This window comes from Sinohyriopsis cumingii, chromosome 18 (assembly GCF_028554795.1).
Source record: "Sinohyriopsis cumingii isolate HCF-2022 chromosome 18, ASM2855479v2, whole genome shotgun sequence".
Taxonomy (NCBI): domain Eukaryota; kingdom Metazoa; phylum Mollusca; class Bivalvia; order Unionida; family Unionidae; genus Sinohyriopsis; species Sinohyriopsis cumingii.
The window spans coordinates 938,113-1,010,201 of NC_142978.1; the positions used below are offsets into that span (position 1 = coordinate 938,113).

The window sequence follows — 72,089 nt, forward strand, 5'->3', positions numbered from 1 at the left end:
GCGCCACAAAATATGGTTTGCGTTAGGACCACACGTTGAGATGGAAACAATTTTAATAGAGCCACAAAGTCAGTACAAAACCTCAGTGTGATATGAAAGATCTGGAGAATATTAAGAGAATATATGCTTTTCTTCTCGCGAGATTGTTTTTCTCATCCAATTTTTGTCCCATTTAAATTATAATTAACCCTTCACATCTGCAATATAGTTAGCAGAATCAACACACATAATTTATCAGGTATTATTATTGCCTCTCACTCTGGTCGTCAGGTTTCAAACTCTTTCATGAGAATAAGAACAATTATCTCGGTAGAATCTAGCTATATTTACCGCTCTTAGGAAAGAAACAAAAGATCAGGAAAAGGTTATAATTGTTATGTGTTGGAAGTATTGCACCATGTGCGTTTGGAACCACGTGTTATTATTTTTAAAATACTGCGCATTATACGAAAATATTACTGAGGACACTGGGGTGACCTGTAGACCCTAAGTAAACAAGTTCTACGCTTAAGAAAATATAAACTAAAACCACTTGATATCATTAGTGTATTGTCACATTTAATCGATGAATGTCGTATGAAAATAACAATATGTAATTAATATATTTTATATGGATAACTTTTAAGTTGCGTCAGTTCTAACTTGGAATATCTTCTATGGTAGGATATGGAACGATACAATTTAATACTAGGTACAGTTCTAACTAATTCGGTATTGACGGAGGAGATTTGTAATTCATGATTTTCTTGGGGACAACATGTCTGTACTGTAAGTGTAGCTATTACTAGCGCAACGATACTCTACATTAAAATCTTCTTGTGGAATATCGTATGAACTCATGATTCAACAATCATATTGGTAAATAAGTGACGTTTCAATTGCTTACAATGCTTTATTCAACTGGGGTTTGTTGGGGGTGTTTGAAAAAGTTTAAAGAACGCAGGTCTGACATAACACGTTTCTGTTTGTTGCGTTTTTGTAGTAGCTCTTGGGAGAGCTTGGAAGCTTGTAGTCAGTGATGTGCATAGTCTGTTGCCTGGAACAGTGTTTTTTGTTACAGTTCGTTCCACACAGCATCACGAGTTTGGTTCCATCTGTAGCTCAGTAAATGTTCAGCTAAGCGTCATTAAGTGTAGCTAAAAATACGTTCTTCTCTTCACACAAAGTAGTAAAGCTAATTAGATACTTTTAGCTACATTTAATGATGCTGACCTGAAAATTTACTGAGTTACAGATAGGATAAAATTACCATGCAACAATGTGAAAAAAAGTTACATGATGCTATTAAAAGCATCCAAATATCGTTATCATGACGCTCACTTTAAACAAAATGCTGAGAAAATTTCTAAGTTTTAGTCATACATGCTTTTGAAGTCAGATTTCTGAAAGTAAATTAGTTAGCTGCCATAGCACAATGAATTAGATTACATTGAAAAATCTCTTTTTCACAGCCATTCATTTTTTTCTTAGAGGCACACAACAAACCCTTTTGTCGAAAATAAACTGCACCACTGCAGCAGTTCACATCAATTCTGCGGTAAAAACAACGGATTACACCAAACATTTTCAAGTTTTCGTGTTAAACTAACTTAAAAATTTAGGACCAGTTTGTGAGTCTACATAACCTTTGCAAGAATAGCATTACCTCAATTTTTGCTGTATTAAAGTCAAACAACCAATGTCTTGACCAATAGTTAATCGTCTGTGAATCTGTATTAAGTGCATATTTGATTTCGTAAGTATCATTTAATGAATATGACAGTGAGCGATCCATTGCAACGAATCCTTTTGAATTCAAGAAATTGTGGCCTGTATCGTTAATATGCACAATGAATTATAACAGACCTAAAATAGAACCCCGTCGTATACCATCTGCAACATAACAGCCAACTGATTCGGCAATATTTAGAAGACTGCTTTGAGCCTGTTTGATAGGTAGTCCAAACACCAATCAATAAAACAGATATAAATACCATTGCACTTTAATTTATATATTAGACCTTCAAACAAAACCTGATCAAATGATATAGAGTCCTTAGAAATACCGCACTGTCACAGAAAAAGGAAAAAAAAAACCAACTTGGTTTTGCCTTAGAACGATTCGATGATTCTTAGTCGTACATGCGTAAAACGTTACATAGGGTGGAGACCGCTCCGGTGGCTTAGTGTTTAGAGCGTCCGCCTCGGATGCGGGAGTGGGTTCGATCCCCGGCCGAGTCATACCAAACACATAAAAATGTTTCTAAGAGCTGCCTCGCTGGGCGTTCAGCATTAAGATGTTAGTGTTAGGACTGGTCGTCCTGGTGTCAGGATAATGTGACTGTGTGGGATATCATGCTACATGTCTGCGGCATGATGCCCCAGTGTTAGACATCACTATAAACTGACACATTGCAGACATCGTAGCGATATAACTGAAAAAGTTTTAAGGCTACGTTAACAATCCAAATCACATCACATCATACATCACACCTTGGATGGATAATTGTTTTTCTAGTTAAGCAACTGAACTAACATGTATCTCGTCGTAGATCGCTTGCGGCGAGATATACTAAAGCACGGTATGCACGTTTGTTTTACCTTTACTGACACTCATTCTTCTGTAGATTTAAGGCAAATTGCTTTTCTAACTGATACACTGGTCGTTTGGTTCTTGTCAAGGGGTGTACATTCTCCATTTTTGTTCTACAGTCATAGGGGTAAGTGTTACATTTTTGTTTTATTTGATATGTGAAACATATTCAGATTTTAATGTCGTAGGGTGAAATTATGCTTTTACCACTATGCAGACCTGAAACGTTGTGAACTTTTGAATTGTTACAAGTTGCTATTAAGAGTTTAATTTAGTAGCGATTATATAAAAAATTTAATTCCATACCTGGTATTATGACCAGTTTGGTTTTAATGTAGCTGCCTGCGCGTATGTGTGAGCGGATATTTCAGGATGTCGGTCTGGCCGTCTGTGTGTTTGTATGAGGATGGAAGCTGATGCAACCATCAAGGCCATACAAGGACGGAATTGCTGATTAGTAAACTTGTGCGCGTGGTGGACCCATGAAGCTTGTGTGTGGCCAATACAAGTGTGGGCCAACCCAAGAATTCAGTAGAACTGTGTGGTTTGTCAATGGACACGTTTGCAAGCTTTTACAAGTATATATGAGTCATACGTTTGTACAAATGACTGAGTCACGAGTCATATGTTTGTTTCAATTGATTATGTTGTTTAAACTGAGTACAATTTTAGTCATTTTCATTACATGAGATTATTTAAATCTTACTTTCACCACATGAGATTATTTGAATCTTACTTTCACCACATGAGACAATTTGAATCTTACTTTCATTACGTGAGATTACGTGAATCTTACTTTTACTGCATGAGATTATGTGAATCTTACTTTCAATACATGAGACAATTTGAACCTTACTTTCATTACGTGAGATTACGTGAATCTTACTTTCATTACATGATAGTTCTTGGGATTCTTTGAATCTTACTTTTATTACGTGAGATTATATGAATCTTACTTTCATACATGATAATATATTAATCACATTTTTGTTTTCCCATTTGTGAATGTTTGTGTAACCAATTGAATAAGACATTGTTTAAAGCTTGAAAAGATCACATTTTATTTGTAGAGTATATACGTATTTGTATTAATTCATTTCATAAACTTCCATCATTCATCACATTGTGTTGTGTTGTCATTTAATACAAACATCCATTCAGGTCAAATCCTGTTACACGCACACGTTCTTTTGTCTAGTATAATACATGTACCTTGATACATATTTATGAGCTGAAATACTATTAAAATGTTGGACAGAAGGCCAGGTTGATGTCATAATACAAATGCATTAGGAATTGTAAAGATATTGAAAAATATTTTATGTTTCTGTAGCTTTCAAATAAAAATTAATACTGAAAAAGTCTGTTACCTGAAGGACTCTGGCGCAGTTCTTTGTAATCGCTTACATTATTGTTGCCGTTCCCCATAAAGAAAGAAACACTTTCTAAACATGTAACATATTAAAAAGAATACAGCGTAGTTTATCTATGAATGGAGCTGTTTCTCTTAGCAGAAGCTGACTTATTGTATCCACACCAAATGCTTTGAGTGTGGGTAATGCTTTGGTTGCATAAATACATTCTTAATATGTTCTTAATGTACATGTACTACTTTGTTATTAGTTTTCATTGTGTAACCGTTTGATTGACATTGGTGTCATCAACCTCCGTTACCGCAGCGAGAAAGGACTTGATACATTCTGCTATACGATATCAGAAACTACACCCTAAAACGATTCATTCACACTAATGATCCTTAGTGAAGGCACTGATGTTGAACACTTTCTTTGAAAAAACGACGTACAATTTTTAATACGGTTTCGAGTTTGCACCAATATAATCAACAGTTACAATTTACGAATACATTTCTCATTTTCTTCCCTTTTGACCTATTGCAATTTGTTATGTACCATTTTGTGTTTTTTCCAATGACTCAGAGTATTACAGTTTATATTAAATTTTGAATGCGGTTGCGCTTCCTGTTTGGTATGCATATTGTGCTATCATGTCAACATTCATCCCTCAGTTGAATGGTTACTGAGAGAAATCATTACTATCTTCAGCAAACTGAATAGAGGACAAAGCAAAAGTTGAAGCGGCATAAGTTAAACAACCACATGTCCTTATCATATCATCCATTCTATACTTGATATAGGATTATTAATCGTTTCAAATCCGCTTTATTATAAAGTCATACTTCTCTGCTTAAACAATGGAAGATTCATAATGCAGCCAAAAACTGAATAGACCTTGTAATCACTTACACTTTGCATCAACAGAGACCTAGAATCGTTGCTGTGTTTTCTGTTACTCTAATCGGCTCAGTTATTACAATTTGCAAGTCAGTAAGTATCATTACTTCCAGAGAGTGTTAAATTCAGCGATGCGTAAGACTCGTTTAAGTCACCAATGATTATAATATTATCACAGATCACGAAGCCCCGCATATATTATTTAAACTTAGACTCGCCTATTGAATCCAACGTAACAAGCGTGAAATGATAATGATACAGTAAATGGATACTTTCTTTGGTTACTTGATATTTCCCTGCACTTGTCATATTTCTAAAGGTGCGTCTATAAAATATTCATTGGATAAAAAAAATATAGTTTTGAAAATACAACCAATTACACAACTTCCCACTTTTAAAAACCGATGTCATCAACCGAGTAAATATCTTATATATATATATATATATATATATATATATATATATATATATATATATATATATATATATATATATATATATATTATGTACACAAATTATTCATAATATCTATTCACAAAATGAACATTTATCACGTTAAAAATTGCAATGCAAAGAACACCGTGACATTTTAAAATTGAGATTCATTTAAGTAAAGAATTCATTGTTGATTTTTTACCCAAATGGATAGTTTATTAACCGGGTAATGCAACATATGTAAATATGTAGTTATATACAAAATATGAAAATATGCAGAATTTTAAACAATGTGTTTGATCCAGTGTTTCTTTACATATGATATCTTGTGAATTTTGGATTAAGAATCACGATCAATCATGTTTAAAAGACAAGCAAATAAAACAATTTTTTGGGATACGCTGCAAGTTACGTTAAAAAATGTTCAGCAATATTACTGTTTAATTTACGGTACTGTGATCGAAAAACATGCTCGTTACTCGTTCCTGTTCTTCTACGGGATGTGTGTCAAAACTGAGCTATGGTTATTGGCAGAGAATTAAAAATAGTAATGCCATAATTCAACACTTGTAAGAGCAATGGTGCCTAACACTTGTCTATTATAGCTGCCAAGACCTAAAAATAAGACAGATAAAATAATAACAAAAGACAGACGAAATAATAACAAAAGACAGATGAAATAACAATTCTTTATATATCAGTCCATGAAAACAGTCTTTATACGGACATTAAAAAAAGAAGTGGCACCAATAGTACGAGCAAAATGGGATACCCAGTGAGGTCATGAAGACTGTCTACTCCTGAAAAAAAAATTAAATTAGAATATTTTAACCTGAAGTTTTCGAATTTTACTAGACACCATATAGCTGCGTGTATACGACAACCATGATCTCTTTCTTTTGTGAATTAAAAACTCGGTTATAAATTAAGGTCAGCTTTGATTGCTTGATTTTAACGGTATAACGGTATTAACATATCACTCACTATATCATGCCGAAGAAGTCGGAGTTGGGTGCCTTTCCCAAGGACAAGCCGAGGAGGCTTTTGCAGAACGACCCCGTGACCCATGGATTACACGTCCGACACTCTAACAACTTCGCAACCGTGGGTTCCTAAATAATGTCTGGAGAAACATTGTCGCTGATGGGAATCTAACCGGCGACCTAGCTTAAGAGATGATCTATATCGTCCATCTCTCTAATCTACTTAACAACATAAAATGAGGCATTCTTTTTTTTTTTTGGGGGGGGTGTATTTACGAGGTCATAGATACTTCGTAGCTTTTCTCCATTTGTATATATTGGGTGTAAAAACGTACCATGAAGAACAAACAGTGCGTATTGAGTGTTTGCAATTTTAATTTAAAAAAAGTCCACACAAATTTTAAAACAAGTTGATGCATACATCATTTTGTATTCCATTTTAGTTAGAAATTATTTTAAAATCATATAGGGTTTCTATGTAACAAGTGGTTCCATGAGTTGCTAAAAGTTATCACCATTCTGTACAGAGGTCAAACACGTAGACAAATCGATGCATTGGTGCACAATATGTGAAGACGTGAAACACGAAGATTAATTTTTTTCATTTAAATTCAGTTATATTTCCTTCTTTCGTTGAGATAAGCACGTTACACTTGCCGTTGAACTGATACGTTAAGAGTAATACCTCTTGATATTTTTGTTCAACCTGTTTCAATTATGTTTAATATGTGTTGAAATTTCATCAATAAAGTGCGAGAAATTGATCGACCTAAGTACTTGAAGAAAGAACCTAATGGCATTATAAGGCAAACAAACATTACCTGATGCAATCAAGTAATCATTACAGACAATGGATATTTACATGGTATGCAAGAGCTATAATCCCTTTAAAATATAATTATGAATACGTCCCAGTACGTAAAATGGCATTATTAAAAACGTAGTATTTACTTTTCTTCTCAGTTTAATGACAATTAAGATACCACATTGGTCCTTTATAATTGTGAATCTCATGGACATCAAATACCTTTAGTGGCATTTGGAAGCAGTCTAAAGTCTTTGAGTGTCAATTTCTTGTTTTTTTCTCTATATTATAATTGTTTTAGGCACTGTGGTAAATATGAATTTGGCTTTATTAAGCATGTCTTAGACTTGTGACGGGCGAGTAGAGGGATGTCTAACGGGTACATTACACATGTAATGGGTGGATGGCAACATTTGGCACTGAATAGCTAGTACTGCTGCTGTCATCAGTTTCAATCCGTGTTGCAATACATTTGATTTAATCATGAAAACGAAGCGTGGAATCGGACATCTTATCAACATATATTTTTCTGCATTTATGTTATTTAATTAAACATTTCTAGGCGATAAACTTTCCCTAAATTAAATGAAACACATATGTTTATTTTTTACAACTTGGAATAGAGAGCATTTTCTTGTTTCCACATAAAATAAACTTACCGCTTATACTGTTATCCACACAAGTGAATGAACTCTGAGACCAGTTTCCTGACGTCATGCATGTGAGATTCGTGTTACTTGTGGAAGGAAACACAACTGTGCCTTCAGTACATCTGTACACTGCCGTTAGACTATCATCTGTTATGTTATATGTGGTATTCACTATATCTGGAAGTATCCCGCAATCTTCAATAACAAAGATGACGTAATTCTTATCATTTTTAAAATATAATAGCATTTTCACTAAACAAATAACAGAAATAGCGCAAGACAAAACTTTTCTCCATTATATGGACCTGATTTAACACCATATTTTGATAATTTCTACTTACGCGTTACAACAGGCTTGACGCTCAGTTCCGGTTTGGGAAAAATATGTGGTTTACTAAGGCTTTATCCTTCATCTTGCCATAAAAGTTCTCAAAAGGTATCTTGAAAAGTCTTGGGACTACATTTCAGTATGTTATTGGTATAACTATTATGTTTTAAAACAAATATTGCAAGCTAGAAGGAATTTCTCCGCTATAAAAGACCAAGATCTAATAGGATAAAAACTGAATCACTCACCTATTGTAATGAGACAGCTGGTGGTGTTTAATTGCTTGAATGCCAGGCATGATGTAATGTATATATTATCAATAATTTGTGAAACGGGTTCAGCAAACTGATCATGTTTAACGCGCTGTGTTTTTAAAAGTCACACCTCCCTTTTCTCAAGACGCAGTGTCTTTCGAAGTAAAAACCTATTCATAACAGTTCTATGTTAACAATCCAAGGTACGATAGGAAACCTTGAAAATAAATGGTACTGGTACTGGTCGTGCCATTGTTCTCACCTCAGGCTCGACGTCACACAGAGACCCTAGCATGATATGATGTAGGATTCTTTCTTCCTTATCTTCTTTTCCTTTCCTCCTCCTCCTCTTCTATTCTCGCACTTTCTGCAATCGCCTCCATGGTCAGCTCATCAAAAAAGAGTCTTGTATACTCAAGGTGCCTTTCTAGTTCCAACATTGTAGCAATTGTTTCACTCACTTTTATGTTGACTGGTCACCTTTAGGTAGCCAGATTGACGAACGCTCTGCTTTATGTCTGAATCGCGGACATGAAGGAAAACATCCCCTTTACCATGAAATTCACAATACCTATACCATCACCAAAAAACATGGAACGCGTGGACCTAAAAGACACACTCACGTTGACGTTTTTACCTACAAAAACATACACACTAACTGACAAGACAAACAATCGAAGTGTTGATAGACACACTTCTATTTTTTGACATAAAACTAAGAAACGAAGTGCTTATAGACATACTTTTCTTAAACTTACTTACATACAATTGGCAATTTGACTATTATCTCTTTTCTATATATTTGGGTGTAGCCCTGAAACGGGCTGATGTGTTGACAGGGAGTTATTGCAAACTTCTATTGACTAATATTGCGTCCCGTCTGGCTGCAGGTTTTTCCGGAGGATATGGTATGCTTCTGTGAATAGAGAAGGCAAGTTCTTTCGTGTCCACACGCCCGTATATAAAACCTATGTCCGGCTTCTGCTGTTACTGCTGCTGTTCTGTCTGCTGCTTCTGAAGTCTGCACTTCTCCACTCTTTTTGCTTTTTCTATATTTCCTCTCTGAAGAACTCTTCGATCAGGTTTTCAGTCACTTGCAACATCCTGACATTCTCTACATCTTCAGGCTTAGGTATTAGGCTTTTCCTGACACGATGTAAGTTCACGTAAGCTTTGTTCAGCTTGGCTAGTCTTGATCAGATCTTCATTGCAGGAACAGTCACCAATAGATGGTCAGAAATGAGATTTCCTCGCCTTATACGGCTCAAGCGTGGACGCGATTGACAACATCCCAACGGTTTTGTTCAGTCGGAATGCTATGGTGGCTGATCTTTATGGAGAGGGATAGAGAGAAGTCAAAGAGCATGTATAGTCACAGTGTTTATTGAAAACAAAAGACGGACACATTTATCAAAACAACATTTGTTTATTTAAGTCACAAACAACTAACAATTTCAAACAAACAAACAATTTCTCAAACATGCTACTTTTTGACAAGGGTGACAACGTTGTGACGTCAAGTTAGACTTCCGCAGAGGCAGGTCACTTGATCAGATATGGACTCGGCGTTTCGTTGCTAAAGATAAAAAATATTCATAATTGTCGCAAAACCATAGCTCTAATTTGTCATAGCTTCTAAAACAGTCACGATCGAAATAAGTCACTAAACGTTCTAAGGAATATCCAAGACTGCATTGATGAAGAAAATGCACACAATATTGTCTACACAGTATGGAATATGTGGCTTGTAATTTCACATTATTGAATCATGTAGTCGGGTCATTTCCTCTCATAAAGGTGGTAATCCCTACGAATCAAAAGACACCACACAACCCTTTCTGGGGAAGTAGACGGCTACCCAGTGGTTTCTGGGAGATAAATGTCGTCCTTGTTGATCACATAAGCATGATGGTCTTGAGGTTTGCGATCAAGAAGTTGATCTTTAGCACACACGACAGGATTCCAAGTATAGTGTACGAACGGTTGTTCAAACGGTAAAAAAGGTCCCATGTATCCATTTTTAGTTTCTTTTTCTTGTTTCTTTCACATGTAAAGATATGTCATCAATTCAATCCTGACTTTTTGCTTGAAAATGTCTGACGAGTGACCATTTCTTAGTTTCGTCTCTGCACTCTGAGCCAAGAGAGCTTCGATGCGATGGATCTCTAGAGCAATCAATTAAGGAGAGGAATGATCACTCAAGTCTTTATACAACCGATGCAACACTGATTTTTCTTGACACATTATCATACATTTATCGTGTTGAATTTAACAGAGATGATCATTTTGATATCCATAGCAATCTTCCTTCATCAATTTCGTATTTTTCCGCCAAGTCCTTGGCAAAACAGGAGACAATATGTTGTTCTTGTTCTGGCCTTCTGGACCAAATCACTATACCATCTTCGTCTTCCAAGGCTTCCACGGCATCCTTCCATTCCATTTCTTTTTCCACTGAGTCTTCCCCATTCAAAGAGAGATGAAAGTCTTCCATAGTTTCTAATAATTTAGAATGACTTCTCTCAAACTGTTGATTTCTACCGTATAATCGAATTCGGCATTCATGATGAAGATCATCGTATTGTCTTTGGGTAAAGGTTTTTTAAACTGAAGTTCCACCCGAATATGGCCGGATTTAATAGGGCAAAAATGTCCCTCGTCGATGCCTTTGTCTGGAAATTAAATCAAAGGCCCACAAAGCGTAACCTCCTGTCTAATCCACGTGTGTAATACCGTGACTGGTGTTGGTCCTTAACTGTCCAGTGGCGTCGTACTGGGACATGTACGATCTCAAGTAATTCTTCTCATCAAAGTTCGAAGGGTCTGGTACACAAGGTCATGTCATCTCGACTGAATTCGATTTAGAACACACCGAATTTAGAACCGTTTTGTCGAGATCTCCGTTGAAGGCTACATTGATTACGATACGAGTGATTAAACGCTTGGGTAACTGTCCTTGGAACAGATGATCTTCGATCATAGATCGCTGTCCAGCTGAAATGGTGAATGTTTTCACTTCCACTCGACGTATCGGATATTTGGCAGTCGTTCTGTTCAACGTCTTACTGATGTCGTTTCCTACTTTAGGCAATACTTCCACGCGTCGCACGTAGTCTGGCTCCTCGGATGATGGTTTGGTAATAGGCAGCATCAGCCATCAAAACAAAAGCGCAAATACTTCGATTCACTATCAGTCGAACATCCACACCGTTCAACAAATACTCACCTTTCAACGCCATGTCCAAATTCAAAAGATCCATCAGTTCTAAAGTACGGCTTTCGTCAATGTTGTCTCTACGTGCCTTATTTTATTCGATACTATGTCCAACTTGTCTGGCGTTTCAGGTTTCCATACCATGCAAGCATCCACATTAGTGTTCTTAAATTCTTGTCTGTACGTCGAGAGATTTTTCAGGTACGTTTGATAAGTATACGTATACATGCTGCTGCTAACCAGTTAGTAATTCAAATACAAATCCACTTCGCTCAACAACGAATGCATGACATTGTTGACGTGGAGTACTTTATCCTCATCAATTAGATTGTGACCGTCCGTTGATGTGTCGATCACTTTTACTTTCAGGTACAAGTAACTGCTATTCCGATCTATGTAATCTTCGAGCATTCCTTTGATTTCAACTTGATGGGAGCGGAATCCATCAAAGAGGGGACGGGATGGAATTCGACCCTTTGTGGTTCTTGTATCGTCATCACGGTGGGTGGCATAGCAAACAGATCCAGTTCAGACTGGAACAGGTGCAAGACTATATGCATCATTTTTTCTCTCTCTCTCTGCGATCTTATAATCAAAACTTCTAAGTCTCAGATGCTCCTTCTTTTCTTTGTCTTTCTAGATCTATGGGTGTGAAGTCCTCTGAATTGGTTGTTTTCGTCGTCTCGTTCTCTCTTGACCTTGTTGTGGCGTCAGGGAAGCATGAATGCCTGACTCCGTAGCGTACATGGCATTTATAGGAGTTTCTCGTTGGCCCAAAATGTTTTCCCCGTTCCAAGCAAACACTTTTGTCTGGTTTAAAGAAAGCTTCTTTGGGGTTTTGTTTGTCTTTGATAAAATTTTGAACAAATTCTTTGCCTGGCGTCAAAGCGGCGTCTTTCAATGCGTGCAATCCTCGTGTCATCATCGGTATCAAAACGGAGCCACGAAACGCAAGGCCGATTTCAACATATCTCTTAAACCATTTCCTCGCTGTCGAGCGACATCGCTTTACACAGGATACATGACTTAGAAATTGATGGAATTTCACCCTGGCTTTCCCTTTGGTGAATGGAATTTTGTTTCATATCTCCTTTTATAGTAATGTTGAGAGTGTCATAATACGACTTACCGAAGGGAAAATAGTGAGAATATACAAATTCGCGGTGAACGTGATACCTGTGCCCACCTTCCTCGTCAGCGTGCGTGGCAGAATCGACTTTAAAAGTAATAACAAGAAGTAACGGTACGGAAGTGTTTCCCACCTAATTCTACTCCACCACATCGCAGTACAAAAAGATCAAATTGTGTCCTTGGTTCAGTTCTACCGGAGATCGCAAAACTTCGCAAAACTCAAGTTGTCATAAATGGGTGGTACGGGTCGACCCTGGAGTATCTTGACGTCCCCATCATAAATGTCATACAATTTAGGACAAAATGTAATGGACACAACTTTGCTCTCTGAAAATGTCTTCAGTTCGATTAGCTACTTTATTGTACACAAGAGTGACACTTTTCGGACACTCTCCAAGGCTTTGCCAAACACGGCTTTAACTCTGTCAGCAGTCGTGGTCACTAGATGTTGACCACTAAAATAATATCATGGAAATTTTCATGTTATATGTGTTCTTATTTGTTGGCAGTTCATATATACAATTGGATCTATTGAACTGACACTCGGTAACATTAGGAAAAATTGGTTATTCACAATTCCAGAGTTCTGCTGTCCGATGGGTCATTCGAAGTTAGAGGAGTGTCCAAAAGAGGATGATTGTTGTTTGGGTGGTTATTGATGAGAGATTTACGCATTGTTACCGTTTGAGTATTTCAAGGAAGAAAAGGGAAGAAGGTAACCGATGCAGCTGCTCAATAAAATGGTCAACAATTGTTTGTCTCCTTGTTGAAAACTCAAATTGGCTATGGCAGTCCAATAACACAATATTCCACAAAGATTTGGCAGAAAATAAAACAATTTGTGTTTTAGGCACACGTTCTCCACCCTACACTCACAAGGGTCGTTTTTGTAGACTTTGAACAGATGAACTGGGTGAAGGAGTGGTCATTGGCGTGATGACTTGAGAGGCATGATGGTCACTTCTTTTAATTGCCAATGACTACTAATCTTATATGACTTGTAGTAGAAGCGTAGATTCAAGAATCAAAACTGGGAGGATGTCCTTTCCAACGTACTTTGACTTCTTTCATACGTCTTTTTGGCACTTTACGTGATCTTCCATCGAGTACGTTTTCGATGTCGTGCACTTCGTTTTCATTTTTGGTCACGCATTGTAACTCGGGCACGTAAAACCATCATTTTATTACTTTCCCGTTCGTGTCTTCTAATTTATCGATAGCAGGATGACGGCCACACTCACGTGCAGTGACACAAAACAATTCTTGATTCAGTTGGGTAAGTAACCTTTGTTGAATGTACGTTTGGTTTTGTCAATGCCCACCCAATCTCCTGTCGTCAACACTCCATCTTTCTTGGGGTCAGGCAAGTTTGAAACTTACCAAACAGACGCTCATAAACGGTCACTTCGTGGTCGGAAGTCACTTCTTTGGAATCACATCCGATGCTCCGATGGTAAGATTGGTTGCGCGTTTGGACCAGGTACGGTAAGACATCGATGTACTTGAGAGCATGCTCCTGCGTAAAATAATCTTTCAAGGTGCGTCGAAAACGTTCCTCGCTGCTGGATTGTAATTATGGTTTCTCAATGGTGAATATCTCGTTTCGTTAATTCTTTTTGCAAAGCTTGGTTCAGAAATTCGGTGTTTTTATGGATTTGCCATCAAAGATGGTGACAAACACTTTGTTTCAACACCAGTTGGAAGGCACGCACTATTTCACCGCTCCATTTGGAAGTAAACGGCACCACCCATGCAAATTCAGAAAAGACCTCGATGGCACAAAACAAATATTTGTAGCCATGACTGTAGGTGACCAAATGAAAGACAGCTGTTAAATCGGCTTGACACTGATAATCGATGCCCTCCTCTCGGGTACGACTTTTCGTTGAATGAGTTTGTGTATGGTGCATGTGGGCTTGTTCTTTTAACCATTGTTATACTTGAGGTAAGCGGACACTTTTCATTCGGATTTTGTCAGCACGATTCAATTTCTGAACTCCTCCGTAACCTGCAGGGTGGGTTGGATTGTAGTATATGCTGGCTAACACCTTCTCCATGTTTTATAAAATGTTACCCACATTTTACTGATGCTACTCATGTCTTCGTGTGGTATTTTGTAGGACTGTAATACTTTGCGTGTCCGACGAGCCATACGTCTCGAGGAGGAGGGGGTCTGTACAGGGATAATTGGGTCTTGTTTATCTTTTGTCTTGACCTTCCTTTTCTCTTCTGTTGAAGAAGGGGTGGTCAACGCCATTTTAATCCAAACAATTATGCATGTGGGTGGTGCTGTATGCGTACATTCTCTGTTGGTGTTGTAAACTTGCGTACTTTTGTGGTGGAGTTTGAAACTTCTTCTCCTTTTCTGTCTTGGTGACTGGGGGGTGGTAGAGGTGGTGATGGACTTTTTATCAGTGTATTAAAATCAATCAGAGTTCCTATGGCTGATTCGTCTAGAGCTTCCTGGTGAAAAAGTTGCATTTGTTTCAATAGTTGACAGTACTCTTGCGATTTTTCCGTTTCTGACAAATCGTGTTGTAACTGGAACATTTCGGTAAAATGCGGGGTGCATTGTTCTTGCCAACAATGGGATTCCATCCATCGTTTGTAAGGCACTAAATTCAGTTTTCATCCTTCCATTCGATTCCAAAGCTTATATCTGAGATATTTTGATCCTAGAGATACGTTTTATCTTCTTCTTCCTACATAGTGTTACCTATCGCTTGTGACGCACCAGCTCTCACGAGTCCTGTAATCGCTGGTAACAATATAGCTATGAGTATGGGTGCTAACAGCAGGTATAAAAACCATCCGCGTTACATTAACATCTATTTCTTTTGACGGATGGGTATTATCTTTTTAACTATTAGGCAAAGAACGTTTTTATGTTGGGTTAAGCATTCTTTCTCACGTGGAGACAAAGTTATCGTACATTTAAAGACATTCAGACACCATTCGCACGCTGTATCGATGATGTATTTCGAGCGGGTTTAAAGTATATGTTTACGCATGGATGAATGGGCTTTGGACGGGAGGGACGGCACGTTCCAATGTTTGGCTAGACGAGGAGGAAGTCCTTTCCTCTTCTTTCTTTCAGGGGTAGAAGAAAGGTGGCTTCTGGGGGTGACAGCTTTGTTTGTTTGTTCTGGGACACACACAAAATAAACTGACGTCTATGTTTGGCACACTCTCATTTCTGTTCTTTTTTTTGGGACTACCGCTTCGTCAAAAGGGTCACGACTTTTCTCCAAAATCGATATAAAAAATTTCCTCTCCTTTGGTTGCTCCTCTTTTTCTTTGAACGAGTATGTCTTTTTCCCGGTTGACGTCGACGCTTGACTAAGCGTTTTATTCGGATGAAGAGACTGTTCTTTTTATTTTTCCTTTTTATTGGCGTTGGTAGACAGAAGAACGACGAACGTGATGGTGTGCACTTCTTTGAGGGGCATCTGTTGACGTTCAGGAGCACAAAAACACTGATCCCCATCGTTTTCCACGTGTCCTTTTTATACTGGAATGCGTCCCCACTAATTGACTTACGTCGTATCAACATCATTACATGAATTACGATTTGTGGAGGGGTTTGGCATAGGAGTAAATTGGAACAGTTCCTGCTTGGATAAATCCAGCAAACACTGTAACATGCCCTATCTCTCTTGGACTTGGATTTTGGGGGCAGTTACTTTGTAAGCAGCTACCACTGCAGCTAAAGAGGAGGTGTCACCGCTGGAGGAGAATGTTTGCATTGTTTCAGCAAATTAGGAAGAACGCATGTGAAATTGGTCTTCTCTGGATTCACCTTCAACGGAGAAGCGGAAGAACCTAAGACTACCGGAAACGCGGTAACCGTCGCTGCGACTTGTGGTTTGCAAATGTAAGGTTGCGTCCTGACAAATCTGCCTCTTGAGGGTAGAAGCTGTTTTCTATGGTCTTTTCTGTGACATTTTCTTTTTCTTTTTCTGTGGCTGTGACCTGGTTTTGACACCGTTGCACTCTTTCTTTTTCTTATGTGATCCTTTAGGTTGGGGAGTGGCTTTTTTTCTTGGGAAAGACTTTGAGGGCATTCGGATTCCGTATTAAGAGGGCGCGAATGATGACACTTCCTAGACAACACCTGACTCCAGGTTTAAAAATGATTTGCTTTAGGTATAAGTGTCGAAGTGGAGATCCGCCAGTTGCTTCATGGCTAATTTGTTTCTGTCAAATAATGCGTTTGGTTTGATGTCATGTTGACAATTTGTGAGACAGACCAAAAGTGTCCGGGGCTTTTATAGATCTTTTTTATTGTTAAGTCGACAACAGGGAAGTGTACACAGCAGGCCCTCCGTCTAGGCACCTGTGGTGAAACAGATAGGTACAAAACTGTACATAATCGTGGGTGGCGGGTTTTAAATCTACGAGTAAATTGGAATGTAGGGTTTGTGTGGAATCATGGGACGCATGGGTCAGTCTTTTCTAAACAAGACCAGGTAATGCGCAATCAGAATGACGGTGCATGGGTTTTACGTTGTTGAAGCAAAGTTTGAGTGATATAAATGACACTGGCGTTACGATGATGCCCTTTGTGCGTAAACCACAGTTCAATTAATTCTTCGTCTCCTCCAAATATATCGTCGAAGATGACCAGATGGGTTTGATTGGGGTTAGTCACAATCCCGTCGTCTTCTCTAGGAATGCCTTCGACAAACACGATGGAATCGTCTTCACTTTCTCGCATGAGGCTGTCGACTGACTGCCACACATTGTAACATCATACGGTCCGCTGAGGTGGATATCGATCAAATGATGTTTGTGTTCGATCAAATGTTTAACAAATTCGATTTTGCCTGAACCGCTAGCTCCGGTAATTAGCATGTTAAATGGATAGTGGAGATACAATGACACTTTGGAATCGACTTTCTAGCTAGCAGTTTTCAAGCAAACGCAAGGAAACGAATATGTGTCTTTCACATGCTCATTTCGAAGAGGGTACTGTGAACACCGTAGGAGTTTGTTCAGATCTGGTTGACATCCGTTGGGTGATAGCTGTATGGTTCCACGTAGTTGATGACATCGACAATGAAACTAGTAAAGAGTCGACGATAACTAGTGACACGGCTTTCGCAACCGTCAGCTTAGAAAAGCACAGCATCACTTTCGATGGTAGGTGTAGTGGTAATATTAGTCATAGCAAATTTCCCCATGATGTCCTGCTGCTGTTGTCACAGCAAAGTTCCCAAGATGATGTGGTACTGAATCGCTTAGGTCACAGTGTACGGCATCCCTGCAATCGCAAGGTACAGCATCGCACACCACTTGAAAATCCCCGATCTTGATTGGTGACTGTTTGTTAGCAGTCACCTTTGTCGCTTAGTCTTGGTAGTCACAATGGACTATGGGTCTTGGACGTTGTCCCTTTTTTATATGCTGACCAATATCGGTTTGTTCGTATGGTAAAGTGAAGTGGTTGCGAAGCCATACTCGCTTCAAGTACACGATTTGACAGACTTTTTTCAAAGGCTGACTGACGATTTGGTGTGAGGCAAGTAGGTGGTCGCTTCAAAATATTGATCCTCTCCAGACTGCATGGCTTCTTTCAATACCCCAAATTTCTCCACTTGACTGGTGCGATAACTGCGAGTCAATATTTTCACTTAGGACCTTCACTAGCAAAATTTAGAATCTTGTCGTTGGGGTTTCGTCAGTACAGGCTTCTAAACGATCTCTCTCGTTGACAGGGGGACGGTGAGCCAGCATCAAGTCCTCACGAAGGACGTCCACGTTTTTTTATAGCTTTAGGTTTGTCGTAAATCACCTGGAAGTAACTGTAATGTTCGGACAAATATCCTGTCTTGAGAAACTGGTAAATATGGTACACTTCTAATAGTTGGTATTCCAAGTCCAGAGCTTTGAACAAGTCCACGCTGCTTCACGTTCCTGTCAAGGCCAGTTTTTCCTGCTTGTATTGACAAGATTGGTCTTGGTTGCACGTTTCGGCACAAGTACGCCACAAAGGAAACATCAGTTTTCCTTGGACATAGTGAGGTAACATCTGATGGTACAAGTTCGAGAGGCAAGACTTTACATTTAAACAATCTTTTGTATTGTCGAATGTTGTCCAGGTCGATATGTTTGGTCATCAAATATGAGTGCCCTGAGAGAACGTGACAATATTTGCACGTGTAAGGATACAGCGAAGACACATTCAAGTGGTTGATTTCTTCTCCTTTGCCTTCGTTAGACTGGTACGGCAATCGGATGGCATTTGTCCATCCTAAGTAAAAACTGTCCCGTGGGTTCAGTGGGTCCACCAGCTTGTTACTTTCCACGATGCATTTAAATTCACGATCGGTTTACAATCGGCGATCGTACTCATGTTCCCACATTTCCACCACTTGGTACATGTCTTCTAAGGTACGTTGTAAACAAAACTGGTGTTTTTGTATCACCTTGATGGTAGCAGATGGGACATCCGTGAAATAAGCACCCGTTAAACTTGTACAGGATCTGAGGGTTTTCTATGTTCTGACTATTTACCGAATACTTTCCGTTGATATTTTCACATTCTCCGTTTCGGAAATGTTGAATCCATTTGTCTTCTTTGTCGCATAAAGTAAAGTAGCTAGCGTAGGGCTTCGACCGAGCATTTACGTTTGACCAAATTGGTCGTTTGATGTCTTATGACAGCCAGAGTGTTTTTGGGCATGAATCGTTCGTGGTACACTAAGCAGTTCGCTTTGGCAATGGTCAAGACTTCTTTCAAGGGATCGATCCCTCCGTGTTATATGAACAATTCTCAAAATTGTCCATAGCAACGCCGTAAAATGCCCACGTCGGATTGACAATACTTTGACATTTCTTCCTGAATGTCGAAGGGATCCGATGCGTTACCGTGGTACCAAGCGTAGGAAGATTCTCGTTTTTATGTGTGACTGTTGTCGGGGTCGTAGTAGTGAGCCTCGGGCAAATGGGGCAGAACGGCGTGTTGGTATTGAAAAAGTCCGGAATTAAAATTTGGCCGTTTCTGTGATTCCAAACGTGTTAGGCATTTGGCTCAAAGGCATGGCCAAGTAGCTCAACGACTCTTTAAACTGCATTTGTCCCACATGCATGGAAATGATTTTGGCTCTGTTTAAAGTCACTTTCGGACGTTCGGTACTTTGTTGGTATAGTATCTGGAGAAAAAAAAACATTGCCCATCATATCCAGAGATTTTGTGAGCCATCAACGTCGCATAGCGATGACAATCTATGTAATGTTTAATGTTCTCTTGGCTTCACGTCTCGTCGATTGGGTTTCAGATCCTAAGGGCAAATTCGGTTCGTGTGTTCTGTCTCTGAAAGATTTGTTCACGTCCTCCATGAATCTTGCTGCAGTCAGGCAATAACTAAAGATAAGCTCTTAAATGCAATCCTCGCACGCTTGATGAGCCACGTAGAAATTAGGAATGTGAATGCCGGTCTCTTCCATGCGTTCTAAATCGAACAAGATGAAATTGTCTTCTTCGTTTTCTTCTGGTCATCTTCGTCTTGATGTTTGGAATGGTTTTTTGAATGAAGTATTCGTGTTCCAAGTCCACGATTTGGCAACAAATTTGGCATCGTTTATTTCCTAAACATACGTGTGACTTTGTAATGTTGGTACGTATGCCTTGTCTACAAGATGGGCACAATATCAAACAGTTGACAAGCACTTTTCTTCTGTGAACCTTGTGTCACGCGATGTTGTTGGCAACATGTAGGACTGACGAAAGTGCAATGACAAGTAGGGCTATGCACTCGTTCTTGTTCATCGTCAAGACAGGGTCTAGAGGCCAAACATCCCTCACATTTATATCCACAATGCTTGTTTTGCTCTCAATTGTTATAGCTATAGTCACATTTCTCACAGTAATTCCAGGATTCCGGTGATACTGGTAATGGCATCGAAATGTCCAGCGTGATGATAGACGTGAATGTATTTTCCATTTTCTAAATTTGTGCCTCAAAACAACAGATGACTGCGCACTTCATGATGATGCACTCTCAAAGTGTAGCGTGGAGCCAAGATGTTTTGCAATTTTTGCATTTCAGGAATGCCACTCAGGTGTGTATTTGGAAAGCTCCGCTTGCTATAACAGGATTTCTGCTTCTTTTCTGTCCCATTGTCGAATAGGTTTCCAGGATCTTTTCTATTCTACCGTGTCGTTTTTGTCGGCATACATTCGTCCCACCACGACGTAACGGGATAAACACATGTGGAATTGATGATTGTTAATTTAGACCAGGCTATACTTGATGCTGCTGAGGTTGTCCACCAGTAGCATATTTCTGCTTTGTCCCGTCCCTTTGGGAAGAGAAACGTGGGTTATGAACAGTGTTGCTTGAGTCTTGACGATGACTTAGGAAGTTGTCAATTCTGCCGAGCTGCTAAACTCGATCCAAACGGGTGACTTCAAACTGTTGTGCTGGATGGAAAGTCTCAAGCAATTGTCTTCTTTGGCTTTACATTGCCGTTTCAGTGTGGTTAACAAAGAATCCCACAAATTCATGATGAACTCTTTTTGCATTCTCCAACACTACGTCGGACTTGAAATCTTTAACCTTCACCGTATACGTACAGACTCTGATTCAATATTTTCTGGAGGAGCGCTTTTATGTCTCTCAAATGTTTTTTTGAGGGGCTTATGGTGGTGGACTTTGGTTTGGTGTAGACTCTCTGGGCCTGGATTCTAGTTCACTCATGTCATCTTCAATATTGCTGGCATTAATTTGAGCCAAAACGGCAAAAGGTCATATCGCTACATTATAAACGCTGTGGGTCATTACATCAATGTCAGACCAGTATCTTACCATTATAAAGGTCAGTGTCTTCCCTCCCAGTATTCATTTCACTCTTAAACCTACCAGAACGACGGAAGAGGTAACACAGATCGAACTTCTGACCGGAGCTTTGTGAGGTGTCATACGATAGTTTTCTTCAGAGAAGCTGACAGACTACTGACTACTCCCCCTCCTTTCGAGTTAATAGTCAGTATATTTGCTACATCTGTCAGAAGAAAGGGCATTGGGCTACAGAGTGTCCATAACGTCACAAAACCAAAACGGGTATCACAAGAGACAAAAATCGAGATACCTATTATCATTGTCAACAGAAAGGACATTGGCCTTCAGACTGCCCTAAGAAACAACAGGAGCAAAAGGAAGAGAGAAGTTCCGAACAGGAAGAAGAGGTACCCTCCAAAACGTAAGAACACCAACACGTCTAGAAACAGAACAAAAGAATACGAGACGAAAGTGAGGAAGATGATGAAACTTCTGTGAAAGTGTAGAAATTCAAGAGCGAGAGAGAGAGAGAGAGAGTGAACAAAGTTACAGAAGAAGTCTATGAACTTTTTAAAGTTATGTGTTGTGAATTGGATTGTAAAGTTTGTAGCAGAATATAACATAAATAAAACGTAAGAGTCTCTTGGAATTTATTTTCTGGAATAAGGACTTACACTCACACACTCACAAACGTTCATCATGGGACAAAATTTTAATTGATTTTGGCAAAATGACTATTATATCTTTTCGAGCGAAGAAGGTGGCCCGTTGGGTGGTTGTTTTATTAAACGTTGAATCATCTACCCTCGTATCGTCGATGCCGTTCCGCATGCATTTACTCATGTGTGTCAAAACATCATGGACAATCATCAAAATCACAGATATGACCGTTTGGAAAAGAGGGATCTATGTGGAGAGATAAGGCTGTCTGAAGCGAGTCCTCATCTACGGTCCACAAGTCAGAAGAAGTTTCAGGAAGAGAAGTCGACATATGCAATGACCACTATGTTAACTGAATGATATTAACATAAAAACCAACGGCCTTTTTCAGGGTCACTTATATGGTTTGAAAAGATATCTATTTTCTCTTACCTAAATTTATTTTGTAGATTTTATATTTTATACGTGATAAATTAATGTTCATTAATCTTTGTATGTGATATATATATGTCTAAGTCTCTACTGTATTTTTCTCTACCTAGAGTAGTGCGTATTCGAGTCAGTCACTTGCAACATTGTTGCCCGTGTTCCTCCCAAATGAGGTCAGCCCCTTGCAACATTGTTGCCAGTGTCCACTACCGTAATGTTAATTCCTATTGTGTCAAAACATGCCCATGCTTAATTCCCGTTTGGGGATATAGTGCTGGGATCCGTTTTTAATATAGAAGTCTACGTGAGGCTGTAAATCGTGACGCTATAGTGCCGGAACACGTTTTTCAATGGATTTTCCCTTGAGGCCCTATCGACCCTATACACTACTAACATCGGCAGCAGCTGCTACAAGCCTGATAAGCAGTGTCGGTTAAAATTAACCATGCCTATGTGCATGCATGTACGTATGTCTGAATGTTAAAGTTAATTGTAAGCATATTGTTTGCGAAATAGTTTCTTGTGAGCTAAGGTCTTTAACTGGATAAATGCAAAACGAAACTTAATTTTATTTATTTATGTTTATTCTGTTTTAAATGAATGTTTCGTAGCTCTGAAAATAATCAAAGGGCATACAATTAGGGGGTTCATCTCAATATCTGCTCCAGAAACTTCAAAGAGTTCAAAACACAGCTGCTTGGATCATACTTAGACTACCACGATCAGAGCACACCTCCCGCTGCTCTGTACCCTACGCTGGCTATCCATTCGGTCCAGAATCAAACACAAACTTTGCTCTCTGTGCTACGTTTCACTGTCGGACTCTAGTCCAACATACCTATCCGACCTCACACATGTGTATACACCAGCAAGATACTTTTGCTCCTCTTCTGACAATCGTATACTCATTATTCCCACTATGAAAACAAAGTCATATGGACAACGTTATTTTGCATACCAGGGCCCAGCAACATGGAATGAATTGCCCACTGAACTTAGACACAAAGACACAGTGATCACATTCAAGAGGGCTCTCAAAGCTCACTTATTTCGACTGCAAGGACAAACTTGTAGACCTAATAATGTTTCCTACCTTAAATATTCTCAGGATGTTTTTTTAATGTTTTCTAATTTCATGGTGTTTGTTTTTGTAATCATATCATTATATGTTTCTTTATCTTATAGGTGTTGTCTCATGTTGTAAAGCGCTAAGAGATTCTAAAGATTAGGAGCTATATAAAATCCTCATTATTATCATTATTATTAATTAATTAATTAATTAATTAATTAATTAATTAATTAATTAATTAATTAAACGAACATTAGCAGTATTAATAGCTATTTTAAAAACTCACGATTGATAACATAAATCTAGTGAAAATGTGTGATCTAAAATAAATAAGGTGTGATGGAAAGAATATATACTCCAACATAAATGTGTATTTGCCTATTCTTTATTGTTTACTTCCGTATTATTAGCTTACCGACAAGCTTACTAACTGAAAAATAATAATAGCAATACTAATAATAACAATAATAATAATAACAACACATATACTAAGTTACTTATATGTATTTAGTTCCTTCCTTCCATTATCATGCACTTATTTACTCACCAGTTTCCGCCAGATAATGGAGACTTAAGTATAAGGCATCTGCTTGTTTTCCCAGAAACTTTAGGTTGTCGTCTGCGAGCATGACATCCATGTTGTCACAAGGTTTATGATAACAGTTAATCATGTCGCCACGGTAGTCTCCTGCAAATTAAATAACTATAGGTATACATTGATATGAATTGTACTAATGTGTAAGTACAGAAAAACGATCACTCTATAAGATGTTGTTCTGTAAATGAATTAATGGAAAGGAGCTTCTTGGTCCAGTATTGCGAGCCAAAGAAGCTATAAAAATGAGAAGGAAAAAAACAGAAATAAAATTTAAAAGTAAACACTTTTCTTCTATAACACACTGAATAAACTTTATAATGTATCGTAAAGAAATGTACCACTCATGCTGTACAACGTCTCGCATGAAGTTTAACATACACCTTTTAACAGTGGTAATTGCAATATCACAAACAAATTGTATATTATAACTCTGTGGTATATTCATTTACAAAAGGTCAGTTTAGACTAGTTTGACGCGTGTGAGGTAAGGTAATCCACACTGAACCATCGGAACTACATATACCGACTAGTAGAGTGTTCTAAAATTAAAACTCCGTTTTGTAGACATTTAATTGGAAAGGATTTTGAAACCCTTAAATCAAGCCAATTTCTTTTTCGCTGGTATATATATATATATATATATATATATATATATATATATATATATATATATATATATATATATATATATATATATATATATATATACTGCCCCATTGATATATTTTTAATCCGCCCCTCCCCCTTTTACCGGTCCCTCCTCCGCAGAATCCCCTGTATACACATAAGTTTGTTAATGCTTCTCAAATATTTGGATATGAAATTATCTCTATATGACAGATACACATATATCTGTATACTTATATTTATATTTGCGATCCATTGTACCGAAGCAAGATAGGACGGATGGATCGATGACTGAGTGGCTAGATTCATGGAAGGAATCGTTAAGTATGTCACATGTAATTAAGTAGAATGAGACCTAGACGGTATAAAATTGCTCTTCATATTAAAGATCAGGTGGCACAAAACAAAGTGATTGATTCAACTGGTGCAAAATAAATAGTTGAATTGTGCTTCTCGTTTTGTTCTCATCAGTACAGTTCGAAGATAAAATGATAAAGTAATGACACAATAGTGGAAATGTTCACATATACACGTGTCATTATGTTATAGCTACGACATTTGTATTCTAAGTATAAGGTCAACCTCTTATGCCAAAACATAGGCCACTGGTACGTACTATATTTCTAACTTGACCATATTAATGTTTAGATTTGGATCTAACGGATTATTGTTTCATTCCAAGGTATAATTAAATAAAGTAAAAGAGAATTAACTAAATTTAGCGCTTCCTGGGCATATTTCTTGGCAAACGTTGGGTGGTTGGCGGCTGTTTGAGCTTGAGCCGTGTGGTGGGTTTTGGAGTCAACACTCTGACACATTTCGACAGGAAAAGACTTCATACATACCCATATGTACCACGGTATACCGCAATTCAATGTTTTGGGAAAGGGGCCTGACATATTTTTGTTCAATGTCCGTCTGTCAATAGCTGAAAAAATATTTTGCTTTTATTTACAGCAAAAATAACGATATATTATATATCTGATATTATTTGGAAAAATAGTAATTATATTGAGAATGCAGTCCACTCACCCCCTCCCAAAATAATAAAATAAATGGTCAGTACCGTGTTTTGTTAGTTATTGTATTGGTTCTAAAAGGTGTAACGAAAATGGGATGATAAGGTTACATAATAGACGGTACTCTGTATGAGATCATGTTGACATCAAAAAGCTAATTTCTAAATATATCAGGTGTTGATACTGAAGCCTTCAATTTGCTTGCTACTGTATTGATATAACAGGCAGGCAAACTTTTACTGGGATCCCAACACCCGGGAAAGATATTTATCGGAGCGGGCCAGTAAATATAAAACACTCGATAAACGAGAAAATATTTAGTGGACTTCAGAAATTAAGTTCAGACAGAAAACAAGCGCTCTACGAATTTAGTCCTTTAAAACGATGCACATACTTAAAACATTCACATACGCCAGTAAATATCTGAAAGATAACATGTTGTTTTTTTAATTTTATAAATCAGACATTTTGATTTTGCCCAACGTCTTTAACCACATTTCATTTGCCGGTAATACCGCGCAACTCTAATTGAAATGAAAAATAACTTCCTCTCATTTATACTCGCCTTGTAAGCAAAACGGTGCAAATGTGAAAAAAAATATGTTGGAGATGTTTGGTTTTTGTGAGGGTGGGGAACGGGTAGTCCCACGCGAATATGGCCGGATTTAATAAGGTGGAAATGTCCCTCGTCGATGCCTTTTGTCTGAAATTAAATCAAAGGCCCACAAAGCGTGACCTCCTGCCTAATCCTCGAACGTAATACCGTCACTGGTGGTGTTCCTTAACTGTCCAGTGGCGTCGTACTGGGACAAGTACGATCTCAGGTAATTCTTCTCGTCAAAGTTCGAAGTGTCTGGTACACAAGGTCATGTCATCTCGACTGAATTTGATTTAGAAAACACCATATTGATAAAAGTTGAAACGAGTTTTGTCGAGGGCTCCGTTGAAGGCTACATTGATGACGATACGAGTGATTAAACGCTTGGGTAACTGTCCTTGGAACAGATGATCTTCGATCATAAATCGCTGTCCAGCTGGAATGGTGAATGTTTTCACTTCCACTCGACGTATCGCATATTTCGCTGTCGTTCTATTCAACGTCTTACTGATGTCGTTTCCTACTTTAGATAACACTTCCACGCGTCGCACGTAGTCTGGCTCCTCGGATGATGGTTTGGTAATAGGCAGCATCAGCCATCAAAAGAAAAGCGCAGCTACTTCGATTCAGTATCAGTCGGACATCCACACCGTTCAACAAATACTCACCTTTCAACGTCATGTCCAAATTCAAACGATCCATCAGTTCTAAAGTACGGCGTTCGTCAATGTCGTCTCTACGTGCCTTATTTTATCCGATACTATGTCCAACTTGTCTGGCGTTTCTGCAAGCATCCAGATTGGTGTTCTTAAATTCTTTTCTATACGTCGAGAGATTTTTCAGGTACGTTTGGTAAGTATACGTATTCATCCTGCTGATAACCAGTTAGTAATTCAAATACAAATCCACTTCGCTCAACAACGAATGCATGACACTGTTGACGTGGAGTACTTTATCCTCATCAATTAGATTGTGACCGTCCGTTGATGTGTCGATCACTTTTACTTTCAGGTACAAGTAACTGCTATTCAGATCTATGTAATATTCGAGCAGTCCTTTGATTTCAACTTAATGGGAGCGGAATCATCAAAGAGGGGACGGGATGGACTTCGACCCATTGTGGTGCTTTTATCGTCATCACGGTGGGTGGCGGGTGGCATGGCAAACAGATCCAGTTCCGACTTGGAACAGGTGCAAGACTATATGCATCATTTTTTCTGTCTCTGTGATTTAATAATCAAAGTCTCACACGCACCTTCTTTCTTGGTCTTTCTAGATCTATGGGTGTGAAGTCCTCTGAATGAGTTGTTTTCGTCGTCTCGTTCTCCCTTGTTGTGGCGTCAGGGAAGCATGAATGCCTGACTCCGTAGCGTACATGGCATTTATATGAGTTTCTCGTTGGCCCAAAATGTTTCCCCGTATATATATATAGTATAAACTGAATTTGCATTCAAGTAGTTTTGCACTTGTTTGTCATGAACTTCGACCTTAAAAGTGTTTTGATTTTCGACATGCAAAGAATTGCAATAATAATTTATGCAAAAGCATAATCATGAGACTACTTATCCGTCTGATAACTTTTATTTGTATGTTATCAACTTATCAAAACAATCATCTTATACAATAAAAACAATCATTCAAAGGATTGTTGCAAATCAGCATATGTTTTTCCTTGGTCAAATTAATATTAACAATTTTAACTTTGGCTTTTCAGGATTTTCAGTATATGTGTGGTACATTATTGGATGCAATGATATTTACTTGAGCTTTAACTGGTAATTTTGACTGTCAGTACTATTACTGTATTACGTAACATTTGGAAAGACAGGACAATTTTTTGATGTTTTCGTAATGAACTATTAGTTACTGTACAAATATTTTTTTCTGGGCATGATGGTATCCTTCTTTAAACCATTAAACTGCGAACCTAGTCAACAGAGAATTTGACATAGGACAGTAATTAGTATTTTACTCTTATGACTAGAAGATATAACCGATTTACAGGGTTCTGTTATTTTATTACCAGGCAAGATATTAATGCTGGAAGCAGTGCCACAAAGGTACTTTTTGTAGCCAATCTTTAAATACTGTCATTTTATCTCCAGATAAAACCGTCATCTCCTTGAAATCAATTGCAAAGGGCCAGTTTGTGTTGGAGCACTCTGGAACATTGCTGTCATACAATAACGGCATTGTAAGAAAAAATGACTATGACAGGAGACGACTTAAAAGTCAGCTTCTATTTTTTTAACATAAGGGTGATAAAATGTGGTTAGTATAATTTATAGTCTTTAATAGAGAGTAAATAATCATTTAATTCTGTCCAAATTCATTTCACAGTTGGGAAGAATTTAACCTGTGGCGAACAAACCAGCTGGAAGTAGCCTATCAATGTAAACCTACCTATCCCATTTGGTACCTCAAAAATATAGAATGCTCCCTTTTATTATGTTTGTTGGGCAACAGTAAGATGGTATTTTTTATTTTTAAAGAAACATCTGTTATTTTATTATGTCTTGTTCTTTTATGTGTTGTAAACGTTTTGAACTTTCATTTTTCTTAATTGGAGGCATATGCACTGCACTAATTGAAATCCAGATATTTACGATATTTGCATGCTGCCATTGCTAATGTATTTTATACTTACGGGTGATGGCATGAATAGATTTTATGTCCATTACAACAGTTTTTGGGAGACATATTTTACAGCTTGTTATCTGCTTTCCAATGAAGTTTTTATGCAGATATATCTGGACAAAATTATCTTAAATATATGACAACTGTATCACTTTGACCTAATTTAAAGGCTTTTGTATTTTGTAAAAACATGTATCTGTTAATTACACCCTCAAACACATACATTAGTGAAAATATTTACCTAGATGCATCTAAATTAAAGTAACTCATTCTTACAAAAAAGATTGGATATTGTGACCTTTGTTGCACACTTTAATGGTTAAAATGACATGGGTTTTTCTGTAAAAGATTTCTTATAATGTCTACTTGGTCTTAATGAAAATTATGCCATTGTGATATCCAAAACCACAACTATGATGGACATATTGAATATATTCTTATTATTTCTCCTTTTTTTCATATCATACTAAAAAAAAAGCTGCCTTATCCTTTGAAGCACAGTTGATGCTTCTTGCAGCATTGACTCAACATTATCAAGACAGTTTGGCAGCCGCATTCAGAAGAAAAGTAACAATGCTAATGTCAACAGAGAAGTTATTGTTATTAATGGGTAAATGCACTTAATATACAGAGCTTCGAAAGACATTTTCCCTGGTGATGCAATGATAAGAAATGAAGAAAATGGTTCTGAAGCCACTGATCAGGTAAGATGAAGAGAAATTAACACTAGTGTTAGTTTGAAACATTTAATTAATCGGAATACACATTTTTGTCAGCTCAGATCTGCTAGTTGTCTATGGGGCTTTACAATTTCCATCTCCATCAAACTTTTATAAGTGACAAATGTCTTGTCCATCTATTTGTTATACAAACAATTCTCGCATGTTTAATAATAAAGATGAGGCGAAGGAAAGAAAATTTAGATGTACATAAAAGTGAATGTTTTGTTGGTTAAATCTCCTCATCTAATGTTAGAAAGGAAGTAAATTAGAATTACAAGGATTAAATGGTCATGGTTGGGTATTTATCGATGTGTACATTTTACCTAATCACTCACAAAGTAAATAAAGTCCGAAGTTTAGTTTGAATAGCGCTTCATACGTTATGGGAAGATTTACAACATTCACGTGAGACTGACTATTTTGTACAAATAAATTTAAAAGCTATACAAGGAGTTGGAAAAATATTTACAATGAATGCTTTTGCGAATCATTAATTTGTTTTTAGGTGGAAATTTTAACTCCTATTGAATATCATATAATTATAGAATTATTATTATTTTATTATTGATTAACTAAATGCAAGATAATATTTTCTCTGCGAGCTGACAGCCTGTTATGACGTTTCTGAACTTGCAGTCACTTAGAATGAGATTGAAAGAAATTGACGCCATTTACTTTTCCATATCTCTTACTGTTTTATTTAAGAATACATATTAATATAATTGTCATAATTCATATATCAAGTAGGGCATAGCTATTACCATGCCAAAATGGATATCCACCATAACCTATGCAGATCGTATCCGATTTTTAAAATAGAAATGGGTAGCTAACGATTATTTGTATGTCGACAACTCGTGTTTGAAAATATTACCCATTATCATGACCACCGATTTCTTTTCCCATTTCCTATTCAAGGAGATATACATAGTGGGAGCTACAAAATTTTCACAAAGTGTGACCAATCGCAGCTTTACCTTGATATAATTTTGTGATGTACGAGATATATTGTTAAATTAATGTTCGCTCATGTTTCCTGCAATAAAATCGACAATTCCAGTTATAAGGACTTAACGTAAACACAGTAAGAAAATATAATAAGAGGAAGAATACATTTTGAAACGCAGATTAAGACAGAACAAATTCGAGCTCCAAAAATGAGTGTGTGGGAACCGTTTCATTCCTTGCCGAGGAATGGTCAAACAATACAAGAAAACAAGCAATATCACAATTAAAGTAATGAGGTTACCTGCCATATACAATAATTTATAGGTTTAGAAAGATTATATATTAGTAGAATAGGATGGCGGCATAGCCTCAAACATGGAAATATCGCCGCAATGTAAAGTAACGTTATGACCTCCATGCTGACATGTTTCTTTACGACATCTAACTAGAATATTCCATGTGCAAACAACGCACATATCTTGTATTGATTTGGCGCAATATCCACATTGGGATTTTAGCCATAAAATCGAAATGGAACTTTAACTTTGAGGCTATAGTAATGTGTTTTTTTAATGAACCTATAGCTGCTATGGAAAATGTTCTGTCAGGATCATCTATACTTTTAGTGACAAACCACATATCTATTGACCAGCACAAACATATTCCAACACGTATCCATACATAGTGACCACCACCTACATTAGCGCACAGTAAAGGTATTATGTAAGTAAGTTAGTGAAATAAACACGGAAGACCTTCTACATAAAAATAACATCCCTACAACTGTTATAACCCATCCTACCACACTTATAACCCATATAATCGCAGCCGTTAACTGAAAGAAGACAAAAAGGGTAGGAGTGCTCATACATACCGCCTATCACTCCTGAAAAAGGTAAGAATGTTTATACGCACATACAGTACACAATATCGTACAAGACAGAAGGGTAGAGGTTTGTTTGGAGTGTGTTCAGCTTTTGATTTGAAATACATAAACAACATTTAGTATTATTCATTGGTTTAGAAGTAATATAGTTTAATGGGGCACAAGTGGAATGGTCATGTTAACAAAGTCCATCCGGTTTTCATAACCTTCTTACTGAACAGCACTGAGATCTTTTCACTATCACACAAGCCTATCGACCAATACAAACGTCTATTCATCAACATTCATATGTGAATTAAACATAGCAGGTCACGATAGATATTAAACATGATGAATATTAGTACACACGAAACGGCAGATTTTGGCTTAACTTACCCTTCCAAGACGTTTGATACAGTGTAACCAATGTCAATGTTGTTTCGAACCAAGTGAAGTTTAATATTTATATTATTATTTTCGTTTTGAATGTCCTATATTTAATTCGCTTGGTAACGGTTAAGCACTGTCGCATCATAAACGATAACATAAAGTGAATAACAAAATATTCAGCGTCAGTTTGGATCATTTGTTTAAAACCGTTAAACTAAGTCAGCATTTTACGTCAAACTAATGCTTTATTACGCTTTAAAGTTGTTGATATATCTGTTTAAGATTGAAAATTATAATACATAAATACATTAGTGTTTTGCACTGAAACTAGTTTTATGGGCTGATTGAACAATTATATATTTTTCCAAATCATTTTTGTCATATATCTATTGTGATTTCCATGGGGAGTATCATTTTCCTTCCCTATCAAGAACGAGTTTTTCTGGAACCAGTCGTTGTGTGATCGACAGATCTAAACGCCATCACAACAAATATTAGCTAATCATCCCATTCACAACAACGATAAACATTTGGACTAGAGTTTTGTTACATCTGTCCGCATTACCATCAGGCATTGAGTTACATACTGTGGAGTGATTCGTTTGCTTCATATTTGCCAATAGCACCTTTATCTGAGCCGTGAAGAAAGAATTTAAGGAAATTCAACTAACCCATTAGTCACATGTTCTCAAAATGTCATCTTTGACAGACTGGAATCACAACTTTGACAAATTGCCCGTTGTAATACTCAAAGATGTTTTTTTTATTTTATTAATGTTTTAATGTAAATCGGGTTCCTTGTAAAACTTCCTCAGAACTACAAATTTCTTTTATTCTTTACTTTCTTGTATTTTGTTCCAAAGCCATTTCAATTTAATAAATGCGAGGATCACAATGGTAACCATGATCTACATGTGTTTCTCATTGGTGATACGTCTACTTCGATGCCGTTCTGAATGCGTTGTATAGAAATGGTTACACTGATCTCGAAGGGCGTCCACTGCATTAACCGTTGATATGTGTATTTACCATACTTTTATTTTCACTTTGTTACGATTGGTTTCGGGGGTTTTAAGATAAAAATAAACAAGTGAAATATTGGCTTTTGAAGAAACCAGTATAGTTTAATCTAATTAGTTTCTCCATTGCTGCATCACTGCACGAACATATAGAGTTTTATGTCCACCCGTTTGATTTTATTTACCATTGTTGTGTACATTTAATTTGGTTGTTCTGTTTGATAGTTTAATTTTATTTTATTTCATGATATGCTATTGTAATGTAAATTGACTTGACCTTGTCCAACATTGAGTTGATTTCTTCTTGACCCAAGTTGACTTTTTTTGTTCGTCATAAACAACTAATACATAGTTAAATTATTTTCTCTGTGTATCGGCTTATTATCAGGATCATCATAGAAGAGGTTGTTATGTATATTTGAATTAATTTATCTTTGATTTAATTTAATTATTTGTAAGTTTTAAAATCTTTATTTTATTTCATTACATATCAAGTAATGTAATTTTGTTTACTGGAATTTTATTTTTTCCAAAAATTATTTTAACCTGATTGTTTAGTTGAAAACACCTAAAAATAGTACTTTGTATCTTTTTGCTGATCCAGTTCCCGCCCTTGATTGAGAATCAAGTAAACAACTTTTTCTAATTAATTCGCAATGTTTGAATCATAATAGTGAAATCGAAGCTGAGTGGGACTATGTGACTTTACTAGCAAATACGTCTACGTTGTTTTCAAAATTCTGGAGGGTTGACCCTCATCTGGGAACCTGTTTTGCGTCTCAAGTTACTGTATAACCTTTGTCTATAGTCAGAGGCATTAGTCAGTAGGTTTTATAAACACTGGGACATAAGCTGTTTTGTTTCTTTGTTGTGACAAGTTGAGTTATATTTAAAATTGTATTCAAACTATTTGGATTCTGAGAGATTAATTCTTTTTCCTGCAAATATTTGAGTGTCCAAACAGAATTCTTGGACAAAGACATTTATTTAAATTTTCTTCGGAAATTCCAACACTGGAATATAGTCTATGGAACGAAAAATAACTGTAGACACAGCAGCAAAATGCTATCTAAAGCGTACGTCATCGTCTTCCATTTCTGCATTTTCGTCGGGACTCGAACTTGAATTCATTAGAACATTTCATTACTAGGACATCTAAAATTTATTTCTGTTGATTATTCCTGGATTTTTTCTGGATTTAATTCTCATTTTTCATTTTAACTTGATTTTTCAGTGAAATAAATTATTTGTTAAATTTCTCAAACCTGCTGTTTTCACTCTTTCTTTCTTACTGCTTATTAGAGCCTAAAGACGTAACATAAGAAGGTAAATATGTTCATTTGGGTCAAATTTTTGAAGTTGCCTAAGTGAATTATACATAATCCATGTTATTGTTTTGTAATCATTAATATCACTATCGAAAGTTCTTTTCCATTTGGAAATGACTTTTTTAATTATAAAAGGGTAATTGTGGCATGAGGTCAAGAGGATAACTGTATAATCTTGTGATGGTGAGGACTTGACCATTCGTACGTTAACTTGTAACACTTTCAAGTTGTATTATGTTGTGTCCAGTTTTATGATAAATTTTATTTCTTCGAGTTAGTGAATTCAAGTGATTATGTTCTCTGGATATACAAAAGTACACTGATAAATTTCTGGGATAAAGACATTCACTGGAATTTATAGTGTATTCAAACCTGGAAATATATTACCGTGATTCAACAAAAGACTGTGGACACATCCTGACTCTATAAGCTGTCACAAACAAGTAATCTCCATTAGTTTTTTTATTTCTTCGGGAATTGTACTGAGTTGTATTCATGACTTTAAATTGTTAGAATATGTTCTGTAATTCTTGGATTCATTTGGGATTTAATTCGCAATATCATAAGTTCTTTTTTTCTCTCATTCTTTGTATTCTACGTAAATAAATTATATTTGTTAAATTTTACAAAGCTTGTTGTATTTCCCTCTTTTCTGTTACTTACTTTAAGAGCATAGGCTCGTATCACCTTTAAGATCACAACGTTTCTTTAAAGATCTATTGCAAATATCCATACGTTTAAGTTATTGACGTTTCCAAATACTAGTCTTCTCACGAGATTAAGAAACCAGATCAATGTAATGGAGATATATTCACATATGCAATCTTTCGGATTATATCTTATATAACTCAAAATAAATTACGACAGATAGCCAACGAGTTTATGTAAGTCATGAGAAATAATGGATTGCATGTTTTGGCAGCAACCATGAACTTTTTCGGATGCTATTTTCCGGAATGCAATTAATGGAGACTGCTCCTTGTCAATGTGATGTGTGTAATAAATACATGGAACAGACTTTTGCTGGACTATTTCGTAGCTACGGCCTATGATCATATTTGTAGTTCTTTCGAATAGAGTTAAGATATCACTGATATATTTACTTTTCCTGTCACTTCCTGTTAATGTATGTAGATAATTTGAAATTAGTCTAAATGTAACCTTAAAAGTACCTAAATTATGTTGACCATGCCCGTGTTTTCCATAGGATTTATATGTTCTACTCTTTACCGGATCGCGTTATACAGATTTTCAACGTTTACCTTTCAAACAGTAGTCTATTTTCTAAATTCGCATTCATGAGAGTGCATCCCTTGTTAATATAATTATTTATTTGTCTTTTTCACTGATCAATTATTTTTGAATAATTAAAATATATTCATTTACATTATTGGCCCTTGCCATTTGACACAATTCTTCAAAATCTACTAAAGTTTATGATTTTCAAAACAATATGTCGTAGGTTACTACAAAGTCTTCATTATCTTTGATATGGTAATGCTTAGTAACACTTATTCAAAATAATCAATAGGAAATAATGTCCGCAATCGATTTATCTCTAACTGAAATGAACGCTTCTAGAAAACAGAAAGTTACAGTTAGCAGTCGGTTGCCTGCTTACAGTAAGATTTTTCGTTAAGTTTGGAACACTAACAAACTGACAATGTTTATTAACCACTGGAAACCATCAGATCTAATAATAATCTTAATATTAAGACTTGCTGACGACTTTGGGTTACTTTCTCATTGTCTGGTGAAATTTAGACAGTTCGAAAAGAATTAACCACATTCCCTGAGGATGGGCTAGAGGAATAAGTATTTCGAATTTTGTATTAGGTGATATGATTTGTCATGTGTGCGTATGTTTTAAGTTATAGTCATAATATAATATGTATACAAGGAGAGCTGTAAGCAATCGAATATCATTCCTAGTCTGGAGAAATTCTTATTTTTTGTGTACCTGTTGTATCGTCAAGTCTGCAGATGTATTTTATGTTGTACCTAGATATTGTGCTTATCTTTATGATTATAATGTCATATTTGAACTAATAAGAATTATTCATAGGTGTGCCATTTTGGCAACGTCACGATTCTTGGCGGACCAGTACAAGTCCTTTTTTTTTTTTTTTTTTTTTCTTTTGTTTTTGTTTTTACGGCACTTTCATTCTTTCTGACGAATATAACTTTTTAGGATAATTTTGGATTCCTTCATAATACTGTAAGTGTCTCTCACATTTTCATTTCTAATATTGATAATTTAATTATTTATTAAGTTTTAATAACCTTCTGGTTTTACTTTTTTCAGTTACTTAGGTTATCACCATATAATCATACTAGATAGGAACTGAGACTGTAATCATATTCACACGAGTCAATAAATGATTACAATCAGAAGTGAAGAGTAGACGCGCAATACCTTCAGCTCAATTAACACATTGGCCTAATTGTATTGAATATTCCGTGATACCTTGATTGCCAGATTCGTAAATTAGTCTACGTCTGTCCAGTATATACTGAGAAAGAAGTCCTGTTCTTTTTAGTCCATTTTAAGTACTCGCATTCTGATGAGGTTTGGGAAAATAGATTTATTAGGATGTTTTCAATATTTTTAATTCTGTGATTGAAATAACTGGACTATATTTTTATTAACTTTCTCTTAATGTACATTTTCTGCAAAATAGGAAAAGCCATTATAAAAAAATTCTTTATATAAATAGATATTATTGGCCATTGACTCAAACTTAAAATACAACACACGCATGATAAACGATTATGCTGCCAATGTGTGATGGTTAGAGCAAAATCTGTTTCAAATATTGTAAGGCTATTATAAATATACAAAATACTTCACGACCTAACAAATTTACAAATATCACAGATATGTGTAGTCTCGAGATTTATGCATTATACGCGAACTTAAATGTAATCGGGTTTTGTGTCTGCGTATAGCGTTACGCAAGAGTGGTTTATTTACGTCTTACATTATTTCACAACACTGGATTCGGTTCACCCAATGCTGCAAGAGCAGCGTGATTAGAATGAGAAAACCGTAGATTATACAATAAACCTGGTATTTACAGTCTCGTTGTATACAGTAACGTCAGAAAATAAAAGGTTTCGTCAGTAATCTGTCCACTTTCCGGAGCAAAAAGGTCCAGCTGCAGATGTACTGTAACATTACATTATTTTCTCAACTGTATTATCTGATATTGTTTGATATATTGGAGGAACTAATATTTATTATAAATTGTAAAGGTAGTCAAACCTATGTCATATAACGCCAAGTTATTAGATGCATTATAGTCTATTTCGCATTTGCAATTTTATAACGTAACAAAGGAATTGAATTCATCTAAATGAGTACAGAGTAAGAAAATATTAGTTTATACAAGTATGCGAGATTATTCACATCCGATACGGTTTCATATACTAAATTGGTTATTATGATAATAATTAGGTACAGTAATTCTGATGAAATTATTTATTACGTAATCAACTCCACATGCATGCTTCCTTAACGTACATCATTGCATTTGTACATGAAAGTGTCGTATGTACTCGATGAGCAGCAGAGAGGGCGATCAGACCACATAATCCGAGCAGAAAACCATTTTTGTCCAAACAAAAATCCGTGCTAATATATAGGTCATACCACGTCTACATTTATTGTTTTGTCCCAAACAGGATTGTAGACGAGCCCTCTCTGCTGCTATATTAATTAAAACGTTGTTATATCAAAATAATGGTACATCCGGAATCTCATACTGCAAGGATAGCACGAGAACGATTAGAAGCAATTAAAAAATTTGTTCCTGTCAGGGACTCATTTAGAGAAAGTTTGCAAGCGCAGCAACAATCGCAAGTTGAGTACGAAGAGGACACTAAAAACCTGTTTAAACCCGTCACTGCAGCTACTGAGAAAGTTTCAGCGGCTGTTGAAAAAACTATATGGGGAGATATTGCGGAGGAAGATGAGAAGAGGAAAAAGGGCATTTTTCCGGTATTAGAACAAACAGCAGAACAAACTAAAAAAATTTCAAGAAGAACTAAACAGACAAAGAAGATCTTACGAGATCTTCCAACTGATATAGTGCGGCTCAACCTCCACCTGTTGGTGAAGAAATACTTGAAGGTATTGGAAAACTTCGTACTGAAGTCGTCGACGTGAGAAAAGAACATACACCTGAACCCGAACCAGTAAAAGAAAATATAAAATTGATTGCAAGATTTAAGGAAGGGTTTGTCGAAGATATTAGAAATACTAAAAGAGAAAAATTACCTGAAAAATATTATATTGTATATTTAACAAATCTGATATTTTAAACCCCCCTCATGAAAAGACAAATGATGAAAATTTTGTTAAATGGATATATCGCATATATGCAAACAAAAGACAAGTTAGAGGTAATGATTTGGAATACGGAAATCTTTATGAAGAAGTAAAAGTACTTTATAGAGAGAGACTGGAACAACTCTCCCAGTATCAACTTCCTCCACCTCTGCAACGAACAGAACAAAAACAACATTTTTCACCGCTGTCGGAAATTAAAAAGATATTTGGAATGACACCAACTAAGAAATCATCATCAGAAGAAGTAACGGGGAGTGGCCTGGGAAATAATATTATTTGTCCTGATAACATCATTAATAATGTGTCACGGTTAGAAGTTCTCATAGGAGGAAAACGTGCCGAGAATAATTCACCAGAAATAACCAATGAAGCAGCTGATATTTGTCGGCGATTATTTCAAGGTGGTATCATGGATATCGGCGTTTACCGAGAACTTATCGATGAACTTGTTGATGATTACAGTGACTAGTTGTTAGATAAATAATAAATTAAATAAGATGATAGTATACAATAATCATCGTAAATCCGTATCGGTCAGAGTGGTAAACTCGCGATTACCAACCTATAGAGCAATTTACCGAGATGGGCTTGGTGATGTTGTTCGGAGGTTGTTTAAACGGTTAGCCCCAAAAGTAGCGCCTGTTGCAAAACAATTATCGATGAAGGCTATTGATGTTGTTCGTGAAAAAGCTCCAGGTGCTATTGTTAATGTTGCTGGTAGGGCTTTCTCGGCAATCAAAGAAAGACTAGCACGATTATTGCGACGAAAATCACAGCCACCAGTAAAATTACCAAGTACTGAAGTGATGCCCGCAGATGTCAGTAGAATAATAAATCAGGCTGCAAATCAAAAACTAGCGGCGTTAGCAGATCAAGGACTCGGTGAATCAGGAAATAATATTTTAAGCATGATATCAGGAAGAGGAGTTTCCAAACCAGGTAATCTTCGTGTTAGACGAAAATAATTATAATAAATGTTCAAGCGTATATCAGACACAGCATTCGACATGGAAGCACCTGTGCTTAAAGATGAGTCTGTGCGTGATTATCAGTTTTATTCTTATGAAACACGAACACCAGATCAACGTGGAGGAAGAATTGAACTAAAAGTTCATGACACAAGTAGATACTTTTTACCCGCTGGGGCTTTTCTTGAGGTAGAAGGTACAATTGTAAGAACGGATAATACTAATTACGGAGATGTAGTAAAAGTTGGTTTTGTCAACAACGGGATCATGGCATTATTTAATAGCGCCACATATATGATCGATGGAAAAAATATTGAATCAATTCAGAATAATGTCGACGTTGCTACAACAATAATTGGTCTAGCAAGATATTCTGATGATTATACAAGATCAGCAGGTCCCACAATGATGCTTGTGAAAGATAATTCTGATCACCCTGAAAGCAATCCGTATGATATAAGACGACCAAGAAATTTTGCCAATAACGCTGATGCTGATATGTGGCCAATAGTTCATGGTTCTAATCCAGATTTCAACTTGGGATTTTCAGCGCGTAGAAATATGTTGCTAGGAGCCAATAGAAGATTTTCATGTACAATTCCACTATCGCATATTTTTGGATTTTGTAGAAATGTTAGAAAGGTTATTTTTGGAACTAGACACAGGGTTGTTCTTGTAAGAAAGAGTGATGATAACGATGCTCTGTGGAGACCTCTTGGTGATGCTGGTAAAGTAGTATTATCGATGCCGGTAATGACTCCAACGATCGCAGAAGAACAAAAGTTGATTTCTTTCATGGACACTGGTGGTAAATCCTTCTTGTCATGGTTAACAACAAGCACGGATAGTATGCAAACTGACGTTAACGGTCAGTTTACATGGCAAATAGCATCACAACAAGGTGTTTCTGCACCACGACATATTTTTATTGCGTTTCAGAACTATGATCGATTAGGTGATCAAACTCGCTCTCATATGATATCTGACCAACTAGGTATCACAGATATTTCCTTACGGATAAACAGACAACAAGAACCAGCAGAGAATATACAACTAAATTATGAACAAAATAGTATAGGACGTGTATATCATCGTTTAATGTCATTCATGGGACGTGATCAAAATGTTGATACTGGCTTGCAAATATCACAACATGATTTCAGAACTTTGTATCCGATTTATTATTTTTCGCTGGAGCATCTTGATCTATCAAAACAATCTGTCGTTGATATACATCTTAAAGCAGCGTTAAATACAGGAGGTGGTGTTGATTATAGAGCAATCGCGGTCATACTCAGCGATAAAGCCATGTTACTTGAAGGTGGTAATGGTCGAATGAGAGTCGTTGATGCACCAGTGGAAAATATTTAATCATGTTATTTAGAAAAATATATTTATAAAAAATGTCGTATAGTCATGTTAATGTTGCTCTGACCCCAGGTCAGGTCAAAAAGCTTCAGTCAAAAAAACGCCAGCAAATGCGGAACTAAAATATCACTAAAACGAGATCAGATTGGTGGTGGTCCAAACAAATTATCGTTGACAAATAATCAGATTAAACATTTCAGTAAAGCCCTAGAATCAAAAACCGGAGTTCAATTCCATCTTTCTCCGAACGCCATCAAGGACATGGTTAAAACCGGTGGTATATTTCCACTTCTTGCGGCTATTCCAGCGTTAATAGCTGCTGCTGCTCCAGCCGTAGCAAAAGCAGCCGCAGTAGGTGCTGTTGGAACAGCTGGTGAAATGGCTCTAAAGAAAGCAACAGGAAAAGCATACAAAAAAAGGGACGCGGCCTAAGATTACCGGGATCTCGTTGGGGAAGAGGTCTGAGGCTTCCACGTTAGATGATCTAGCATCAAATTTTGATTTGATAAAAGGTGCTAAAAATTAAAAATAAAAGCCTTTAGAGCTGTTTTTATGCGAGATCAATTACCGAAACAACCAAACAGTGTTGAAACAGGTCTTATTAATCTCGACTCGAATTCAGGACCCGGTACTGATTGGGTATCATACGCGGTTGATCCATGTGGAATCGTTTATTTTGACTCATACGGGTTAGCTCCACCCATTGAATTTATCAGGTATGTCGCACCACTTCACGCGCAAGTTTGGTATTTCACGCTACCCACACAAACAATGACAGATCCGCCAATATGTGGCCGTGAAGTAATTTATGTACTTAACGCTATATCAAAATTATCCAAACCGCCACATAAAGTCGTGCACGATTATACAAGCAACCGATTCGTTTTAAACAGATCTTAAAATATAATGGTTGATATTTAAGGAAGATGTTCATCTACCATTAAGAAAAAAAAATCCGACGTTGATCTGTCAAAGTACGCGACTAAAGATGAACTCCCCGATTGCAAGGCTTCTTTCAATACCCCAAAGTTCACCACACGACTGGTACGATAATTCAGAGTCAGTCCTTTCACTTTGCACGTCGTGTGCACTTCTCCTTGTTTGTCCCGGTATTCGTAGCCGTAATTTTTGGGACCGCCACTCACGAAACTTAGAATCTTGTCGTCGGGATGCTCGTCTGTCCAGGCTCCTAAACGGTCTCTTTCGATGTTAGGGTGCTGTTGACTCGGGTGATGGATGTAAATGCAACTGTCCGTGTCAAAGTAGAGGACGCGTTCCCCTAACAGTTCTAAAGCTTCGTACAATTTTAAGCGAGCATGGGCTGTCACGTAAGCCGCAATGATGACATTTCCAAAAGGGTCGTCTTGTACAAAGTCCAGATCTTCTTCGTAATTGACCAAGATCAAATTCTCTCGAACGACGTCCACGTGTTTCATGTATTTGGTTTTGTCGTGAATCATTTGGAAGTAGCGGGAAGGTTCTGTCAAATACTCCGTCTTGGGTAAACACGGTCGTTGTGCCATTTTACCCCACAAGCAATTTAACATCACTTTGGCAAACGATCGCCTGCCTTCGTTTTTCACGATGTGGTCTAAAGAGATGCCTTCTTGTTCATAGTATTTCTCTTTGAATTGTATTTGGTCTTGGGGAGTGTGACACCAGGAAGGATAGCCGCTGGCTTCTTGTTTCAGTTTCAAAAAGGCATCCACGTAGTCAGCGAAAATGCCTTTCTGACTGGGATCACCCTTGTAGTATTGTTGTGTCTTGGGAAAGTGGCAAATTTCGTACACTTCTAACAGTTGGTATCCCATGTCCAGAGCTTTGAACAATTCTACGCTGACCCAGGTTCCCGTCAAGGCACGTTCTTCCTGGGTGTGCTGACAAGGCTGATCTTGGTTGCACATTTCGGCACAAGTACGGCACAAAGGAAACATCAGTTTGCCTTGACAATGGTGAGGTAAGACGGGATGGTATAGGTTCGTGGGAGGCAAAACTTTACACTTGATCAAGCCTTCGTATTGTCGAATGTTTTTCAGGTCGATGGGTTCCGTCAACAATTGCGGGTGCCCTACAGGAAAGCGACAATATTTGCACACGTAGGGATACAGCGAACACACGTCCAAGTATTTGATTTCTTCTCCTTTCTCTTCGTCGGCTTGGTACAGCAAACAGGTGGCATTGGTCCTTCCTCCGTACAAACTATCCCTCGGGTTCAGCGGGTCCATGAACTGGTAACTTTCCACGAGACGTTTAAACTCGGGATCGGTTTTCATACGGTGATCGTACTCGTGTTCCCACATTTCCACCACTTGGTATCCTTCCTGTTCCAACTTTAGGCGCCGCTGACAAGTGTCCTGGTACAAGTCTTCCATGGTTCGTTGTAAAAACTGATTTTTAGTGCTACGATCAGGGTAACAGACGGGACATCCGTGAAATAAGCAACCGTTAAACTCGTACACGATCTTGGGGTTCTCTAAGTCCCAGCCATCTACCGAATACGTTCCGATGGTCTTTTCACCCCCTCCGTTACGGGCATGCTGAATCCATTTGTCTTCCTTGTCGCACAAGTAATGTAACCAACGTAGGGCTTTAACCGAGTATTGACGTTTGACAAAGTGGGTCGTTTGAGGGCTGATGACAGATACGGTGTTTTCAGGCATGAATCGTTGTCGATACACTAAGGAACACGCTTTGGCAATGGTGCAAGCTTCTTTCAAAGGATCCACCCCTCCGTGTTCCATGAACAGTTCTCGAAATTTTCCACAGCAACGCCGTAAAATGTCCACGTCGGAACGACAATACATTAGCATTTCTTCTTGAAAGTCGAAAGGGTCCGAGGCGTGAGCCTGGTACCAAGCGTAGAAAGCTTCTCGTTGTTCGGTACGCATGTTGTCGGGGTCGTAATAGTGAGCCCCAGGTAAATGGGGTAGAACGGCGTGTTGATTGGCTTCCGTATTGAAAAAGTGTGGAAAGTACCCTTTAGCCATTTCTGTCATTCCAAACGTTTTAGGCATTCGGCTCAAAGGCATGGCCAAATAGCTCATCGAATCTTTAAACTGTACTTGTCCCACTTGCATGAAAATGATTTTAGCTCCGTTCAAAGTCACTTTAGGACGCTCGGTGCCTTGTTACGTATAGTATCTCAAAAGAAACTGTCCATCGTATCCGGAAAAATTGTGAGCCATCACCGTGGCATGACGATGACAATCTCCGTAACGTTCGATGTCCTCTTGGCTCCACGTCTTGTCGATGGGGTCTAAGACCCATTGGGCAAAATCGGCTAACGTGTTCGGTCCCCGAAAGATTTTTTCACGCCCTCCAGGAATCTTGCTGCAATGAGGGCAATGACTGAAAATAGGTTCTTGAATGCACTTCTCGCACGCTCGATGAGCCACGCAGAAATTAGGAATGTGAATGCCGGTTTATTGCATGCATTCGAAATCGAAAAAGATGAAATTGCCTTTCTTCTTGTGACCGTCCTCTTTCTCTGGTGGGGGTTGGTATTTTTGCACGTAGCATTGGTGTTTCAAGTCCACGATGTGATGACAAATGTGACATTTTTTTTTCCTGAACATACGTGTGCCTTGGTACTATTGGTACGTATGCCTTGTCCACACGTAGGGCACAATCTCACGAGTTGACAAGCACATTTCTTTTGTGAACCTTGCGTCTTCAAATGTTGTTGGTAACAGGTAGGGCTGACAAACGTGCGCAGACAAGTTGAACAAGGCACTGGTCCTTCGCTCAGACAGGGTGGAGAGGCCAAACATCCGGGGCATTTCGATCCACAATGTTTGTGTTGCTCTCGATTATTATAACCACGGTCACATTTCTCACAGTAATATCTGTATCCCAGGAATCCGGTGATGGTGGTAATGTTATCGAAATGGTCATCGTGATAATAGATATGAATGTATTTTCCGTCCTTAAAATCTTGGCCTCGAAACAACAGAGGCCCACGCATTTCTTGAGGGTGCACTTTCAAGGTGTAGCGAGGAGCTAGGACATCTTGCAATTTTTGCATCTCAGGAATGCCACAGGGTGTGTCTTTGGACAGTCCGGCTTGTTGTAACAGGAGTTCTGCTTCGTTTCATTGTTTGGCTCGGTCGGATTGTTGAATAGTTCTCCAGGTTCTTTTCCATTCTACCGTGTCGTTCTTGTTGGCATAGGTTCGTCACACCACGATGGCACGGGCTAAACACATCTGGTCATGAAGGTTGTTAATTCGGACGAGACTTGTTTTGGTGTTGCGAAGGTCGTCCACCAATAACATCTTTTTGCGTCCAGTCCCTTGAGGAGGAGAGACGTGGGTCATGTCCAGTGTGGCTTTTCAACGGCGATGTCAAACTGATCATTAGATTGTTGTACGTGTTGAATCTTGTCCATGACTTTGGAAGCGGTCAATTCTGCAGGGGTGCTAAACTCGATCCAAACAGGGGATTTCAAACCGTCATGTTGTATGGAAAGTCTCAAACGATCGTCTTCTTTGGGTTGACATTGTCGCTTAAGTGTGGTGAGCAAAGAATCCCAGACCCCAGTGATAAACACTTCTGCTTTCTCTAACGGCACTTCAGCCTTGAAATCTTTAAACTTCACCGTGTATTTGTAAGCCGTGGTTCTAAATTTTCTAGAGGAGCGTTTTCCGTCTCTCGAATGGAATAGTATTTTTCAGGGTTGACTAAGGGTGGTGAACTTGGTTTAGAGGGTTCGAATTCTGGTTCACTCATGTCCTCTTCAAAATCACTGGCATGAATTTGTGCCAAGATTTCAGCCCTGGTACGAGGCGATAGATCACGTTTCTGCCTCTTACTTTCTTCTTCTTCTTCTTTCTTCTCGAATGAATAGGATCGTTTCATCTTGAGTGACAAACGTCAAATGACTCAAGTTTAAACACCATAGACTAATTTATAGTCATGGCAGACCAGCGTATATAAAAGGGTGTGTGTCTTGTCCTTTCACTATTCATTTCACTCTCAAACCGAGCACAACGATGGATGAGACTAGCCAAATCGAACGTTTCGTCAGAGCTTTGCGAGGGGTCATTAGAAAATTCTCTTCAGACCAGCCGACGGACTACTCTCCTTCCTTTCGAGATAAAAGTCAAGATACTTGCTATATCTGTCAGAAGAAAGGGCATTGGTCTTCAGAGAGTCCAGACCGTCAAAAAAGAAAAAAAAAACAGGGGCTAAAAAAGACAGAAGTCAAGATACCTGTTATTATTGTCAAGAAAAAGGACATTGGTCTCCAGATTGCCCAAAAAAGAAACAAGAGGAGTCAGAAGAAAAGAGGAATTCTTCAGAAGAAGAGAGGGATTCTTCAGAGGAAGAGAGGGATTCTTCAGAGGAAGAAGAGGAAGAAAGAAGACAATTCTATTTACAAGAGGCAAAGAAACAGGAGAAGAAAAGAAGAAGGGAAGAAAATGAGGAGAAAGAAGAGGAAAAGAGGTGAAGAAATTCAAAAAACAGAGAGACTAAACAAGGAGAAAGAAGAAGTAAATGAACTTTTAATTAAAGTGTTCTGTTGTGAATTGTGAATTGGATTGTAACAATGGATAAAAAAAGAAATTAATTATATAAGGTAAGTGTCTTTGAGTTATGATTTTAAAATAAGAACGTACACTCACGCACTCATACAAAGACACGTACTATAGGGGTAAAATGTTTTTGTTTTTTTTTTGAGTTATTGGCAAATTGAAAGGCTATCTCTTTTCGAGAAATGTGGGTGACCCTGAAAAGGGCCTTTTTTCGTGTAGGGGTGAGTTTAAGCAATCAACTTTAACTGCCTTAAGCCTTTGCCACGGCCAAGGCCTACTTCTGGACTGCGTAATGTTGATGATGATGATTGGGTTGAAATCACTAAGGGTGGTACGGTAGGCTTAGTCACAGGGTTGACGTGTTTAGCTCGGGAAGGTCGTATTCTCTTCGGTCGTAATAAAGAAGTCTGATACATTTGTTTCAGACTTCTTAACTCCGCTAAAATGTCCAACAGTACCGTGACCGTTTGATTTTCACCTTCTTGTTTCTTTGCTGCTACTTCTTCTTGCTGTTGTTGCTGTTGTTTTTTTCTTACCTCTTCTTCTTGATGCTGCTGTTGTAGGAGAAAAGCTTGTTAAGCTTCCTTTTGTCGTTGTATAAATTTCTCCAATTCTTCTTTCTGTCTCTGTCTAAAATTCTCCACTTGCGGTAATGAAGAAGGTAACGAAGGTTCCGGAACAAATTCTTGCGAGGTAAGAAAATCCACAAAATCCCAATTCACCTCTTCTGAAAGTAAGTCCGGGTTCCGTTGGGCAGTCTCCCCTGCTGGTGCACCCCAATGGATCGTTTTCTGAGTTTCCGTCATGTTGAATCACTGTCGCATAGATTGACTGTACACAAGCGCTAGCGAATCTATATAGACCACGTGACGTCACAGACTGCTCTCTTCGGATTGGATGCAGGCTGACTGAATTTTGTAACGAGTGTTCGGATTGGTGAATGAACTCAATCCGTTTCAATCCTTCCTCTACCTATAAATAAGCGCAGTTCACTGCATTGATTCACCTGTTCTCGTCCCTTCAAGATGTGGACCACAGTCGAATCATCCACCCTTGTGTCTTCCATGATGTTTAGGACGGACATGCTCATGTATGTCCGGTCCAAGTGGACCGTTGTCGACAAGTCAGACAGCAGTCTGTGGATACGAAGAGTGTACGTAGAAAGACAAGGTTGCCTCAAGAGGACACTGATTTATGGCCCTCGAGTAAGACGCAGCTTGAGCACAAGAAGATGCCGCAGATGCCCTTTATGTTAATGGATACATTAACATAAACCCAAAGGCCCTTTTCAGGGCCACCCATATTTCTCGAAAAGAGAATGACTTTCCATTGCCTACCCCTTTTTTAAATTTTTAAAAAAATATTTAAAAAAAAAAATGCCATGTTCAATTCCCCTTGACGCTAGAGTTGCCCACGATTTTTTCTCCATGTTCAATTCCCTTGACGCTAGAGTGGCCCAGGGTTTTATCTCCATGTTAAATTCCCCTTGACGCTAGAGTGGCCCACGATTTTTCTCCATGTTAATTTTCCCTTGACGCTAGAGTGGCCCAGGGGGGTCTGTAATGCTAATTCCCATTGACGCTAGGGTGGCCCCATTCACTACTTTCAACATACAGCCTTACTGTGGTTCAAGTCCTACTTGGTCAACAGGACACAAATTATATCTGCAAATGGAATACACTCCAGCCCAGTTGGTCTATGCTGTGGTGTTCCACAGGGGTCTATTCTTGGACCTGTTCTCTTCATTCTGTACACTCAGTCACTCTCAAGTGTCATAGATCATCATTCAGTGTCTCACCAATTGTACGCTGATGACACCCAAATATACAAATCTAGGCACCCAACTGAAGTTGATGCTACCAACCAATGTGTAGAGAGGTGCATTTCTGATGTGAAATCATGGATAACATGTAACAAGCTGCAGATGAATGATGATAAAACGGAGGCCATTCTGACCACAACACAAATACTTTCTCATTCACATCCTTTACCTCAAACAATAAATATCAGCAACACCAACATTAAATTCACACAATCAGTACGAAACCTATGTGTTACTCTGGACAGTACTCTGACATTGCACCAACATGTCATGAACATATGCAAGGCTGCATATCATGAACTGAGACGCATCAGCTCAGTTCGCAAATATCTTTCAGTTGATGCCACTAAAACACTTGTGTGTTCATTAGTACTTTCAAGACTGGACTATTGTAACTCAATTCTGTCTGGTTCATCTCAATATCTGCTCCAGAAACTTCAAAAAGTTCAAAACACAGCTGCTCGGATCATCCTTAGAGTACCACGATCAGAGCACACCTCCCCGCAGCTCTGTGCCATACACTGGCTATCCATTCGATCCAAAATCAAACACAAAATTTGTTCTCTGTGCTACGTTTCACAGTCGGACTCTAGTCCAACATACCTATCCGACCTCACCCAAGTGTACACACCAGCAAGATACTTAGCTCTTCTTCTGACAATCGTATACTAATTATTCCCACTATGAAAACAAAGTCATATGGACAGCGTTCTTTTACATACCAGGGCCCAGCAGCGTGGAATGAATTGCCCGCTGAACTTAGACACAAATACACAGTGATCACATTCAAGAGGGCTCTCAAAACTCACTTATTTCGACTGCAAGAACAATCTTAAAGACCTAATAATGTTTCCTACCTTAAGTATTCTCAGCATGTTTTTTTTTAATGTTTTCTAATTGCATGGTGTTTGTTTTTGTAATCATATCATTATATGTTTTTTATCTTATAGGTAGGTGTTGTCTAATGTTGTAAAGCGCTTAGTCCTCATTATTATTATTATTATTATTATTAATATTATTATTATTATATGACTGAAAAATTGTTAAAGCTACGTTAAAAATCCGAATCACACTCACACATACAAACATACACACATACATACACACACATACACATATACACATACACACATACATACATATATTATTTATGTGTGTGTTTGCGTTTTTGTGGATAGTTTGCATCATCTATCTCTGTCATTCTCATTGTTACACACACACACACACACACGCACATATGTATACACAATTATACACGTGCTCAGTTTTGTTACCTGTAAGCCATCTATTACAAATATAGTTATGGCACATACATGTTTGCGTGCAGTTCAACCTTTCCTTCATTTTGCAGGTGATTCATATTGATGTTGAGAGAATATCCACTTCAGCTGATGATACAACATACTACGTGAGACATTCAATAGCACTTTAAACTCTGTCATGCATGCAGAATCGTACCGATATCAAAGCATCCTGTGTGAGGGGTGTAATGCTGTTGGAACTCGTTGGGACGGCGCTCCGAGCCGTTTGGGCGTCCCCTTGCTATTTTTGCGCTCGCCTTTGGACTTTGGACTTTCAACGTAGCTTTAATAAATGTTCAGTCATGTCGCTACGATGTCTGCAGTGTATCAGTTTACAGTGAAGTCTAGCATCAAGGCATCATGCCACAGAAATGTAGAACCATATCCCACCCGATCACATTATCCTGACACCAGGGCCAGTCAGTCCTAGCACTAACTTCTTAATGCTGAGCGCCAAGCGAAGCAGCTGCTAGTACCATTTTTATAAGTCTGAGATATTAATCTGCAGGGCTTCGAACCCGCGACCGCCGCATCCGAGGCGAACGTTCTAACCACTTAGGCTACCGGAGCGGTCTTATATTTATATTCAGTGCTCTGCTTTACACACATAAGCTACAAACATAAAGCATTTGGGAGATTGTTTTTATTTATATTATATTGTACATCACACACACACACACACACACATATATATATATATATATATATATATATATATATATATATATATATATATATATATATATATATATATATATATACACCGTACCGTCCATTTTTATTTAAAATTTTGAATTAGGAAATCTTTCTTTCTTTATCATTTCCACTGACTAAGCATATATATATATATTACTGAACTACCTCGTAGAGAAAAATAAAATTAAGATATGTACACAGACATTTTGAGCGCTACTAGTATATTTGTCACATGTCGTTGCAAACGTTTTAGAGGTAACAGCACTGAGCGTGTGCATCGCTGTATATATGCATGTGTAACCACGAGAGAGAGAAAAAAAAAACTTTTCCTGTTTAATAAACATGACTGACCTTTATTATCGTATTATTATTTGAGTTGAGTAAATGTGAAAATATCACACGTCACAGTAATATTTAGCAACAACAAAGCAAACTGGATAGGAATGTACACGAACTCTAAATCAAAACAATACCTTCGCTATTTGAACTCAGTGGTTTCATTATGATGTAGCGAGAAGGCTTAAATGACTCCTCATTACAACAGTATTCATATGATGTCAGCAAAAAGTCACGTAAAAAATATAAACTTGAAGAATTTCTCAAAATTTAAATGTATGAATTATGAAAGCATTTATCATCAACTATCTAACTTATAAAGCTGGTTATAGTGTGGCTGGCTGTTTGACAAAATCTTTAAGCACTGCATTTTTATTACATCATCTTTACTAATTTTAACATACAATAATAATATAACATATATTATAGAAAATTGATGAATTAGGTTAAGGTATTAAAACACGCACTCTTTTTAGAAGAGTTATTTTTCTTTGGTTAAGACAGGTAATACTGAAAACACTAGGACAGAGAAAACATGAAAACATTTCGTAAAATGGTGTCTGGGTGTCTAACTATACTGCCTTGAAACTATGAAAAGAACTGAAATAATATCTTTCTTTTCCAGGGACAAAGATTAAACCCGAATTTTTCGATGTACAAGAGAACAAAGGAACCCCTAGAGTATACTCATTATCAATCATACCGGTCAACACCATTAAACAATATTTTACTTACACAAGTTTTGACTGCATCATGTTTACAACGGATTTCGAACCAATTTAATGGTGACATGTAAGTTCGATCTACTAATCGTTGCTTATCATGGTTTATTTGTAATCATTTTGTAACAAAGTAAAGTCGTTATTTTTTCACATTTAGGCCAGACAAATAATATCAGTGAATATATATTAAGTTATGCGAATAGTTGATAAATAATATATGTATACAATGCATGGGAAAGATGACACAAGTGAATATCTTTAATATTTTCTTAACCAGTTTCCGAGGTAATCAGCACGCGTACACAAAATGTCAGAAATGGCAATTCATATTGGTAACACACATCATATTATATCGTGAGGGGGCAGAAAACGGCCTATATTCATTACGGTTCTTTCAAATCCGACAGGCCGCTCCGGTGGCCTAGTGGTTAGAGCGTCCGCCTAGGATACATGAGGTCGCGGGTACGAACCCTGGCCGAATCATATCAAAGACTTACAAAAATGGAACTAACAGCTGCTTCGCTAGGCACTCAGCATTAAGAGGTTAGTGTTAGGGCTGGTCGGCCAGGTGTCAGGATAATGTGACTGGGTGGGACATCATGCTACATGTCTGCAACATGATGCCCCAGTGCTAGACATCACTATAAACTGACACACAACATACATCGTAGCGACATGACTGAACATTTATTTAAGCTACGTTAAAAGTCCAAAACACTCACTCACTCACATAGATCCGACACTAATATGATGAGTAAGTGTAAGAAGACAATTCAACCCGGGGTATATTCCAAATGTTAGTTACGACCAATAATGTTTCATATCAAACCCATGCAGAATACAATTCGATTGGCTTGTAATCTTGAACAAACAAATATAAAGTTTAACGCACGACTGCTCAAGAAATAATCTCTATTCATTTTGCATTTTATAAAAAAGAGAAAAAAGAGAAAACCAAACAAATAAAAACAAGATCTCTGTTTTGTTTCACGTCCGTAGAACCTAAACTTGAATCCAAGTTTTATTTTAAGAACAAGAAACACAGGTTGAAAGGATGTTTTAATCATGTCTGCACAAAAGACAACTTCAATCCGCGTTGAAACTGTAAAACGGAACAGAAAACAAGACCACGGCATGTTTTCAATCACGTCCGTTCAAAAAACAATTTCATCCTGCCTTCTACTTTAAAATCCACTAGGCACTCAGCATTAAGAGGTTAGTGTTAGGACTGGTCGGACTGGTGTCAGGATAATGTGACTGGGTGGGACACCATGCTACATGTCTTGAACTGTGTGCCTCTGTGCTAGACATCACTATAAACTGTCACACTGCAGACATCTTAGCGATATGAATGAAAAAGTGTTAAAGCTAGAGAAAACAAGACACCAGTATGTTTTCAATCACGTCCATTCAAAAAACAATTTCCTTCTGCCTTCTACTTTAAACTCCGAAAAGATCACAGCATGTTCTACGGTAAGTCACGTCCTCGTAAAATTACCAGCCTGAATTTAAGTTGCGACACGATCTAAAATCAAGATGCACACACACACACAGAACTTCAATCCGCGTTGAAACTGTAAAAGGAAACAGAGAAAACAAGACCGCAGTATGTTTTCAATCACGTCCGTTCAAAAACCAATTTCTTTCTGTATTTACTTTAAAATCTGAAACATCACGGCATGTTCTAAGTCACGTCCTCGTAAAATTACCAGCCTGAATTTAGGTTGCGACACGATCTAAATCAAGACACACACGCACACACACACACACACACACACACACACACACACAACTTCAGTCCGCGTTGAAACTGTAAAAGGAAACAGAGAAAACAAGACCACAGTATGTTTTCAATCACGTCCATTCAAAAAACAATTTCCTTCTGCCTTCTACTTTAAACTCCGAAAACATCACGGCATGTTCTAAGTCACGTCCTCGTAAAATTACCAGCCTGAATTTAGGTTGCGACACGATCTAAATCAAGATGCACACACACACTCTCTCTCACACACACACACACACACACATATATATATATATATATATATATATATATATATATATATATATATATATATATATATATATATATATATATATATATATATATACCCAAAACATAAGTGATTTGTATGACCTCTTTCTATCTTACCCTATTTTCTGTCATATGTTTGAACATGCATGCATATACACAGAGATGCATATGCACGGTTGAGCTTCCTGGAAGACATTCGAAGCCAAATGTAACGAATATTTTCGTGGCACTCAAAATGTTTGTGTGTTGCGTATCATTTTATTCATTCTTAATTGTGTATAATTATAAATTGAATATATCTGAAACTTTAGTACAGTAATCAATGCTACACAAACCCCAACCGATCACTGATACCTATGGCAAGTCTACCCTTCACCGGCAAATACTTTTCTTGCTAACGATAAATGATGTTTTTAAATATGTCCCCCAACCCCAACCCCCCTCCTTCTTTTGCAACATAAATTGTTACATCAAACATGCATGATACTTGTTGAAAGCAATGTAATCACGCTTAATGATATAGCATGCGCTCATCCACCCACTCACTAAAAATCCCAGAACAAACAGACAAATACAAACACTCACAACCCACAATGAACAAAACAAAACAAACAGAAATATGATCCGAATCGGCACATATATTGCCCACCCATATTCCGTCAGAATGACACTGCCAAATATGTTTTATCTACTATATCTGAAAATGCATCTATTTGTATTTTTTTAAAAATGTATATCGTACACTCGCATAGTTGATTCATATATTATGACAGGCAATTCTCTATAATATTATTGTTACAAATGTTTCAAATTGATTAACCACCTTTGTAATATCAATTAATTAAACTCATTTTATAATCTGTAAATTGAAATGGAATTGGGTTCGAGGTGTTTGTTGCATATAAAATATAGGTAAAGAAAACACACATACTCTTAAAAGTTTCCTAACATGATTTTGCAATACGGCTGCTGGTCACTTTGCCATTTGAGTTATCAACCACATATCTATTAGTTGATATTTTGAAATTTGCAGTGTTGACTTTATGATATTTACCTGGACGTGAACTTCTGTTCCACGATCCGTTTTCTTTAATATCCACTGTACTATTTTTCCATATGTTTAATTTTGTTTTTCAGTTTTGTAGAAACGCTCTACTTTATAAACATTGCCTATGCGGCATTTACAGTTTATATTCAAAGGTACTTTTGGAACGGATTCATTTTTGCAGTCAGGTGCAAACCCACGTTTCCTCAACAAATTTTAAATATTTAAAATTGTAAGCTAAATCGCGACACATTCGCATACATCTTTTGCATACCAAGTAGACTGTACGTGTTGTTGATGAGATGTATATTGCGTATCAAACAATAAAGTCGGTGAAGTGAAACCAGGGCTTTATATAACCAGAGTCTCACATGATAGGTCATATGTGCTTCAAGACTTGGAACAGTCCGTTTAGCATTATTGAAATCAACGATGACGATCGCCGAATTACTGGCAACAATTTTACTGGTGGTAACACTAAGTAAGCTTTTCATTTGCTTTTCATTTGTTTCGCACGATACCAGGTAGTATAAATGGCTTTTACACTCTGTAATCGACCGCTCGGTGGCGTAGTGGTTAGAGCGTCCGCCTCGGATGCGGGAGGTAGCGGGTTCGACCCCCAAATCTTGATATCACTATAATCTGCCTAACTACAGACATTGTAGCGATATCACTGAAAAATTGTTAAATCTATGTTAAATATCCAAATCACACACACACACACACACACACACACACACATTCACACACACACACAAACACTCCTTCTGTAATCTGAATCGCTCAACGCGCTGTTCATCTTGTTGCCTATATTTGAACTCAAAGATTCATTAAGTCATGCGAGAATCCACACCAGGGCTAAAATAGCTAATGTTTTACTTTCAAATATGTTAGTTCCAAATAGTATTCTCCCCTCAAAAATCTATTACATGAAATTTCAAACATTCACATTTCTTCATTTTCATTATTTTGATACTTTAATCCGTTAGTCGAGCTATACATCCATTATCGACACTTTGTTTCCTCGACAAACAAATTCAAAACCGTTTCTGTTTACAATGGTTACTTCTAATAGACGATTGGTGTAATGTGACATTACCTTTTTATAATTCTTCAGGTCCAATGACAATATGCTCTCCAACTTCGACTACACAAGTGCTGACTACTACTGCAGCACCAACAACTGCCACAGTACCAGTGATTGCTGTAACATCAGCGGAAAATGATGTATCAACCACCACCATACAGATGCACACGAGTACAGTATCACCAACCACGACATCAGCACCAACCACATCTTTATCAATGACAAAAGAAGTGCAGACATCTACTGCAGCACCAACAACAACGCTTCTCCTTACAACTACAGGTACTCCTTTCTCTAACTGCTAACTATAAGGTAAAAACTATTTAGTCCTGACCGAATAATGGTCTCATCTTTGACGTACTATATGATACAATGAAATAATTGCAAAAGGTAATTTGAAAGAATAATTTGAATTGTTAAGTCTCTCTCTCTGTCTCTGTCTGGATCATTTACATGTTTTATTGAGCTAAGTTACTCATGTGCTTGTTTTATTTTCCGTTTTTTTTCTTCATTCAAAATAGTATTTGTATTGCGCTATAAATATGATCCCCTTGCCGTCGTTCTTTATTTTAATACAACATGACGTCAATGTACCTTGCCAGAAAAAAAAGTATAGGCAATTGGGCGGTGCTAATTGTTCTAATAATCCGACACAATAGGCCAACGACCAGTCATCCTCTCTCGGCGAAATGTATTAGTCATGCATTGAAACTGACCTTATGTTTACTTTTTTGTTAGGTATCAGCAATATTTAATAGCAATAATAAATAATTATACCATCAGCTGTTTCAGTAAAAACCCGAAATTTGTTTTCTTACGCCTATTATCCCTTAATATAACCTACTTTTCCTAATTATCTGCATTTCCAGCGTACCGTCTTCTGCATATGAACTCACAAACACTCATACCAGGTTCAATCAAAGATTAAACAAATTTTACCTATGCATAAACGAATCTCATGGTACCAGTCTAGTTAACGTATATACGTAAGATGTAAACATGTCCCGTAATTCTGAACATACCGTCCTAGATTTTAAAAAAATTAAAACATCGCGTCTGATATACTAATATCTAAACACAATTTAATATACTTTATTACAATTGTAATGTTCTAAACTGTTGTTCCTGCTCTTATTATTAAGAATATTTGTGTTTTCATTATATTTAACTCAATATTTACTATGTAATTTTAGACTTCATGACTGGCGCATATGCAATTGCAATATTTAATCGTTGATATTATTCACTTTAACCGCAAACAACAAGGTAAGAAAAATGTTACAATTAGTATGTATGCATACCACTGGAAATATCAAATTAGGCTTCGACTATTCCTGCAGTATTAGTAACCTTTCTATTTAGCATCACAACAAGTTTTACATATCAATTACGCTCTGATAACCACCCATGCCTATATACATAATATTATATATGACGATTCTTTCAAGCTGCATATAACGAAACCATTTTATTCTTGTGTTTCTTCTGTCGGATTTCCCACAAGCAGAAGCAGGTTTTGGTTGCAATGGACCTTTTCATCACAATTCAATTCAGTGCAATGACCATTGCAGAAGGAACGGATTTACAGGCGGTTACTGCAACGCATGGTTACTGTGGTTCCGGTGTGATTGCTATAACTAATGGGCTAACAAGCAATGCAAGTAATATGCTTTACGACTGTAAAAAAAAGATTTCTCAGAAGGTTTACCCAACGCAATTATTCATGATGGCTGAGTGCCCTAAACTATTTTCTCTTACAATCAAAGTCGTTTAATTATTGATAAGATGTCACTGCTGTGCAAGTAGAAAACATGTTTTCATTGACTCGTCGATTGGATATAGCTGATTGAGCTATATTAAGATTTGGGTGTATGCACGTGTGTACACACGTGAACGATGGCTGGTTGGATAGACTTGTAAATATGTCCATACATGTGATTTCAACATTAAATTAGTCGACTTTATTTAGGTTCAGATAATATGTACTGGTAAAACTGCAATACAAAACATTCTTCGTCTTTGTTTTAAACTTGAAAATATAAAACTGACCCACCTCTTTGTATAATCAATAAAGGTGATTTTTGTTTTGTTTAAAATTGTTAATTATGCTTCGAAGCTGAATATGGGACATGCTACTAATGTTCAGTTGTAACTGATAGTTTTGTTATGTAAAACATGCTAAAACATATGGTCAATAACAAATTCTCCAGATAATGCTTGTCAACCTAACCTGAACACTTTTCATTGCGGACACGTAATCTACTGATGGCGGGTTTAATACCTAGCAGGGAAAGCCTCGGTTTTTACTTGGGAATGGAAGTGAGCTCACGTTTCCTCAACACACGATAGCCAGTACTATGATAACTGTGCCGTTAAAACTAATTAAAACGTATCTATGGATTCACCTCCACTTCTTACAGAATTTTCACTGTTTATACTTTATTTAAAATAAAGGGACTGGCTTAGTCTTCAAACAGCTAATTTTAATTTGGTTGGTAAGCGAACGATTTAAAAGATTGGCAAAGCAAATAAATGGGAACACGCTATATAATATGATTGGTGACTTTACCACTCGTACTGCCATGCATGAACCTTTTTCACCTCCTGATAAGAGTATGATAAATATATTCTTCTTAGGGACAAAGCTAGTGTTATTTATATCTATAAAATGCTTAGGGACAAAGCTAATGTTATTTATATCTATAAAATGCTTGTTATCATTCATGAAATGTGGTTGTAAAGGTTATTTAATTACTAATATCTTAAATAATAGTTTTCTGTATGAAAGGATTGGTTTTGTAAGATGAGTCATGTATCATGTGCGCCGATTCATTCATCGAGTTTCAATTCAGGTAAACATCACGTGAAGTGAATGGAGTTCGCATGTTTTATATCAAGGGCAAGGAGGCTTAAATGTTTATAAGCTAGTGTAACCCACCGGACCTTGTTTGCCAATTAAAGTCTTTCTTCAAGGACTATCCATCACTCAACTGTGTTACGACTCAGTAATCTATACAATCAAATTATTACGGGGAAGTAGACGTTCCTGATATTATTACCAATCTTGCAAGAGTTATATGCAAAGGTTCCATTCATGTATTTAATGTATTCAATCATTTGAATAACAGTATTCTAGCATTCATTAAAATATATTTGGACATAAAATACTTTCAATGGATTACAGAGAATTCATTAAAGACATTTTGGGATTATATCATCGTGATTCTTCTGTCCTGATTGTACATCAATAAATTACTGAACATGATTCGGAATGCCGTTAAAACACATTAGGATTACTCGATATGCTTGGACTTGATATAACTATTTAGGACTGTAAGATTTCAGTCACCATACTGTTAGATATTTTTACTTTTTCACATTGGTATTTATGGGAAATAAATTATATTTTTAACAATACAAAACTCGTTGGCTTTACTCTTTCTAGTTACTTTTATCATATCCATAGAGTTGTAACATCTCGGTCAATTAAATCTCAGACTCATTAAATGCTTGTCAAAGTTTATAATTTGCTATGCATCATTAAAAAGACCATATGTATTATCAAACAAATTCGTAAGATCTGGAACTAACATTGAATACTCCATCTGTAATTGTAGAGTTACTAATCGCAATCTTAACACAAAAGTATCATACCTACCGATGTAGCTACCTACCTGCTGTCATATATCGGAGTTGAACTCATGCGTATCCAATAGAAGATATTGGAATTGTACGTGTCGAAAAGTCAAGCAGTCAATGATCGAGCTTCTTTGTTATAAGGAGGAGTTTAGAAAACGTCCATATTATGTTTTACATGAAAAGAATAAGTTGCTGTGATCTGTAAGACTGTGTCCGCTCTCACTTCCCTGAATCTTACAGAGGAATAATAAAATAACGGAAATTTCTTAACTCGAGTTTTAAGAGAATGTTGACTACATCGATAAAAGCTTGTGATAAAAGTATTCTTAAACATGAAGAATAGTTACATTTATCCGGAACATTTCAAGTTTATCCAGGTATTAAAAGAAATTTCTTCCTTGCACTGATATGTTATGAGTATGGAACGTTTGTGAAACAAAAAATATTTGACGCATGCAAAAGCAGGAAGTATAAATATTATATGCTACACACAAATAATCTGGCTAAGTATAACTGGGACTTTGACTACAATTCACATTGTTGTGGATTTTCATTTTCAAAACAATAAAGTATACTCAGTTATATTTAAGATTGACTTTCTATTCGATGGTCGTAATATATGAGGATTGGTCTTATATATCAATCAGTGAGAGTCGAATCTATCACCAGTCGTTGCGTGAAAAATCCATGGAAGAGATAACACTGTTTCAAAAATATAGAAATATTTGTAAAGAGTGAAAGATCACAAGGTGATAAATAAAATATATGATGATGTATATTGTGCATGAATGGAATTTAACGAAGCTTTTGTAAGCATGTCGCACTATATACGAAATCAGGTTTTGCATGTCACGCTATTCGAAATTGCTGTATGCCTGTCACATTATATACAAAAAGTAAATGTATGTAAATATATCAGAACATCTTTTCAAGACTCCAATCATATACCCTGTTCGAAAGGAAGGATTGGTTGATAAAATAGAAGTCGAGAACACGGTGTAATACATTTATATTAGGCTATATACTGGAGTGAAGTTACAGTTTGATACAAATAATGTCTTTTCAGGGGAATATACAAAACTATTTTATAAACATACAAAACTATTTGTTCATTAAGATCATTGTAACCAATGCAAGATACTTAGTCGGGATTTAACACATTTCAGGCACATTTAGTCAATTTTTTTAGTTGAATATTGTACCGTCACATAAAGTATAAGAACAAGAACTCATTAATTCCGTAAAGAGTATAGAGAATATATCTTTGTTGCTTCTTTTTTATGCATATTTTTATATTTGCTTAATAGTGCTTACAGCGGACCGATAACTGTCTAAAGCAGTATCAGGGAGAAGCAAAAAGTATAAAACTTCATTTATTGTGATCTATCGATTTCTACTTTGTTTAAGATACTTGATCGGGTTAAATAACTGATAAAAGAAAATTGATATTTTTAATAGCATAAACGAATCATACTGTATCTTAAAACGAGCAATTATCAGGAAATAACGAATTAAATTTAAACAAACATCATCACCGGTGTATCTCAGCGTAAAGGACTAATGTTTAGAAATTAAACACACAAATAATTAATGATAAATCTACCACTTAGGATAACCCAATTATGGATTTTCACAAGTATTTAAATGTGATTCATTAAGGGTGAATAAGGTATTAAATTTTTTCAAAAGCAGGTAGTATTTGATCCACAAGTAGGACGTACATACACGTGTGTGTGTGTTTGTGTGTGTGTGTGTGTGTGTGTCTGTCTGTCTGTGTGTGTGTGTGATCTTCAGTTACGTTCGGAATTTCACCCATGCTAAATACATTTGAAGTTTTATTCAAAGAGTGATACTGATAAATTCACCAAATAAAATGGAACACAGCTTGTGCCAGGCAGTTTACAACCACAGCAAACCTTCAGTGCCACCGCTCATTCGGACAATCAATGAGCCACCACGCATGGCCCGCCACTCCCAATCTGCCAAATGATCCATCGAGCAGCAGAGAGGGCGAACAGACCACATAATCCGAGCAAAAAACATTTTTGTCAACAAAAAAATCCGTGCTAATATATAGGTCATACCACGTCTACAGTTATTGTTTTGTCCCAAACAGAAATTGTAGACGAGCCCTCTCTGCTGCTATTAATTTATCCAAATATTTTGTCAAGACCCACACGATATCTTGTTCTTGGATCATGTAAATTTATCGTTATAAATCCGTGTGCAACTTGAGCTCGTGAAAAGAAATTTCTGAATTTATTATAATCCATGTCACCACCACACCAAGTTTGATGAATATTTCGCAGCGTATGTGTGTCTACGCCATTAAACACAACTAAAATATTACAATTATCTCTGATCACTTTCGGAATTTGTGTATACCGCTGAGTAACATAGATCACATCTGTATTTTTATGTCTGCCACGAGAAAATATCCTGGCTGGATTTGTTTGTTTGTCTAGCATCACATCATCATATACAACTAAATTATTAATAAACCCATCAACATCATCTACGGACGGTGCTTCATCAATATCTGTTATAAAATCAATAATATTTTCACCGTCATTTATTAATCTTGCATTTTCGTTAAAGTCTTTTAATACTTCATAACACCTCTGATCATCAACGGATGGTGCTACCAAATATAATTTATCCCATTTCAAACATCTCATTATCAAATTAAGTAATAATTGCGTCTTACCCGATCCAGATGGTCCTATCATAATCATTCTGATGGAATTTGGTAACGCAGGGTGGTGTTTAACTGGCTCTCGCTGCCGAGTTGCTGAGAAATCAATTATATCCATATATTTTATAACATGAATTAATATTGTTTACGTTGTAGATCTAAAACTCCAACTACTGATTTAGCTACGGTTACAACAAAAAATAAAAAAATAGCTTATGGTGGAAAATGTTCTGTATGCGGTAGAAAGAAATTTTCGTTTATACCTAATAAGCGCGGTGGTGATATTGCTAAATTGATGTCAAAGTTTCCAGGTGCTCCATGGGCTAAATACCCAGGAGAAAAACATCTACCAGGATATAATTATTGCGGTCCTGGTACCAGACTTGATATCAGACTTGATAATCAGGATCAACCAAAACCAGGTGAGTATCCTATAAACGATATTGATCGAGCTTGTCAGGCTCATGATGTAGCTTATAAAAGTGAAAATCTACAAGACAGGCATATTGCAGATGTGAAATTAATTCATGCGTTAAATTCTATAAAAAATAAAAATACAAGAGAAAAATTAGCTAATTGGTTAGTAAGACCTGCGATGAAAGGTAAATTAGCGCTTGGGGCTGGTAATATATAATGGAATCAATTTATTATAGTCCAAGAGGATACTGGAGAGGCAGAGCAGCAATTAGTAAACTTGCTGATGCAGCAGCGGTAGTAGTAAGGTGGGGCACCCTACGTACAATGGAAATTAGCATTACAGGGACCTCTGGGCAAATCTACGTACAATGGAAATTTAACATGGCGAAAAATCGTGGGCAAATCTACGTACAAGGGGAATTAACATGGGAATAAATCGTGGGCCACTTTACGTACAAGGGGAATTTAACATGGGGAATAGAGTCTGGGTTTGTTTAGGGACAAGGGGAATTGAACATGGGATTTTTTTTTTTAAATTTTGAAAAAAAAGGGGTAGGCAATTGAAAAGTCATTCTCTTTTCGAGAAATATGGCTGGCCGTGAAAAGGGCCTTTGGTTTTTCTTCTTCTTCTGCTTCTAATTTCTTCTTTTTCTCAACCAACTTCTTATTTTCTCTCCTACACTCTTTCTCTTCTTTTCTTTCTTTTTTTCTCCTCCTCTTCTTTCTTCTTCTCTTCCTTCTCTTCTTTCTTCCTCTTCTCATTTTCTTCTTCTTTTTCAATTTTTTCATTCCATTTTCTTATTCTTATCCTTTCCTCTTCATCCTCCTTCTCCTCCTTTATCTCTTTCATGACACCACTTATTATGTCCTTTACTTTTCTTACGTTATTAATTTCCATCTTTACACGATGGGGACTATAGGAATAGTGGTCTTCATTGAGTCTTACTAACATCTGCTCCATCATTCCTAAATTGTCTAAAACCTCTTGTAATTTTTCCATTTTGTCCAGTTGGTTCGAAGCCATCTTCTTTGTAGAATGGTTTGAACGACGAATACTGTGGGTTCTTATACGAAAAGCGCGGACGTGAAGAAAAACATCCCCTTAAAACATAAAATTAATCTTACCTAGATCATGACCCAGCAACGCGCGGACGTGAAGGAAAACATCCCCTACTTTTCTCATTTCATATAATAAAACGCAAACTATACCCTCCACATACGCTAATAAACAATAAACAATAAACAAACCTATAATCTACTATTCACACAAACTTACGTGATCAGTTACAAACACAAACACAAACACAAACACATACACTCCCACAAAAAAAGAGTTAGTGTTTATATTCACATTACTCTACCTACACACATTGGCAAATCGATGGTTATTTCTTTTCTAGAGTATTGGGTAGCCCTGAAAAGGGCTGTTGGTTTTTTTTTTGAACTCCAGATGCACCTATCTAATGATGGCACCTTCCTGGCCTGGCGCCACACACGCATCTTCTTCCCCAGTCTCCTTTCACCTTTCTTCTTGGGAGTGCAGAGGCAGGATATGTGGCTTCAGAATCCCAATTTTCTGTCTCTGGGATTCTGAAATTTCCTCTCTCCTCTTCTTTGTTTCTTCTCTCCTCCTCTTCTTTTCTTCTTCCTTCCTCCTCCTCCTCTTTCATTCTTGCTTCTTCGACAATGGCCTTCGCGGCCAATTCATTTAGTATGCGCCTGGCATATTCCAGGTGCATCTGGAGTTCTAGCAGTTTCACAATTCTGGTGTTCATTCTTCTGGTGGTGTTGATCAATCAACAAGGGTAGCTAGACTGAAGAGCGAGTTTCAATTTATGCTGAAAGCGCGGACGTGATGGAAAACATCCCCCTAAAACATAAAATTGATCTTACCTAGATCGTGACCAGAAAAAACAACGCGCGGACCTAAAAGAAACACTCACTCACTTTTTTATGCTACCCATTACTATTCTAAAAAAAATTTTCATAAATCACTTCAATCGACTATCCACATACGCAAAGCAAAGCAATCCAACCCCCCCCCCCCCAAATCTACTCTCCCACACCTCAAACAGCCCAAAAAACATGATCTTAATCAACTATCCACACCAACGTACGCGAGCATTTACAAACACACAATCGTATACACAAACACATACCCTCACATTTTTTGAAAAAGAGTTAGTGTTTATATTCACACTACTCTACCTACACATATTGGCAAATGGATCGTTATTTCTTTTCTAGAGTATTGGGGTAGCCCTGAAAAGGGCTGTTTATTTTGTTTGCTATGGCAATCTTTTTTTAGTTTCTAAGAATGCGATGTCCTCTGAGGATAGACTTTCTGGCGATAGGTCTGCTTCTTCGGAAGAGAAGAAGAACTCTTTGGTGTCGATACGACAATCGACAAAGCCTCTGTCAGCTTCAGGTTGCTGCTGCTGCTGTTGTTGTTGTTGTTGTTGTTGCTGTTGCTGCTGTTGCTGCTGTTGCTGCTGTCTCTGAAGTCTGTACTTCTCTGTCCATTCTTCTTTCTCCCTGTTCACTTCTTCTCCGAAGAGCTCTTCTATCAGGTCTTCAGTAACTTTTAGCATTCTCACATTTTCTATCTCTTCTGGCTTCGGTATCAGACTGTGTCTGACCCTATGCAAATTCACGTAGGCTTCGTTGAGCTTAGCTCGTTTGGAGCACATCTTCGTAGGAGGATGAGTCGACAATGGATGGTTAGACTGGAAACAACCCCCGGTTCTTAAAGTCAAAGCGCGGACGTGAAGGAAAACATCCCCCACACGGATTTCGAGTCACAACGTTCAGTGAGTGTCATGAGAGGGATAGTAAGAAATGAAAGAGCATGAATCCAACATTCTTATAGCTAAACAAACCACAAAGGCATTTTTTTCAAAACACAACATTTTTTATTCAAAAATCACTTAACACTAACCAACAACAACTCTAACATATTTTAAAAAATAATCCAACATAATAACATCAAACATTTTTTCTTCAAATACAGTCTACTTTAAACAGGGCTGACAACGTTGTGAATGAAATTGTGATTTCCACTGTTGGAGATCATTAGGCCATTGATGGGCACTACGTTTCCTAGCTTGAGACAAAAGATAAGCATAATGGTCACAAAACCATCGATCTACTTTCACATCGTTTCTAGAAGAAGAACGAGGATCAAAATGAGTCACTAAATGTTGTAAGGCATAACCTAGGCTGCGATGATGCAGAAAATACACACAGTACTGTCCACACACCAAGGAATCTGTGCCTTGTAATTTCACATTATTGAATCGGGTAGTCTGAGCATTTCTTCTCATAAAGTCAATGATATCGTCTTCCAAAGGAGGCAATCCGTACGAATCGAAATATTCCACACATCCTTCTTGAGGAAAGTAGACGGCTACCCAGTGGGTTCCTGGGAGATGACTGTCGTCCGTGTTGATCACGTAAGCTAGATGGTCTTTGGGTTTGCGATGAGGGAGTTCATCTTTAGCACAGACAACAGGATTCCAAGAAGACGTATACGAACTGTGGTTCAAAAGGTAATAAAGTTCACAGGTATCCATTTGTGTTGTTTTTTTCTTCTTCACAGGTAATAATACCTCGTCAATTCGATCCTGACATTTTGCTTGAAAATGTCTGACAAATAACCGTTTCTTCGTTTCGTCTCCTCACTCTGATTCAGGAGAGCTTCGATACGATGGATCTCTTGAGTGGTTAATGGTGGAAAAGAATGTTCACGCAAGTCTTTATACCACTGATGCAACACGTCTTTGTCCGAGATGAGACTCCAAGCTTCGTCCAGATATTCGTCCAATTTTTCTTCTTGACTTAACATCAGGCATTTATCGTGTTGAATTTGACTGGGATGATCGTTTTGACATCCATAGCAATTTTTCTTGATCAATTCCGTCATTTTTTCGACCAAGTGTTTGGCAAAACAGCAGACTAAATGGGCTTCTTGTTCTGGCCATCTTGACTTCATCATGATATCTTCTTCGTCTTTGTCTTGGGATTCTTCTTCCACGGTCTCCTCACATTCCATATCTAAAGTTTCTCCATTAGGTAAAGAGGGATAACAGTCTTCCATGGCTTCTAGTAATCTAGAATGACTTCTCTCAAACTGTTGATTTCTATGGTATTATCGAATTCTGCATACAGGATGACGTTCACTGTCTGTTTCAGTTGTTCTGTAAACTGAAGTTCCACACGAATCTGGCCAGATTTTAACGGGTGGAAATGTCCCTCGTCGCTGCCTTGGTCTGGAGTGAAATCGAAAGCCCACAAAGCATAGCCTCCTGCGTAATCGTCGTACGTAATCCCGTGACTGGTGTTGGTTCCTAACTGGCCCGTGGCTTCGTACAGGGACAAGTACGATCTCAAGTAACTGTTCTTGGCAAAGTCAGGTTCGAAAGGTCGGGTACACAAGGTCTTGCCATCGCGACTGACTTCGATTTTCTTCACCTTGAAGTGTTGAACGTTGAAAGGAATTTTAGAGAAGACTCCGTTGAAGGCTTCATTCTCGACCATACCAAGGATTAAACGTTTGGGTAACTGTCCTTGGAACAGATGATCTTCGATCATGGAATGATGTCCAACGGGAATGGTGAACGTTTTCACTTCCACGCATCGTATGGGATACTTGGCGGTTGTTCTGCTCAACGTTTGACTGATGTCGTTTCCCACTTTAGGTAACACTTCCACGCGTCCTACGTAGAGTTTGGCCTCCTCGATTTTGCTTTTAGGATTGTCAGCATCAGTATCAGCCAACAAATGGAAAGAGGCACTGCTACGATTCAGTCTCAGGCGAACATTGACCCCGTTCAGCAAATATTTCTCTTGCAACCACATGTCCAAATGCAAACGATCCATCAGTTCTAAACTCTGTTCACCTAGGATTTTCTTTCGTCTTTCCACAAAGCCGTCATTGTCTTTATCTAGTTCGTCAAACGCCATCGCTTCGTCAGGTTCCCACAGCAGGCAGGCATTGAGATGAGTATCCTTGGCATCTTTTCCGTACGTCAAGAGATTTTCCAGGTAGGCACGATAAGGGTAAGTATCCATGCTGCTGCTGACCAGTTTGTTATTCAAGTACAAGTCCACTGAGCTGAACAAGGAATGCATGAAATTGTTGACGGGAGCTATATTCTCAGTGTCTGCTACTGCACCATTATCCTTATCTAGAACTTTGACTTTCAAGTACAAGTAACTGCTATTCAGATCGATGTAATCTTCGGGCTGTCCCTTGATTTCAAACTCGATGGGAGCGGAATCGGCCAGTGAGGAGACGGGGTGAAATTCCACCCATTGGGATTCTTGCATCGTCATCATGGTGGGGGGCATGGCAAACAGGTCCAGTTCCGTCTTGGAACAGGCGCAAGACTCTCGGTGCATCATTTTCTTCTGTTGCTGTGTCTCAATAATCGAAAACGTCTAAGTCTCGAACGGTTCTTCTTTTCTTGATCTTTCTCGCTTGAAGTCTGGTGAAAGGGTGTTTTCTTCGTCGTCTCTTTCTGCCTTGTCCTTGCTGAATGCCTGACTCGGTAGCGTGCAGGGCATTTATAGGTGTGTCTCGGCGACCCAAAATGTCTTTGCCCGTTTGCAGCAAGACATTTCTGCCTGCCCTCATGAAGGCTTCTTTAGGGTTTTGTTTGTCGATGATGACATTTTGGAGAAATTCTTTGCCTTGCGTCAGTGCCGCATCTTTCAAGGCGTGCAATCCGCGTGTCACCATCGGTTTCAACACCGGGGCCACCGAACGAAAGGCCGATTTTAACATATCTCCTAAACCGTGTCCTAGCTGTCGAGCAACCCCTCGGTACACTGGATACATGACTTACGAGTCGTGAGAAAACCGTTTTCGAAATGGAGTTTCACCGTGACTTTTCCTTTGGTGAATGAAATATTTTGTCCCAGACTTGCTGACAGGCAAATAGTGAGGATGGACAAATGCGCGGTGGACATGGTAAGTGTTTCCACCTTCCTCGTCAGTGGCCGTGGCAGAATTTACTTTGAAAGGAATGACACGCAGTAACGGCACAGAGGTGTGTCCCACCACGTTGTACTCCACCACATCGGAGTACACGAACATCAAATTCAGTCCTTGGTTCAGTTCTACCGGGAAACGAAAATACCTTGCAAAATGCATGTCGTTGTCAATCTCTGCCATTTTAATAATTTTTTTGGTCTGCTTATCCGTGATCATATTGAGGTCTCCACCCAAAATGTCATACAATCCAGGGCAAAATTTAATACGCATACTTTTTTCCTCTCTTTGAAATTTGATGAGTAGACGGTGAGACTGTTTGTGGTACTCCATGGTGACACGTTTATCTACTTTGGTCAGAACTTTGTCAAAGGTTGCATAGAATTTGTCAGCGATGGCCTCCACCAGATGTTGACCACTAAAATAATGGCCTGAATTAATTTTAAAGCGATAAACGAAAAGAGGAGGAGAAGAGTCACTGCTGCGGGGTAATAGCTCCTTTGCAAGATGTGAGTTATGTTGAGGACTGCCCGTCATGGTTTGCTGCAGTGCTGGGTCCAAAATTTCGACGTCAAAAGTGTTTTGAGTTTCAGTGATGTTTTTGATTTGTGTTGGGTGAATCATTTCTACCAAAGCCACTTCCCAATGGGTTTCATGATCTAAGAGGATGGCCTGAGGTAATTTGGCCGTGTAACAGCACAACGTGTTGTGGGGAAACACCTCCATGGAACTGTCACTGGGTAAGGTTAAGTAAAATTGGTTTTGGTGACTCATAATTCCACAGTTCTCTGGCTGTCCGAGGGGTTACTGGACGTCAGAGGCGTGTCTCCGCCCAAAATGGGGTTCTGGTTGTGGTTGGAGTGGTGACTGGCACTGGCACTGGACACAAGGTTCCCCTGGTTCCCGTTGGAAGAGAATTTCAGGGAGGGATTGGGAAGCAGGTAACCGATGTAACTGCTCAATAAAATGGTCCACAATTGTTTGTCTCCTTGTTGCAAACTCAAATTGGCGATGGCTGCCCCGATGACACAATACACCACGAAGATTTGACAGAAAAAGACGATTTGCGTTTTAGGCACACGTTCTCCACACCACACCCACAAGGGTTGTTTTTGTAAATCTTGCACAGAAGAACTAGGTGAAGGAGGAGTGGTCGACGTAGCTGCGTCTGTGTGAAAGGGGATGATGGTCACTTCTTTTTATAGTCGATGACTTGCGAAGCGTCGATCCAAGAATCAAAACTGGGTGGATATCCTTTCCAACGTACTTTGACTTCTTTGACACGTCGTTTGCCCACTTTACGGGTTCTGCGTTCGAGAATGCTTTCGATGTCGTACACGTCGTCTTCTTTTTTGGTGACACGTTGTAACTCGGGCAAATAAAACGTTCCTTTGAGCACTTCTCCGTTCATGTCTTCCAATTTATAGACGGTAGGATGACGGCCATGCACTCGTCCAGTGACGCGAAACAATTCGGTCGTCCAGTTAGGTAAGTAACCTTTGTCGAAAGTGCGTTTGGTTTTGCCTATGCGCACCCAATCTCCTACGGCCAACTCTCCACTTTTCTTGGGGACAGCCCTCGTCGGGGACGTACCAAACAGGCGCTCAAACACCAACACTTCGTTGTCGGGAGTCACTTCTTGCGGGGCACGTCCGATGCTTCGATGGTAATATTGGTTGTACGCTTGCACAAGGTGCGGTAAGATGTCGATGTACTTCAGAGTGTGGTGATGCGTAAAATATTTCCACATGCGTTCTTTCAAAGTGCGTTGAAAACGTTCCACGATGCTGGCTTTGGTTTCGGGATTCTCGGTGGTAAAAAATGAACGTCACGTTTCTTTAATTCTTTTTGGAAAGCTTGGTTCAGAAATTCGGTACCTTTGTCCGTTTGCCATCGAAGAGGGTGACGACCGCTTTGTTTCAACACCCGTTGCAGGGCTCGCACTAACTCGCTGCTGGATTTGGAAGTCAAGGGCACGACCCAGGCAAATTTCGAAAAGACGTCGATGACACAAAACAAATATTTGTAGCCACGATTGTAGCTGGCCAAATGAGAGACATCGGCTAAATCGGCTTGCCATTGATGATCGATGCCTTCCACTCGGGTGCGACTTCTGGCAGACTTGCGTCGAATGGGTTTGTGTAAAGTGTAGGTAGCTTGTTCTTGTAACCATCGTTGCACTTGAGGTAAACGGAGCCTTTTCAGTCGCGTTTTGGCAGCACGATACAATTTTTGAACTCCTGCGTAACCTGCAGGATGGGAGGGATCGTAGTAAATGCTGGCTAAGACTTTTTCCATTTTTTTGTGTTAGTTGGTGTGTTAATAAGTCACCCACTCTTCGGTGATGCTACTTTGGGTGGGTCGAAAGGGTGGTTTAGAAACGGATTTACGTGTCCGATGAGCTACGGGAGTAGAAGTCGAAGGTAGTGGTGGTGGTGGTGGTGGAGGTGGCAATGGAATGGCTTTGGTTTTCTTTTCTTTTTTCACTTCTGGTTTCCCTTCTTTCTTTTTCACTTCTGTCGAAGGAGGAGTGGACATCATCTTTTTAACCAAAACTTTCATTTCTTCTCGTTGGGGTGTGGGGGACGGGGTCAACAAGGATGCTGCAATCTTACTCGAAATGGGAGCTGCTGACGGTGTTTGAAACACTTCTCGCATCTCTTCTTCCTCAGGCCTTCGTGGGGTAGCATCTCTGGTGACCCCTGGGGATGGTAGTAGTGGTGGTGGTGGTGGTGGTGGTAGTGATGATGGTGCTGAACTTTTCATCAAGGTCTTAAAATCTTTCAGATTGGGTAGAGCTGTTTCGTCTAAAGCTTTCTGGTGAAAGAGTTGCAGTCGCCTTCTTTAGGAATGCCTTCCACAAACACGATGGAATCGCCTTGACTTTCTCGCAAGAGGCTGTACGCCGATTGCCACTCTTTGTAACACCACACGATCCGCTGAGGTGGCCGACCGATCAAATGATGTTTATGTTCGATCAAACGTTTGACGAATTCGGTTTTGCCTGAACCGCTAGGTCCAGCAATGAGCATGTTAAAGGGATGGCGAAGATACAAAGCCTCCCAACTGGCACGATCTAAATGTTCATCGATGACTTTGACAGTAGAGGAAGAGGGAGCAGAGACAGCAGAGGTAGCCATTGTGTGAGGAATGTCACTTGTGACACGAAAACAAACAAGACAAGAGTTTATATACTTTTTTCAGAACACGTTTATTGAATGTTTTTTTTTCAAACATGAATACGAAAGACAAAAATACATAAAAGCCAAAGGCTTAAGTACAAGGATAAAAGGCACATGATAACCATTAACGTGGAATAAAAACAAGTGTCTGTACAACATGTTTTGGGTAATGTTCTAACCAGTTCTATAGGAGGGGGTAAGGTCACACAAGTGTCCTCCCGAAAGGGTCTTTCTGGCCTGTCCACGACAGTCACGTCCTGGCTGACGGGTTCTTCTGGCACCGTCACTAAGACGGGTTGAAAAGTAACTTTTTTCCTTGAACAACTCTCGTGCATACTGGGCCACTTCTTGGGTCCAAGCCTCAAAATTCCATTCTTTCCAGGCACGGACATCTGTCCAATGGGGATGTAAGTCGCAAGCTACACACACATCGTCATACACGTCTTGGGTAGCTAAAAGTTGACGAATCTTTTTTTCCCGTAGAGGTCGAGAAGTATCCAGATGAAACCGCAAGGCTTTGAGCAAAAGGAGTTTTTCGTGACCATTTAAGGCCATTGAGGTGGTAAGTACTGATCGTAAAGAGT

General features: G+C 38.0%; 2 protein-coding genes across 4 annotated transcripts; one reads left to right on the forward strand and one right to left on the reverse strand.

Annotated features, from left to right (window-relative positions):
- Positions 1-5,934: 5,934 nt before the first annotated feature.
- Positions 5,935-54,561, reverse strand: LOC149775948 (uncharacterized). Its single transcript, XM_089942320.1, has 4 exons — positions 54,503-54,561; positions 24,113-24,253; positions 7,707-7,892; positions 5,935-6,059 (listed from the first exon to the last, which is right to left on the reverse strand). Exons 2-4 carry the CDS (start codon positions 24,234-24,236, stop codon positions 5,977-5,979), a joined length of 393 nt encoding a protein of 130 aa, XP_089798446.1. The 5' UTR covers positions 24,237-24,253; positions 54,503-54,561; the 3' UTR covers positions 5,935-5,976.
- A 298-nt stretch (positions 54,562-54,859) lies between these two features.
- LOC149775949 (uncharacterized) lies at positions 54,860-59,002 on the forward strand. 3 transcript variants are annotated; one of them, XM_089941287.1, is made up of 4 exons: positions 54,860-54,974; positions 55,611-55,862; positions 57,088-57,241; positions 57,831-59,002. In XM_089941287.1, the coding sequence occupies exons 1-3, from the start codon at positions 54,926-54,928 to the stop codon at positions 57,219-57,221; spliced, it is 435 nt and encodes a 144-aa protein (XP_089797413.1). In that variant the 5' UTR covers positions 54,860-54,925; the 3' UTR covers positions 57,222-57,241; positions 57,831-59,002. The 3 variants fall into 3 exon arrangements, with proteins under 3 accessions (XP_089797413.1, XP_089797414.1, XP_089797412.1); XM_089941288.1 differs by having other exon boundaries at positions 57,088-57,237; XM_089941286.1 differs by having other exon boundaries at positions 57,088-59,002.
- Positions 59,003-72,089: the final 13,087 nt, after the last annotated feature.

Excerpts from the sequence above, each read along its gene's own strand:
- LOC149775948 (XM_089942320.1), bottom strand. The coding sequence starts at position 24,236 with ATGATTAACTGTTATCATAAACCTTGTGACAACATGGATGTCATGCTC. Across the intron at positions 7,893-24,112 it reads CCATTATCTGGCGGAAACTG|ATTGCGGGATACTTCCAGAT; the intron begins GTGAGTAAATAA and ends TTGTTATTGAAG. Across the intron at positions 6,060-7,706 it reads TGTGGATAACAGTATAAGCG|GAGTAGACAGTCTTCATGAC; the intron begins GTAAGTTTATTT and ends TTTTTTTTTCAG.
- LOC149775949 (XM_089941286.1), top strand. The coding sequence starts at position 54,926 with ATGACGATCGCCGAATTACTGGCAACAATTTTACTGGTGGTAACACTA. Across the intron at positions 54,975-55,610 it reads TTTACTGGTGGTAACACTAA|GTCCAATGACAATATGCTCT; the intron begins GTAAGCTTTTCA and ends ATAATTCTTCAG. Across the intron at positions 55,863-57,087 it reads GCTTCTCCTTACAACTACAG|AAGCAGGTTTTGGTTGCAAT; the intron begins GTACTCCTTTCT and ends TCCCACAAGCAG.